This window comes from Panulirus ornatus, chromosome 32 (genome assembly GCF_036320965.1).
Source record: "Panulirus ornatus isolate Po-2019 chromosome 32, ASM3632096v1, whole genome shotgun sequence".
Classification (NCBI taxonomy): Eukaryota; Metazoa; Arthropoda; class Malacostraca; order Decapoda; family Palinuridae; genus Panulirus; species Panulirus ornatus.
In genome coordinates this window covers 22,199,397-22,271,485 of record NC_092255.1, presented here as the reverse complement: position 1 = coordinate 22,271,485, position 72,089 = coordinate 22,199,397, and the positions used below count along the sequence as shown (strand labels likewise).

Genomic DNA, 72,089 nt, shown 5'->3' with positions numbered 1-72,089 from the left:
CCCCCCACACTACTGGGCGTCTCAAGCAGCCCGGACTCCAAGGCAGATATGCACCATTTACCTTTACTTGAACATATACGTTCAACTCTGCATGCAGTGAACTTGCATATACATACCCATGAGTAAAAGGAACTCGCATATACATACCCATGAGTACTCCTTATTCATGGGTATGTAAGTTCAGGGCATGTAAGCTGAGCGGTTTTTTTTTTTTTAGAGCTAAATGTAAACGGTGGTTTCTGCTTTGTGAGTAACCTTACTTCTGCGACACCCTCGCTGGAATAAGCCACATCCTGACCACTACTTCTTCACCTGTAAACAGAAATTTACGACAATGTTGCAGATCCTGCTCCCCATCGCTTCGAGAGTTTCCTTTTCTTCTTAGTGTTTTTGCAACACCCGTCGTTTCCAGGAGATAAAATCGTGACTCGGCATCAAAAATGGTAGCGGCTGAAGGGCTCTGTAACACGCGAGCCATTCCGGTTCGTCCGGACGACTTAAACTGGACTGCAGTCAAGATGAACAAAATAGCCTTTGTAAGAATGGATATACCGTAGCTATCTGACGTGTAAGACTAACAATAAAGCCTTCATACACTGCATTTATCGCAGCTATCTACAAGCACGTCACACATTTAATATACGATAAAGTTAGAATCACGGGGCATAATATATCAATCAGTAACAAAGGAGAATGGAGGTGGAAATATAATGTTCTTATCAACGAGGAGGCGAACGAGTGACGGACACAGTAAAAACCCCTGCCCTTCTCTGTGATGTGTACACTAACACCTGACATCCCAGCGCACCACAAGGGCCGTGCACCGTGAGGGACCGCACAGTTCAATAGGGAACATAACCAGATGAAATCAATACTCAAACATACAAGCATCAAATAGAAGAGATACTCATCGGGTAGCAGAGCGGAGTTCCTCAGGCTGTCTTGCTGGCTCCACCCTAGTTTGTGTGTGTATACAGCTCGCGTATATATATATCTGTCTTGCCCACAAAGTTACTTCATTGTGAGGAGAGTCGTGGATGTGGTAGGGGGAAGGGTGAGGGGTGGTATGGTAAATGGCAGAAGGCTGATACAGAAGGTCAGAGAATGGTGGTAGCTAGAGCTCTTTCCTGATGATAGTTATCACATGGGTTGCGGTGGTAGGGCTGTAGTGGTGGTGGTGATGTGGTAGTGAACGGGTATGGGAGACAGATGTGAGCGAATGTGGTGGTGGTGGTGGGGAAGAGAGTAGGCCGGGCGGGAGTGTGGTACAGGTGGCTGGGGTGGAAGACAGCAGCGTGTGAGAGATGTGGCGAGAAGAGGATCGTGACGGCGCTCCGTAGATCAAAATAAACTCGCTGGCAGGGTCCAGTGGGCAGGTATAATATATTAGGCACATTATTTGCTCAGATAAACTCTGGTTATGGCAGTCCGGGTGGGTGCCAGGAGGGACTCCAGCTGGGTGCGCGGACCCCCCCTGGCGGCAGGCGCACCCCCCAAGGTGGCAACCCCGGGAAGCCAAGGGCCCCCGTGGCCCAGCCCGCCTCGCCCTCGCTGAGACCCGGCACCTCTCAACCAAGGGCCACTTGTACGACGCGCTAGGGCCACGATCCGGGGCATGCGGAGGGCACGGTGGCACGGAGGAGCGGCACTAAGTGCAGGAGGACGCAGGTGGGGCGACGCAGCATGACTGCAGGAGGCAGGCAGGTGCAGCAGGTGTCGGGGCAGCAGTGACAGCACCACAATAGTATCTTGGCGACACTGGCTGGCCGCCCGCTGGGGTTGTCTGTGTCCTGGCCGGGCGCGTCCTCCGCCACACCGTCACGTCCTGCCCTCCCTCTGACCCTCCTCCTGCCTGCTTAACTCCCTTCTGGTTCACTCGGTACTTCCTCCTGGTCCACCCGATTCTCCCTCCTGTCAAAGCCCGGTTCGCCCTCCCGCCTCGCCTTCTTCCTGTCCAGCTCGGTTCTCCCTCCTGTCTCACTTGGTTCCTCCCTCGATCATTTGGATCTATCCTCACTATAGGTTCTCCCTGCCAGATCATCCTGGTCTACTTCAAAGCTCACGTGATTCTCCCTTTCAGCTCATCCGGTTCTCCCTCTACGTTTACCTGGCTCTATCCCTGATGCTTATCCGGGTCTCCTCCTACGTTTACTCGTTTCTCCCTCTAGGTTCACTGAATCCTCCCTTTGGGCTCAATCGGTTCTCCATCTAAGTTCACTTGGTTCTCTTCTCAAGCTCATTCGGCTATCCTTTTGAGCTAATCCCATTCCCCTTCTAAGTTCACCCAGCCCTCCATCCTGGTTCCTCCCTCTTCGTTCATCCAGTTTCCTCTAGATTCACCCAGTTCACCTAGTCCCTCCTCGTGGTTCGTCTGCTTCCGCCTCTAGGTTCAATATGCTCTCCGTCCTGACCCACTCAAAAAATTGCAACTTCTCTCACCTGATTCAAGCTGCCCTACCACTTATTTCAAGTGACACTTTCACTCATTCCTCCTGGATCACTTGCCCTCGTCCCTCACGTTTCATTTACCCCCTCTTCTTCCTGGTTCATTCGCCTCCCCTTCCTCACCTCTGCACCTCACCAGTGCCCTCACACCTCCCTCATTATTCAACTGCCCCATCTTCCTCAAGGTTCAAGTGCACCTTCACGGCTCCCTCATGGTGCACTTGTCTCCATTTCCCTCCTGGTTCTCTCAGCCATCCTCGATCTGTCCAGACCCAGCTGGCTCTCTCTCTCTCTCTCTCTCTCTCTCTCTCTCTCTCTCTCTCTCTCTCTCTCTCTCTCCCCAGCCTCACCCTTACATGAGAGACACCTCGCCATCGTCCGGCTCTGTACTCCGGCCACAGCACGAGACCATCTCTTCCATTTTAGGTCAGGTGTTTATACCGAGCCGGACAGAGCAACCAAAAGGCAGCCCTCAACTATTACCGTCAGCTTCCAGCCGACCTTTACTGCCCGCACCAAACAAGCCCTGTCCACCCCAGTGTCAACACAACTCAGCCAACAGTAAGCACCAGTGGTCGTGGCTGACAAGCTTCCGCCGCTCCCTCCCTCCCTCCCTCTCCCCTTCCAAGTACCAGATGGTCCTCCCTCCCCCCCTTATCATAACCCCTCCTCCCCAGCTGGGGGGCTCAATGTGCGCCATAAGTCAGCATCCGGCACCCCAGGGGACGCCTCCTTCATCCTGTGATAACTGTGACTGGCTCCTCAACTACTACCTGCCCTCCTACCACGCCCAACACCACCACACACCCGAGGTCACTATGTAAACCCGAGTCCAAAACGCTACTCTAAAGGTCACAAACGTCACCCGTGGCCCAAGACGTCAAGTCAGAAGATATTAGTAAGCCAAACAAAAAGGTCAGCACGTCACATTAAAGGTCACTCGGCATCCTGAGGCAATTAAATCGCACTAGAAGTTATGATGTCACTCCAGACCTTTATGGAATTTCACCTTACGAACCCCCCACCCTACCACCACAGGCGCCACATTACGTCACAGGTCAGCATGTCGCAAGGAGAGTAACAAGCCACAGGTCACAACGTCGATATGTCAAATACAGTCACCATGTCAAACCAGGAATCACCAGGGATGAACAAAGAGGCCTTTTAGCCACTATCCCAGGTCTGACCAGAGGCTACGTCACTGTATACAAGGAAGATATGGCACCAGGTCTGACCAGAGGCTACGTCACTGTATACAAGGAAGATATGGCACCAGGTCTGACCAGAAGCTACGTCACGACATACAAGGAAGATATGGCACCAGGTCTGACAAGAAGCTACGTCACGACATACAAGGAAGATATGGCACCAGGTCTGACCAGAGGTTACAACACAGCGCAGTTCAACCACGGCACAAAATGCAGAGTGGACCAACAGTTAGTAATACGTAGATCATTAAGGAGCCTGCCACACGACGCCAGGACAGACGGACCCGAATATGCCAGGAATTACTGAGGGACGGGAATAATTCACTGATCTAGGGATGGGAGATTATAGTGACAAGATGGGTGAGAGTGATGGGTTATGGTGATAATGATACACGTGGCCGAAAATGCCATGAATGTGGCGATGGTGAATGTGGCAATGGTGAATGTGTCCCCGTTAGTGTCAGTCCTCTTTTAATGTTTCCCCGCGAAATCATTAAATCCACCTCACAGCCAACTGCAAAGAAGACGCATCGTGGGCGAAAAATGTCGCACATGTCGAGGGACAGACCACGTCAAAGTGCGGTAATACGAAGTCCCTCACTCGGTTGGAATGATGCTGTTCAGAAACTTCGTGACGGACGACCGGTGTAGGCGAATACTACACTTGCTCACTCTGGGTGAGGGACAAAAACAACATCTCAGGAGAGTAGTGTGTGAGCCAGAGACAAATCTCAGCGGTAGGTACTTTCTCGAGGCCACACGCTGGGCCACGGATCCATACTCGCTGTTGGGAACATTCATACCCACCACAACACTTTCCCGAGGGACTAAAATTCGCTGCGCCTGCGGCAAAAAAAAAGGGGGGGGGAGTGAAATCCTTCATTCCAATTTCCCATACTGCATCCAAGTCCAGTTTCCCTTTGCCAAAAAAATATTCTCCTTTCCCTCAAGTCTTCCCCGTCTTTGTTTAACTAATAATTCATATATCGTGCATTTGATCGGTCTTGGAATATCATCATCTTCCTGCAATGCTTCTGGGGAAAAATGGCATCTTTCCACAAAGCCTGACCAAACTAGTGTCTTCAGCAGTGCCAGCATCACCACTGTCCCCCATCGTCATCACTACACCGTCTGCCTCATCATCACTACAAGCTCCACCACCAGCACCAGCTGGAGCGGCCTGGTCTGGCCTGGCCGGGCCGGGACTGAGCTGGGATGGGTTTGGCTGGGCAGGAGCGCGGCTGGGGGTGGCGAGGGTCCCAGCAGAGAGCCCTGCGATACGCCGCACTAACGTCATCCTCGCTATGTTATGGTCCCTCTTCCCCCAGCTCCCCTCTCTACTCCACTTGCCCTTCCGACACACACACACACACACACACACACACACACACACTTGGCCACCAACACTTCTACCTCACACTGAACTGCACACTTTTCCGAAGAGGTAATTCACGGTGGACTTAACTACCGTAACACATTCGATAATCATAAATCCATCGAGGACAAGAATGTATCCTATACAATGGACAATCACGCGACCAACCTGTCAGATAACATCACCCAAGACACTTAGGTTTTCTGTAATTCCTTACGTGCCCCGAGTACCCCAAAAGGACGACTCCTTCATGTTTGATGTGGCAATTCGCCCTACATACATTATGTCCAATGAGACATAGAACTCAACGTCCATAGATGAGAACTAGCGTAGATCGCAAATTGTTGCGACTTGCAATAAATGTAAACGCGTAAATCCTGCCACGAAAAAGGCTGTTAATAAAACATTTACTGTGATGAAAATAGCTTTTAAGAACGCCAGCTCTTCTTTTTTTTTCACAGAGTGATCGACATGACACGGGCAAAACATGCTCCAATCAAAGGCCATCTCGGGTGAAAGGAAAAGTGCTAGAAAAAACTGTAGAAATTAATAAAGGTTCCACAGGTGTCTGTAGACCTTTAATCAAAGCACTGGAGGTGTTGGTAGACTGAGTCTCAAAGGGAGAAAGGCAATAGGAAGTGGAGGGGAACGAAAGGGATGAGGATTCCACTGCTTCACTGTTTTGAGGGAAGGAGGAGGAACCACAATGCTCAATCCTCGAGTAGCCGGTCTCCTCACAGAAAATGTTGGCAGCAGCTGACAGATGCGTACCGTGAATCCAAGGAAGGAAAGCAGTCGTGCAAGCAAACGTCCCATCACGGCAGACAATCATGTTCCTCCTTCGTTTCTCTCATTACCCCATCTTACTTAACCTCTGGAGCACGACGGTACGACCCTAGGTTATGACGACCTGGCCTTTGGAACCGACCCTTTGCACGACATTACGGGCTTTCGGTACGAATGGGCGTCAGAATCATTTATCATCATCATACCTACAGGTGTGTGTGTGTGTGTGTGTGTGTGTGTGTGTGTGTGTGTGTTAACGGACTACTCCTCTTGCAAGTGGCAATTCCATGAGCAAGAATTCCTCCTAGGGGCATCTCGGCCACCTCTGTCTCCTCCAGAAACCACAGGTCACATATCCTAGTCGCCTCTGGGACACCACCTCACCGGATAACATTTTGTTGCCATCTTAAAAACTGTTGTTGCTCCGGGCTCCACCACTCACTCGAGATATCATTCAATTCAGCAATGGTCTTGTTCGACCAGAGTTGTGGCCACGGTTGATGAAGTCGGTCGGATACGTTTACACCCTCAGACACACACACACACACACACACACACAGGCTATCATCTCCTATGATAACCGGAGGCAGATAAAGAACGTGCGTTAACGTTACTCAACAAAGCGGATAAAGAACGGACGTGAACATTACTTAACAAAGCGGAAGTTAAAATCACCTGAAATAATCTCACCAAAATGTACATCTAAAATAAAGAGAACAACATAGACTCCACGTTTCTCGGAAAATCTCTCACTCAGACACTAAAGGAACTGCTCCCAAGGTTTCTTTTTTCTTTTATCTTGAGAGATTAATGCATAAAAATATTCCCCCGCTTTAACACGTCCTTAAAGATACTATCAGTTACATTTCAAAAGTTCTAAAGGTCTGCGATGATGACTACACCCATGTTCCTACTGTACAGAGAATAAGATCAAACATACTGAACCTGATTATCTGTAACAAACCGAGCAGAAGCGGAGTGGTGATTTCATTGAAAAAACCTTGCACTCACCGCGACCATGAGGACTGCGTTAGAACCCCTTGACTTAGGACGGTGGAAACATCCCTGGGTGCGAGCCTTGATTTTCAGTCTACCCGTAAAGGACCGGGTAAGTACCTTTGGGCTCATGGGGATTAAACAAGGGGACTAACGAAAGACAAAATGCGTGCGAGAGGCAGCTATACTCCCTCTCAAACGAAACCCTACTCGCGACCTTAAACGCAACTTGAAAACAAAACCAAAATCCATCTTAACAGACACATGGAAGTACGATATCCGCACTGTCTGAATGCCACAGATATCCCAGGACATCTGAGCGACAGCATTACGAACGGAAATGTGCCAAGGATGCTGTCGCTACAACGTAAAACCTAACCCGATTGAAAGCGTCCTCTCGTACACTCGCACTTAACAAACAGTAATTCATCCCTTCGGTACGATACCGAAACTCCTTGAGGACGACAACTGAAGCCTTTGAGTTCGAGGAACGTAACCTTTAGATTGAGAAGACTTAACTCTTTGAGCACGTGCGATTTAACCCCTTGTGTACGATGACTTAACCCTTCGAGTACAAATACTTCACCCTTGCGCACGATGGTTTGAGTGGTTAAGGGATTGAACTCGACCTACTCAAGGGGTTTAACACACTCTAACAGTACTATACGCCATCAAACCCACCAGAGGGAAGGTATAGAAGAGGATCCTTACAGTGTAACAGTGAACCACGACGGTGCTCGTAGATACTTCACTCTAAGTCCGATTGTTTCTGGCCTCAAGCGCACTGCTGCAACCAACAGTGTCATCACCTACGAGAAGGAAGGCTAATGTTGGAGAGTGTAATGCTGGAGAGTCGCTTGGTGGTGGTGGTGGTGGTGAGGGGTGAGAAGGGGGAGCAAAAAGGCGCTTGGGTGGGTTAGGGAGTGACAGGCCGGAGGCTGCTCCAGGTGACGGTAACATATCTTTCATGGGTAAAAGTGTAAAGGAGACAAACGAGCACAAAGGTTCGAATTTTGGTTACGGCAGTCGGTCCACAGTCAACCCAGATGTTCATCGATAAAATGGGTACCTAGCTCAGGATAAGGTGTGTGTATATATATATATATATATATATATATATATATATATATATATATATATATATATATATATATATATATATACACATATATATATAGCGTTAATGGGATGGCCTTGATTAGGGCCCCAGCTGCCCGTAGCGTCTCAGCAAACATCAAAAAAAGGTAGATAAAAAGGCTGGTATAATGATGGGTAAAGGCGTGTGTGAGTCAATGGCTGGATATCATCAAAATCATGAACCCTCATCATCACCAGCACAGCCACTAAAACACAATCACCACCACAACTCCAATCACCATCACAACCTTCACCACCACTACACCACAACCACCACCACACTATGAAGCGAATGCCTTCTCATGGAGGCTCCGTCTACACAATTAATCAAGTAATAAATATGATGTTATCTATTTACTAATAAACAGCACTCACTTAACTGATATAAAGTAATTTCCATCATGCTCCTCGACCTTTTTATGGCCATAAAGTATGACACGATGAGGTAACAGTAAACGGTCTGTTGCTCATGATTAAGTGCCCTGAGTAGAGGCTTGTAAAGTGTTAAGTATGACTCAAAACATACTGAATCCCTTACAATTTAACGCACTGCGGCCAGAAACAACTGGGAATATAACGTCTTTCTGAAAAGTTCTTAAGACTCGAAAGCTGTTTGGAGGTTTGCCTTTGGCCTCGTCTTGCTGGTTCAGGCATGTGACTTTCCCTTTGGAGAGCTTCACTTATTCATCATTTCATAAACAATCTGCCCCTGGTATTACTTACCCAGGACCTTTCTAGGGGCTCCTGCAACCCAAGGCTGAGCTACTTCCAACTGCAGAGAAATGCACACTCGTGAAACGTTCCTTGACGTGACTGTACTCCCGGTGATACAGCCTAGCCAAAGTCACTTTTTACTCTCGGTGCAAAAAAAAAAAAAAAAAAAAAAAAAAGGAAAAAAAAAAAGGTAGGAGGAGTCTGATAGCACCAAGGGCTTCATCCATCCGTCTAAACATTCCTATTCACTCCGATATATCTAGACAATAAATATCTTTTAACAAAGCAAAAAACAAAAAGCAGAACGCTATATCAACTGGACTAAATGGCCGAGTGGTCAGCGACGTCCCTTTGCAAATGCTGACGGGCCAGGACTGAGTTTTGAGGGAGGGAGACGCGGGGACATAAAGCAGCCAAGATACCTTACTCTACAACCTCTGTTGACCTCGTAAGAGTGTAGGTTTATGCCGTGAGATGAGCCAGTAGTACGTACAGCTAGGTCTCACCCCTGCACTAGGCGAGGAGCTGGGGTACAGAGAGAAGGTTGTGTCCTCGATGAGACGCATCCATCTTCGATTAAAGACTTGCCGTTCTTTTTCTCCTGGGAGAAAATGGGGAAATGGAAGAAATCTAGACATGGGGCAGCAGCATCAACGAACGAGACACCAGACTGCCTAGAGACAAGAGGAGGGAAGGGGAGACATTCCAGCCAGCTACCCTGCCAGGGGGCACAACACGCAGGGTATCGTATTACCCAGAGAGTTACTGTGGCACAGTAGGACGGCCTCGCCAGCTACAGTTTATATGACCGACTTCCTGTACTGCGTTCTACCAACCTCATCCTGCCAACTCGACTCTTCCAGCTTGCCTTCATATTCTTCAACTTTCTGACATCTTCTCTGTGATACTTCAACTTTCAATTCATTCCTCTGCGAGGGTTCTTTCAATCAGCTCCTTCCGACAGGGAAACTTTCATTCATCTCCCACTACGTTGATTCAATTTTCAATCATTTCCTCTACTGGAGTTCAACTTGCAACACCTGAACGTTAGTTGAACTTTCAATAATCAATTCTTACTACAGGTAAACCATCAATCACCCCTCTTGCTGGTTCTGGCATGCGACTTGTCTTTCACATACCTTCGTTCATTGAGCTGTACACCATCTCTATCCTTAATTTGTATTTCTAAAATAATCCAACTGATAATGAGTCTATTTACGAACATCTACAGAGCAATAAAACCATGAAACCGGTTTACCTTCCTGCCGCTGTGGCATTATGGGAGGTGGACAGTGGGGCTTGTAGGTCGTCAATGACATCTGTGATCCCGAACTGTTACACATCTTGGGAAAATTATTTGCATTTTATGCTTATGAGCTCTTAAGCAGTCATTTCCGTTTCCCTTTATAATTTGCATACCACTGGTAACCCTTCAACACGACGGGACTTGTTCTTGGAGCACGACAAGTACGACCCTTGAGCACAATGGTAAGACCCTACAGCTGATGATACGAGTATGAGGGCACGATCCTTAGGTATGATGGTCAAGCCACTGACCTCGTCCAAGACAGAGACCAAAACACCATTGTACTGTCGTGCTCGAGGCATTAAAGTTACCATGGGGTTTCTCTGGCAATCCCCATATGTAGTTCTGTGCAGGCCTTTGAGTGTCATTCCAAGCGGAGACTCAAGAGACAGGGCCGCACTCCGCCTGACAGTGGTCCACATCTCAGGATAGACACGTCCCCCCACATCCTTGCCACACACACACACACACCTCATCCTCCTCTCACACCACATGAGAACCAAAATACCAGGACATGGTACGTTTCTGTACCTAACACCCCCAGCCATCCCAACACCCGTCACTCCCTGCCAGCTCTGAGTGTAGGAGGTGGAGGGGAGGAGGTCGGGGGCTGAGGTGCCCCTGGGACCGGGGCAGGATAAGGAGACGTGGGCCGGTATCTGGAGGAGAATCAGTCGGCGGACCTCCCCCCGGCCGGCACCTTTGAAGCGCCGGACGGTGCAGTTGTGGTCTCGGGCTCGACCTGTTGACGGTCCTGCCTCCCTCCCACCCCATACGGTCTCGTCCAAGCCTTGTATTTTTGCAATTGTTGTTATTCTAAAGAGTAAAACAACACAACTTCAGCCTGAACTGCCGTCCATGGGCGAATGGAGTAATTGGTTCTCGGCGCCTGAGCAGATACCGCAGGGCGTCGGGTGGTATCACTGATGCCTAACCCACGGCTGTGGTTTGCTATACGAATAAGGCGAGTACGGCAGCTCAATCCCTGGGACTGACGTTTTGGTCGGCTCCTCCCCTGATGGTGGCAGTTCCCCACGACACCCGCCATCCAAGATCACGCACATATCTTGGGAATTACTTAAACTTTCTGACCTTCTTAGGACATCCCGACATAAGTTCTTACCGAGACCTGGTACATTATTCCTTGTTACTACCATAACGTGAGCTAGCGAGGGCAAGACCGTACTATACGCCGGAGGAGCAAGACAATGAACTATGCTACAACAACACGTAAACTCGCCCGTAAGGCGCTGGTGATGCTCCCCATCTGAAGTCATAAAATCATTCGCTTACTTATCCTAAAAGAAAAAAATAAAGAAAATCAACGCAACACAAAGGAAACGACTTGAGCACATGACGCGAACGAGCTCCCCTTCGCAATAAACAAATTAGCCAATCTACAGACTACAGGACACTTAGATAAGCGTATCACTAAGTGGTCATAAACACAAGACTAGGTCACGCTAGCTAACGGAACAAGATGTGTAGGTCATGATATACAGGACTGAGACAAGAAGACGACACAGTGTCACGGAAAGACAACACAGGTCATGGAAAGACGAGAGGTCACGGAAAGACGAGAGGTCATGGAAAGACAAGAGGTCACGGAATCCAGTAAGACAAGAAATGACAGGGGGTCACAGTTATCAATGATATGAGGGGACAACCCACGTCACAAGAGAGAGGAAGGCAGAGAGCGTTCGTGTAATTACCTGTAAGTTCTGTACGGTGAGGGAGTTTTAAATTTCTGAGGGATCCCATTTCTAGTGTGTGTGTGTGTGTGTGTGTGCGTGTATTTTCTGACGCACAACAGCCCTAAGCATCTCACACCTTACGCCTGCCATGAGTAAACGTATAAATACGCAAAAGGAAAAATCAGCGAAGACAGGACCAAACAATAAGAAAAAAAAATTATTTGCGCCATGTGATTTCACGCCACCTTCACCAACAGACAGACCGAATTCAGTCATGCAGGCCTCCTCTCTGCTGCTCATGTATGCCCATGTCATGAGCCAGGTGAAGAAAAAACAAACAATAGCCAATTCCCGGTGACTTCTGCAGAAACGAACGAAATAAAAATAAAAACATTCATGATTATAAAAGAGAACAGCTAATTATCTGGATGGTCTTCTGCAAATGGGCGCCATACTTGAAATATAAATGTCAAATGAGGGAAAGTAATTAACGACCCAATTTGGTGTTGAGTGATTATAAGGGAGGCCGCCAGTCTCTCCTAATTCCTGAGCACCAACGACCCTGGTAACAGAAATTGGAATAAAAGTCTAAAGTCTACGCTAAACGTACCAACGACGACAGAAAATGGAGCACCGATGAACCTCATGATAGAAAATGGGATAAAAGACAGAAGTCTAGGTTAAAGCTACATAACACAATAGACCCCGACGACAGAAAATGGAATATTTGACAGCTCTCTCTCTCTCTCTCTCTCTTTATATAAGTTCAACACCAACAGCAACCTCCCATGACAGAAAATGGAGTAAAAGACGTAGGAGGCGACAACCACCGCCCCCCCAAGTGCAAGTTCGACATCTGGCGAGCGAATGCTGAACCTTCTGGCCTCCTGGCAGCCAATGATAGGCCAGCTCACATGTACGTGACACATGTGGATACTTCGCGATTGTAAGCAACAAAACCCGTTCGACACTTCTGCAGCGTTGATACCGGGACCCCGAAGCAAGGACGGAAAGGAGTACTTCGGTGTCACCACCATCACCACTGCCACACACACCTGCACTACCACCACACTATCACCTGAAACCTACACCTGCACCATGACCACAACAAACACCTGTACCGCCACACTACCACCCGACCCTCAACACCACCAGACTACCACCAAACACCTGCACCACCACCACCCACCACCACAATCACCACCACCACATTACCACCTGACACCCGCACCACCTGCCACTTCAGACACGTGCATCAACACCAGACTACCATCACCATCACCATCACCACCACACTAGCAACCATGCACTTGCATCGCTACCACAACCAGACACTTGCATCACCACCACAACCAGACACTTGCACCACCACCACACCACAACCAGACACCTGCACTACCACACCACAGCCAGACACCTGCACCACCACCACACTAACAACCAGACACCTGCACCACCACACCACAACCAGACACCTGCACCACCACACCACAACCAGATACCTGCACCACCACACTAACTACCAGACACCTGCACCACCACTTCGCTAACACCACCATCAGCAACACCTACTGCCGGTGCGAGGCGCCCTCTACCCTGTTCCCTGGCACCTCCCACCAGCCTATCGTGGGGACCCAAGAACCATTTACAGCCGATTATTCTCTTTCATTAATCTATTTAGAGCGGCGTCGGGCCTGATATGTCAGTCATACCCGGGCTGGGAAATGAATGGAGGCTGGTAATCGGGGGACCATCAACCAAGACGGGTTTAATTGACATACCTGGCCCGTCCCGCGGCAGGTGCGAGTCTACTGGAGAAGGGGGGGGGAGGGGGCGGGGGTGTAAGACCGTGTGTGGAGATGATGGGGTGGAGGGGGGGATTCTTGCACGCAAGGCGGAGGGAACGATTTACATACAGCAGTAAACAAACACTGAAAAAAATTAACGTACATTTTCACACACCTGGCTAAAGCTAGTGTATATATTAATATATATATATATATATATATATATATATATATATATATATATATATATATATATATATATATATAAGTAAAGACATGGTACATATATACAAGGTTAAGAGACTGGGCAACACGAGTAAAAAACCCTCCACGTAACACACCACCAGTAATTGCTAATATCAATCACACACACACACACACACACACACACACACACACACACACACACCTAAACAAGGACACACAAGCATACATATTGATGTAATACAGTCACAGAGATATACTTGATCTAATATTAGCTGATAACCGCGAGGAAAAATGAAACGCTAAGTCCTGAGTGAACTTTCGTGTATTACATCTTCAGGGAAGAACAAGGAATAAGCTCCAGAACGCTCAGTATATTTCAAATATATACAAAACAAACTTTCCCGTTCAAATCGTATCACAGTAAAATCCGAGACAGTAAAAACGTTTGCCAAGTAACTTGTTCGCCCAAGAGATATCAAAACTCCAGCGACCGAGACGTGTAAACACTACGAGCCGGAGTCATTTTAAAGCCCAGCGCGTCGCGGCATTCTACACAGGAGCCCCAGAAATATAAACGCCGACAAGCACGAGGCATTTAAATACTCACCCGGGGAAATTTAAATATAAGGCACGCGGCCTTGTTTACACCAGTACTGAGGCATTCCTACCGATGCCTGAGGAAAATTCTAAAATAAATTCTGAACGCGCTCAAGTTTATAAGACAAATGAGGGTTATAGACTGACTCCTAGCGGCTTCCTAACCCTACTGCTTAATGGTTTCGGAACCCCCTGTGGCTTTGCACCCTCCTTGTTAATGGCTTCGAGACACCTACGAGTCCCCTACCGCTCTACTGTTGGCTCCGTGACCCCCCGAAGAGCTTGATAAACCCCTACAGATGGCTTCAAGCAAATCCACACGTTGAAAAACACGCTGACTATAACATTTAGGCCCAACGATCATATAACAGTTTTGCTTATATCTTAATTTCAAGAGTTGCAGGTTTTCTATATGATCAAACAATATACTGAAAGTTTCCCTGCACATGCACACAATACTTGAGTCTTACCCATGAAAAAGTAAAAAAATATCTCAAGTTTTAAACATGAGATGCAATATCTCATAATTGCAAAGAAAACGATACTTTCTAAGTTTTCTTGGTAAACCATACTTTCTAGTTTTTTTTTTTTGGATGAAAATTTACTGATAACCCCAAATGATAAAAAAACCACCTAATTAGCATCATTGCAACTTAACAAGAATACATTCATTCTCTTGCATGTTTACTCGTATGTAAATTAATCACTCCGGCCACTAACGACCAGTAATTAGCGGTTATCAAATGAATTTCGACCTATAAAGTCATTAGTCGAGGTCATTTCTCACTACCACGTTAAGCACCGAATGGCAAAGGGGCAAGTCCCCAACTGACCCCGCATGACCCAGGTCATCCAGTGGTCAAAATACGACACAAGACTCTACTTGGGTCACACTGCACTAGGGGGTGGAGCCGCTAACAGCCCACTGAAGAAGCTGCAGTTAATACAACTGCCGACGCAACAGTGGCAAAAGCTGGAGTTATAAGGTAAGACAGCAGTGGATGCAGTAGTGGTGGTTACAGCAAATACAGGAAGAGGACGCAGAAGTAGTAGTAGAAACCAATACAGTACTGAACACAGCAGCAGCAGCTGCAAATACAGCAACGGGAGCAGCAGGATCACCAGCATATAAAGCTGCAGACGCAGCAGTGGAGGCAGCAAATACAGCAGTAAATTCAGCAGTGGAAGCAGGAGCAGCAAATATAGCAGTGGAAGCAGGAGCAGCAAATATAGCAGTGGAAGCAGGAGCAGCAAATACAGCAGTGGAAGCAGGAGCAGCAAATACAGCAGTGGAAGCAGGAGCAGCAAATACAGCAGTGGAAGCAAGAGCAGCACATACAGCAGTGGAAGCAGGAGCAGCAAATACAGCAGTGGAAGCAGGAGCAGCAAATACAGCAGTGGAAGCAGGAGCAGCAAATACAGCAGTGGAAGCAGGAGCAGCAGTGGACACAACGGTATCATCAGTGAACCTTTTTCCCTCACTGATCATAAACAAATACGAGGGAGCTCATTAGCATATTGGCTGGAGGTTGATACGTGGACCGGGCAGTGCCAGCCGGCCCTCACCACACTTAACACGTCTGACCCAACCGACCACAAGGTTGTCAAGCTAATCTCTCTACCAATCCACTTCATACCTGGAGAAGTAGGCACTTTGCTCGGGCACCGCTTGACACACACTCACACACACACACACACGCGAGTGTAAACCTCCCTCACCACACACACACCCACGCGCGCGCGTGTAAAACTTCCTCCCTATACAACACAAATATGTAATTAGACACACACACACACACACACACACACACATTCCCTATTTCACACACGCACTGGTAACAACAAAGTTGTTATCGTAATCCAACAAGTGTGCCAACAAACACACTATACCATCATCAATGTCTGCTGACGAACGTACTCCACCATCAATGTCTGCTGACGACCGTGCTCCACCATCATGTCTGCTGACGAACGTACTCCATCATCAATGTCTGCTGACGACCGTACTCCACCATCAATGTCTGCTGACGCCCTTACTCCACCACCAATGTCTGCTGACGACCTTACTCCACCATCAATGTCTAATAAGAACCTTTACTCCACCATCATCAACGTCTGCCGAGAACCCTTAGTCAAGTGGACCATCAATGTCTGCTGAACTTTCGGACATCTGGGTACGTTATGCAGTCCGTACCTGATACGCCTGACTAAGAAAGTTACAACTACGAACACTGATCTGGATCTAGTAGAATGTGATCCAGAGAAACACTGAAGCAGATTGGAAGTAAGAGTCGTTTTTGCCCACCTTACATTACCGACGCAATCTTTAATCCAATCATCATCCCAACACCACGGATGATCATCCTATCTTCCCTCATTACCATCCCAGACTCCCATAATCATCCTCCCAACAATCCTAATTATCCTGCTACCTATCCTGATCATCACTCCACCTATCCTAATTATCCTGCTCATTACTCCACCGATACTAATCACCACAACAGCTACCTTATAACTACCATCCCAGCAACCCTAAGTATCATTCCAGTTAACGCAAATTATCATCACAGCCATCCCAATTACCCTGTCGCAAATCATCATCATTGGCCCCCCCCCCCCCCTTAATTACCGTCCCTGGTCAATCATCTCCGACAAGAACCTACACAGCATTCGAGCTAACCAACTGTTACGCGTAGTCAGAACAGACGAGAGTCGTCAACACTAACCTATCCACCCTAATTACCATGGGAATGACCCCTAACCATAATTTCGGTGACCCCCCTAATCATCATATGGGGCGACCCTAGCCTCCGGATGGATGCCTTTGCAGCATCATTACCTCAGCCACCATCATCTTCGTCCCAATTACCCTAATTCGCATCCTCGGCATCGTTCCGATGACCAACCCCCCTCCAATCTCACCTCAAGCACAAGCGGCGGTGGCTCTCGCTTCAGACCAAGGAGCCACATATGCCCTCCTACTTCTGAAACCCCTCGAACGCTCATCTCTGGCCGCCGTTACGCACATGTGTGTGTGTGTGTGTGTGTGTGTGTGTGAGAGAGAGAGAGAGAGAGAGAGAGAGAGAGAGAGAGAGAGAGAGAGAGAGAGAGAGAGAGAGAGAGAGAGAGAGAGAGAGAGAGCGTGTTATCAGCGGGGCGCGGACTGACTCCGTAAAACTCACAGAACACAAGACGTTCCACCCCAATCACCCCGGCCGATCGCAGGGTGCGGGAGAGAGAGGGAGGGATAGGGGTGAGGAGGGTAGAAGCCAAACAAAAATGCCAGTAATCACCCGATAACGTGACAGGTGTGTATCGGGGGGGCCGATCTCAACCCCTGGCTACGGATGGGTAGAAAACGGCGGCCGGGGGGGTGGGGGGAGATTTGGCCTGGATTTGTCACCCCGTATAGCACCGGCCTCCTCCCGTCCTCCTCCACCTCCCTCCCATCTTCTATACACGCGTGTTATTTGCGCCGGATAAGGGGTAATTTATGGTCCCCGCGAGTGGTGTTTCTTGCGTTTGTGGCTTTCGACAGGGCGGGCTGAGGGGGCAGAAGCCGGGTGTCGGGTAGGGGAAGATAGCTACGGTAAAGGGTAGGAGGCTCAACCCTGTTTCTTGAGCCTGTGTTTGGCAGTTTCGATAAAGCGAACACACACACACACACACACACACACACACACACACACACACACAGCATACGCAACATCCCACAGCCTCCTGCGTTTTCCTCCCACATGATCGTTCTATTATTAAACAAAACGTTTTGCATCCAATAAGAATAAGAACAATAAAAATAATAATAATAATAATACTAATAATAATAATAATAATAATAATAATAACAATATATATATATATATATATATATATATATATATATATATATATATATATATATATATATATAGCGCTAAGGTGATCAAGTTTCGCTGGCAGCCAGATGTTAGTCATAAAAAATAACAGACGACCCAACACGACCCATTTGCCTTACAACACAAGGAAACCTTACCTGACACGACCTATTTTTTCTTACAGCATGCTAACCTGACCTGACATGTGACCTGTTCCTCTTGCAATACGTCAATACGTGATTCCAGGAAGCTATAGGCCACCGTTCGTAGCTACCCGTAGAATTATACACAGATAACCACGCTCGTAAAATGTGGGATAAACATGAAAAATACACACACACACACACACACACACACACACACACACACACACACACACACACACACACAATAATCCTCTCCCTGGCTAATCCCTCTCGATGCCTATCTGTGAGAGGGGGATTAGTGGTGTGGGTGGAGAGACTACGGTATAATGGAGGAATAGGGAGTTTAATCTCTCTACTGGATGACCTGGTGGATGAAGTGGGAGTTTACCCTCTCTACTGGATGAACTGGTGGATGAAGTGGTACGTTACCCTCTCTACTGGATGCTTTTCTGTGGAAATTATGTTCTGTAGGAATAAGGGCGCTTTGCTGGGACATGACGTAGCTTCACTTACCCATGTCCATAGCGGCCACATCCTTCTTAGGATACGCCTTATGCGTGTCCTTCAAGAAAGGCATGGCCGCTGTGGACATGGACAAGTGGAGCAGCAACAGCGTGTCCCAACTGAGCTTCTTATTCCTATACAACCAATTTTCCACAGCACTAACTCACAATCAGCTATCAAAGGCCATCACAAAATAAATGGCTTTCCCTGACTGGACGTGGTTAAATGGCTCTCCTTGACTGGACGTTGTTAAATGGCTCTTTCCTGACTGGACATGGTTGCAATTTGTCTAATCAATATACATATATTCTTCACAGCTTTCTCTCTGTGTAGACCTCACCACCTCTCGTCCACGGTCGTTCAGGCAGCCATAGTAATGCAAACCTCCCAATTCCTTTTTCTACACCAACCAAGATAACACTATCCGTTACCGGTGTTTCCAGTCTCCGATAAATTGATCAGGCGTCATGTGTTAGGCGTTCGTAAACACTGGCTCCGACGCGGCCCCGACACACTCCCTTGTCACATAAGAGTCGCTCTGCTCGCTGGGGTAATCAACAAACACTCCTCTTAATCTCCACCAACATCAGACAAATACCAGAGAGACTCACCTACTTATCTTGACACTCGGCCATGACGGTCCGACGCCTGACACACTCACATTCACGGGGAATCTCTGATTTCAGGGCAACTACACGATGACGCGACCTTTCTTTTTTTTATTTCCACTTAAATGAATAATAATAAATAATAAACCTAATCTCGACATTTCTAACTCCTCAAGACTTGTAGGGCCTGGGCGATTACGTACAAGCATGAGTGTACGTTTATATATATATATATATATATATATATATATATATATATATATATATATATATATATATATATATATATATATATACACGACAGGAAGACATCCACATATAGAGCGTGACACAAGCTGACTTGGCTTGCTCGCCCCAGTATTCCTGCTCCTGATGTTAAAAAAGACAGCCTCCGACAGGCAGGTTTGAGAGACTCGCTCGCCAGCCTACTTCAGAGCAAAGTACACTACCACACACAATCTTCTTCCTGCCTCCTCCTCCTCCTCCTCCCTCCTCCATTGGAAGGATGGCTTTTCCGGTGGCGTTAAAATCCCCTACGCAGAATCATCGCTGGAGCAGCCTCATCCACCTGACTCTCGTCTTCTAGTCTATCAAAACTCTGCCCAGAGGCAGCAAACTCTGTGAGTCAGCTAGTAACAATCAGAAAACGAAACAAAAGCATATAGAAGCTAATGCTAATACGTAAATCTATGCGTTAAAATAAGGGAGCTTCTGATATCAAGGAGTGAAATGTCAAAGGACACACACACAAAGACATAAACAGCCACTCCACACATAATCTATCTATTCACATACACGAATAACATGTACATGTTAGTTATAAGGCATGACGGACAGAGCTTTACTAACTGTCAATATATATATATATATATATATATATATATATATATATATATATATATATATATATATATATATATATATATTGTCAACGAACTATATTTCATGACAAAAACATTTGATGAAACGTGTTATTTTCTGGCCATTTAATCATAAGTGAAGCACAACTAAAATGAAACTATTAAATCTCAAGTCATTTGGTGAAGCTTGAATACATTAGAATACATGCAGGCAATGCATTTAGATAAATACAACGGCAACACAGTAAATATGTGACGCAGCAGCTTGCCGAGTATTGCGTAGTTTAGTTAGTGGTGGGGGGGCATACAAGCAGCCAGCTCTCGGGAGCAAAAACCAAAGTAATACCTATAGAAGAGGGAAAGTGGATCAACGTTGCGGTGCAGAGCAAGCGGGTCAACTTTTGAAGTTAGCCTGGAAGAGTTGTCAAGTCGGACCGTTCTCAACTCGACACTGTCAAGTGAGGGTGCTAGAACCACCCCAGATGTGAGAGCAGTACTCCATACAAGGACGGATCAAGTCCTTTGTATAAGCGAAGCAACTGTTCGGAAGAAAAGAAATTTGGGCATCTAAACAGGACTCCCAGTTTCTTAGAGGCATGCTTACTAGTTCTGTAATGTGGGGCTTCCAAGATACAGTGTAATGTTACAGTTACACCAAGCACATCCGTACAGTTAAGAGGTGATATTACATAACTGTCGGAGACAGGAAAGTTGTGTTATTACTGAGAGATGGGCATTTAGCTTAACTAGATTTCGTCAACCCCACTGAATATCCTGTTCAAATATGAGTTGTGACGAGACGAGATGCAGATCGAGTGAAAGGAGTGGCTGAATTCAAGGATGTAAAAGGGTGAAGTGTTGAGTCGTCAGCATATATGTCAACAGGTCTCAATCTCCTCGTTTTCCTATGTGCAAGAACTTATTACCACTAGATGCACCACACAGAATAGATGAGGAGGTTAAGCTGTTGACATACATCAAGGGAGAGGAGTCCTACCTACCTTGTATCTGGCGAGGGTCGGGTGGATCTTGAGGAGGCGAAGGATCTCGTTGAAGTCGCTCTTGGCGGCCGCCACCAGCCACTCCTGCCCGTCGGCGCCGTACTGCAGGAGAGACATGAACACGCTGTCAACACGAAGCACAAAATAGTGGATTATATGGCTAGTACACAACAGCCTCAACAGCATCCTAAAACACCATCCTGCAATAGCACGATTAGCAAGCGACCTCTGCCTTCTCATGGTTTTCGAGGAGTCTCACAGCGAATACCCATATGACCGCTTTAATGGCGTCCTAATGTAATAAATAAATCCTAGTTTCATATAGCGAGAGTGCATGTGGTCTCAAAGAACTGTCCTCAACAACTGAAGGAGGTGTTAAAAAAGACTTTTCGGTTGGTGAATGTAAACTGACATTTGATGGCCTTAAGAATAGCAAACGTAATGAAGGGGGAAAACAATATGTGGTTCCCATCCGTTGTTAGGCATAGAGTAACAGTCAAAAACATGCACAAGGCAGACCACCGTATGCCACAGAGCTGTGATACAAAGTGAATACTGCTCCAACAGCTCTCATGAACTCGCACATGCACATTTCTTCAAGGGCCATCGGTCTAATTTCCTTGGATAGCACAAATGTGTACAATATATGTACCATCTGTGTGTAACGCTTTCAATCTCCTGGGTACTTCTGACCTTCGAGTTCTATTCGGGTAATGAAAGTAAGAGAAATATACGTAAACTATACGTAAACACACGGAGACCTACACCAGCAATCTATTCATTCACACGCGAGTCGGTCACTTACCCTAGCGTGGGTGTTGAGAAAGGCGACAAACACAAGCAACACTACAGGTACATGGGCACTGAGGAGGAAACATGCGAGAGATCATGTATCAGACGGACAGGGGGAATACATGTGTTAGCAAGGGAGGTGAGTGACACACCAAGACGCCTGTAAACAAATGTGAGTGGGAAAAAAATAAACCTCAAGCCACAGAATAAACAGCCCAAGTTAGATACACAAACGCAAAACAACACGTACAGTTCCCTCCGGGAAACAAGATGAATCACAAGTGTCTCAGATGTATACAAAGCCTCAAATGTTAGTAAAACACCTGCAAAGTCGAAACACATGTCTGGGACGAGGTAAAGCAAAATAAATATCGTGCATTCATACAATAATCAGTCATATCTCTCGCAAACAAAACAATATAAACTTCAAGACATATTTACGTAAACGTTATAAATCAAGGAGTTTTGTGGATGTGGCCTGGGTAGCGCTCAGGCTTTCGCAAGCCAAATGCCAATGGAGGTAGGCCACCACACTTTCTCTTCACACATGCACCATTAACGAAGCATTACTCGTTACCAATAGGTATCATATACTCTCCGAGTGATCCTAAGAACATCCTTGTCAGAACTCAGCGTTATTCAACATATTTAGAGGCGATAATTCATTTACATTAACGGAAAGGCTTATCTGGACTAGCAAGGGCTTTACTAACCAAAATCTGCCCAGCGAGGCCTTTGCTAACATCTATCTGGCAAAGCCCTAACCTACCAACCCTTGACTGGTATAGTCTATTACAGCACCTGAGATTTAATAACCCTTATATACCAGTCGCTTGACTGGTGAGGACCTCCACTTCCACGAACTGATAGGGAAAACCCATATCTATCAACGTCAGTCGTTTCTGCACCGACCTTACTCAACCGTGGGATATTTCACCATTCAGTCTATCATACTAAACAATTAACCTGAGATGCCATAACACAAGACTCCCAAAACCCTGTGTTCAGAACGTGCTGACTATACTATACATTCTAAACATCTAAAAGCATAATGTGTCATGCTCATGTCCTTAAAGCCTCACTTTCAACATCATGTATTACGATGGTATGAAAGGTGCTATATAAAGGTATGGGAGGCGCTCTGACGGTAGAGTAGGGAGCCAAGCCAACAAAAAACATATCATGCATAACAGTTTTAAATGGAGGGTTAACTTACCGATAGGATGGACGTAGAGTCGTCATCGTCCTGCAAAAAGACAGAAAAAAAAGGTATTAGTAAAACGCTGGCTCAATTATTTCAATCGTACTGGTCAATACATATATATATATGAGAGAGAGAGAGAGAGAGAGAGAGAGAGAGAGAGAGAGAGAGAGAGAGAGAGAGAGAGAGAGAGAGAGAGAGAGAGAGAGAGTGAGTGTGTGTGTGTTTCTGCGTGTAGAGGGAACATCATAATGCGAGCATTTCAGCGAGGGCGCCCAGCCAGCCAGCGGAGGCCACCTTCAACACCAGGAGTATAAAGGTTGAGGTGCGTTCCACGTATATGAGTGGCTCGCCCCTCTCCTCTCTCTCTCTCTCTCTCTCTCTCTACCCACGTCGACTCCGCTCCTCTCATGTCACCACGGATGGAACCTGACGCCTCAATCTACTTTACTGGGCCCATGCATCAACCAGACACTGCCTTTATCTACCCTAAGCACCGGGTCGGATGGAAGCAAAGTAGATGGGGTCGCGATCCCCGCAGCTATTACTCTCCCACGTGTCCCTAGCGGCTGTCAGGTTCCACTCTGGCACTCGTAACTCTTTGCGCCTAACAGGATGAGGGGGCGCTGCAACTCTCTCTCTCTCCCCCCCCCCCCCCCCCACACACACACACACACCCACTGCATAAAAGAAAATAGTGTTCGCGCTGGACAGGGACTTGCGGTGCGAGGCTGAGCTGGTGACGCGCTGATAACCCCTAATGACTCGTTCCCAGGCCAGGCCAGCACTGCCATGGCAGCCCTAAATTGGTGTTTGGTACGTCAAAGCCCAACGCCAGCCTGTTGTGTGTGTGTGTGTGTGTGTGTGTGTGTGTGTGTGTGTGTGTGTGTGTGTGTGTGTGTGTGTGGTTACTATTTGTGTGCTAAGAGAAAGACAGTTTTACACTCGAGATAACTCGTCTCTTAACCTTGTATATATACCAAGTCTCAATCTATCTATCTATCTATCTATCTATCTATCTATGTGAGGGATCCTTGGAGACAACGGTTTGTGAGGGGAGGTGGGTGGCAACCAAGATAGCTACTGAAGGGGTACTATACATGGGTTAGAACGCAAAAGTTCCCAAGACAAAGCGAGGAGGAGGAGGAGGCAAGGTTTCTTACCAGGGGATGGCAGTAACCTGATTAATATCTCCCTGGCCAAAACGATGGCCAGCTCATGGGATTCCACGATTCGCTGGTCACCAGCTAAAAGGTTCCATAAAATAATAGGCAACTACTGGACCACTAGGACACGTCAACAACGAAGGTATGGCTCCCAGGACACGTCAACAAGGCAGGCAAGGCCTCCCAGGACACGTCAACAAGGCAGGCAAGGCCTCCCAGGACACGTCAACAAGGCAGGCAAGGCCTCCCAGGACACGTCAATAAGGCAGGCAAGGCCTCCCAGGACACGTCAACAAGGCAGGCAAGAGTTCCCAGGACACGTCAACAAGGCAGGCAAGAGTTCCCAGGACACGTCAACAACGAAGGTATGGCTCCCAGGACACGTCAACAACGTAGGCAAGTCCTTCCACACGTCAACAATACAGGAAAGAGCTCCCAAGACACGTCAACAACACAGGCAAGGCCTCCCAGGACACGTCAACAACGCAGGCAAGAGCTCCCAGGGCATGTCGTTAAAGCCCAAATACACCAACCGCAGCATCCACGCTCTGAATTTATCAAGAAAAATAAAAAAAAAAAGACAAAAAAAAAGACGAGAGATTGTGATAAATTGATGTGGCCACTGTTGTATCGAGGCGGGTCAATCAACGTGAATAACCCACCACCATCTTAAATAATGGCCACACCACTCGGCCGGCCGCATCACAGGCCAACACCGCTTGGGCCGATCACTTGCTGCCTCCCATCAGTCTCTAACAACCAGTTCATGAACCACACACACACACACACAGGGACTTAACGAACCATCACAACCAGTCAGGTTCCCGAATCAGCAACTCGGCAAGCAATGCTCGGCATCTTAATCACCGCACCATCATCATTACAACTGCGTTGCTCTGCACTCTGGTACTTTAGTGTGTTTACTGTGCCTTCCTATCACACACATCAGTACTGACAGCCATCGATAATGCTAAGACAAATACCTCGACACCTCGCTCATCTATTCCCATTCCAGAGACTGTACAGAATGCTGGTGTCTTTCCTTGCCATCTGAGCAGGTCTCCCGTCCTCTTGTATTTACCAAAACGACGGTGGCACAAATCTTTTTTTTTTTTTTTTCTTTTTTGGGGGGGGGGGGGGTTCGCACTTCACGTTGCCAATTTCAAGATCCATCACGTTCATCTAGGCTCTATCATACTCTATGTTTATAGGGAGAACTAGCGTTAGCTCTCCTCAATCTATATCTTAGTACAGAGTTCTGGGGAGTGACCAACGCCTTTGCTGAGTGGAATTATAACAGACCAGAGCACACGGTAATCTAAACCTGAGGCACCCGCGTCTCCAGCAGCCCTGTGACCCACGTCCTCTTTCCTCATGTTCTCCTATTTTTCCCCTCGACATCATTTACTATCTTCCATTCCCTATCTCGTCTGCCTACCTCCCCGGGTCCTCCACTCGGAGCCTGCTCTCCCTCCTTCCCCTCCTCCTCCTCCTGTCCTGCCACAGACAACACGACACTCCTTCCTCCTCCCCCTGATTGACACTGCCTCCAGCTTGTACCCACCGCTACTATTGTTGCCTCCGAATGACTCACCATTAGCCATCAACACAGAAACGGAGGGAGATAAAATTCTCTCTCTCTCTCTCTCTCTCTCTCTCTCTCTCTCTCTCTCTCTCTCAAACACTCACAATGTGTGTGTGTGTGTGTGTGTGTGTGTGCTAATGGCCTTCACCGGCAGCTGGCAACACCATGAGCGAGAAGTATCCTCCAATGAAGCTGCATCATCGTCAGTGGACAGAAAAAAGTAAAGCGTCGTCGAAGTCGTTATCGCTCCAAAGTATCCCACCTTACCCTGCTCCGGCGTGAAGCGCATTCGCTTTTCCATTAGAAGACTGACCGTGGTGGTACCAACTTCTTTCTTTGTACGACGAAGCTGTGGACTTCTTTTTCCGTGTCTTGTCTTTCCCTCCTCCTGTTACTTTTCCCCACCTTCAAGAATTCGCTCATCGGACACCTGAATAGTTCAAGACACGTTCTTCCTGCATGGTCTTCAGCTGGAAAAGGAATAGCAATATCGCCTTTTCCTTCGCTTGTCTGGCCGCCCTTTCATCCCCCTGCGGGCTCTGTGTGTGTGTGTGTGTGTGTGTGTGTGTGTGTGTGTGTGTGTGTGCGTGTGTGTGTGTGTGTGTAACCTTCCCAAGCTCCACATCTTTCCCCCGCCAGATAACGAACAACTGTCCAATGATCATGGCCGTCTCTCGTAACCCTAACCCATTATAACCCACAAACACACCAGAGCCAGCAACGTCTCACCCTCCTCCTCTTCCCCTATAACCTTTACGCGGAGCATTATGCGTATACGCCAGCCCGGTCAGTCGTCACTCAGGCTGGCTGGGTGTCGCGCTAGCGTATCCCGCACACTCACTACCACCGCCAATAATATTAGGGAGGACAACACGGTGTGGCGGGGTAGGCCCATGTCGAGCGGGAATATGTGTGTGTGTGTGTGTGTGTGTGTGTGTGTGTGTGTGTGTGTGTGTGTGGTCGGGGCGTGTGAGCTGGCGGGAATGGCTGTACATAGTTTACTTAATAAGAGATGCGTCCGGGCTGTCCCCGAGGCTGGCCCGCTGATTTCCCCACCAGCAGCCACAAGGTAACTCCTCCTCTTCCTGTGGCTCCGACACTGACAACACCAGCTGCCTCCCAGCGGTATGCTGCACCTTCAACACCAACAGCTGCAACCGCTATTGGACGCGCTGCTGAAACAGATGTGCTAACGTCGTTTCATCTACCACATCAGCGGACACCACGGCTGTTGGTACAACTGCTGCAGCTGCTTCTGCTGATCTACGACGCCAAAATGGTCTGCACAAATATGGAGTGAATTACGTAAACCGTCGGGACACAAGAACAAATACACTGAAAGACAGACGCGAGGGGTGAGTGCAAGCGACGAACTGAACATTACCATCTACACCAACAGATAACCCAACATTGTACACAGACAGGAAGATGAAATAATCCCTTCCTAATCCTAAAGTAAGACGTTCATAACACCACTCTAAATCCTTAACAAAAATTCTAAACCCTACGGATACCATGCCTTCCAAATCCTACTGAAAATAAGCAGATATCATTGATGCCATGCCTTCCAAATCCTACTGAAAATAAGTGGATACCATCCCTTCTAAATCTCTAGAACGCTGATACTTCCATTCCAACTCCACAACCTGATCCTTATATTTTTTTTTCCCCCTCCCACTTCTAACTAACTCTCCCTCGCTGTCGCGATAACATTTTACGCCCCGCTGGTACCCGTTACTATCACCTCTGTTCTAACACCCCTTCGTCCCATTCCTAACCCCCTAAACGCCAAAGATGGCACTCCAAGAGGGGTTTACTGCGCTAATCCGGGAGACTGCTCTTTCTCAACTTTCCTCGGAGTGACTGTTGCTTCCCCCACCATACTTCCCAGTGTATATAAAGACCGAACTAAGGTTTGTGAACGACTGAGGGTATGGAATGGCGAGCACCTCTAAAGGCGATGATTCGGGAGGACAACACACTGGTGTTGATCAGGGACCAACAAATACCCAGAGGGAGGCCATCATAAAATGGCAATTAGCGAGGAGAGTAATGAGGATGGAATATAAAGGACAGGATAGATGGGCCGTCAAACCATGAGGAAGGGAGGGTTGGGGCAGAAGGAGGGACAGTTGAGAAGGGATTTGGAGATCTGGGAATGACAGAGTAAAAAGAAAAAAATAAACACGACGGGAAAAATGGACAGAATCTAGAGATAATATGTCGTGAAAGAAGAATTACAGAAATAAAAGGATAAAAGTAGGTATAAAGAACAGAGTAGAGAATGAAGAACAAAAAGTAGATATCAAATGATGATGAATTTAAACCAAAAGGCAGAGTACATACAGCGTAAAGCTAGAGGGACTAACAACGTACGAAAAAAAACAAAGAAAAGTAAGGCAAGAGGAACAGAAAGTACAAAGAAGAAAGTAGAATAAGAGAACAGCAAATGGACAAAAACCGACAATATCGAACCGGGGAAGATCGCTAGCTAGCAAGAAGGAGGTAGGGAGGACTCGAAGGAGCCAGAGCTGTATGGCAAGAAGGGCTGGCCAGGTGACACTACTGCTGCTGCTGCTGCTGCTTGTCCAGGTCCAGGTCGCCGCCGCGGCCACTTCACACTCCCGCCCCCTGACGTACGACTCTGATACTTTACACCATCAATAAGACCACGACTTTTCCCGTTAACATTAGCATAACTGGATCCACCTCCCTCCACTACTACCACTACTACCACCACCCGCCAGCCCTCCCCACCCCCACCTTGCCCTCCCATCCCCAAACCCACAACCTACCCAACCCACCCACCCCGTCCATCCATTCCAACAACAACAACAACATCAACAACCTGTCCACTCCAACACATCACACCTCCCCCCATCAACAACGACCCATCTGAAACGTCGGTACATCAATCAATTATACATTCATCAATCACGTGCCTTACATCAATCATATACGTTAATACTGTAAGCCCACGAAGTCCAAGAAGCAGACGCGAACGGTACTTGGATGACCCTTGGCCACAGATGGCACCCAAGCACTGACTATCGGAGCGACAGAACCCCCGTCGCCTTGCTAGCCACTTCGCAACGCGACGTTCCAATTTGCCTCCCAATTTTCTACAACCTGAGTGCACTTCCCCACCACATATGAAAACCAATTCATAACTCTCTACAGTGATTAACATATGTTATATACCCACCGTGTGTAGCACTGCGGTTGACCGGGTCAATGAATTAATAGCTGACATTACTTCAGCAGTGTGTGCCACTTGACCCCCCCAAGCGAGGGACAGACGTAGGCACAAATCGAAAGAAAGCCGTGTCCCCAGAAATTACCCAATTTAGCCGTCTACGATGGTAAAGCTGTGGCAAGACTGCGCATCTCAGGGAGTTTCAGGTTCTATACTCGCCACAACACGGATGTAAGGCTTTTTAAAACTGCGTAACCTGGGAGAGAGCCATGGGAGGAGAGGCCATGTGTCGTATAACCATGGACCAGAGAGGAATGGCAGTAGAGAGAAACCTTTTCCATATGATTTTACCTTCCAAACACATGGTACAGCAAACAGTTGAGGAGAATACTCTCAGCGTTAGCAGCACGAACACGTATGGTGCAGGTCGCTGGTTCACAGCGGAGAAGGAAGAGGAGGAGGAGGAAAAAGAGGAAGAGAAGGAGGGGGAAGAAGAGTCAGGTGGGAGTTCGTGGCCCACACCTACACAAGGCGAGCAGGGATGCGGTTTAGAGAGCACCAAATAAGAAGGCAGTACAGCTTGGTCCGTCCGAGGCAAGCAAGAACAGCCTGGCTAGGGCTAGCTGGCTGACTGACTGGTTACGTGGGAGTGGCTGACAGGCTGTGGTTGGCAGGCAGGCTGGCAGGCTGACTGGCCGGACGTCGGGAGAGCAGGTTGACTGGCTGGCTGACAGGCTAACTGGCTGGATGGGTGTTGGGATAGCGGGTGGCTGGCTGGGAGGGCAGTAGTCGGGAGGGCGGCAGGTCGGCTTGGGTGGATGGATAGCTGGGCGGATGTCGGGAGAGGAAGAGGCTGGCCGACTGGCTGGGCGGGTGTCGGGAGAGCGGCAGGCTGGCTGGCATTATCATGGGCCACATAAAAATTCTAATGTCCCCCTCGCGGGTCGCACAAAGCTCGCCGCACGCCCCCGCCGCGCCCAGTCCCCGACACGCCTTATCAGTGGCTGACACGCGCTATCAGTTTAAATAATAGGACAAGTGTCTTGACTGGCCAAACACCTTGTCGTCGGCTCGGGCACTGCCGCACCCACCCACCGCCAGCCTCCCTCCCTGGCCCCACCAACCCTACCGGACCTTACCACCCTTTCTCTTCCTCCCTCCAAAACCACCACCACCACACCAACACCTCCCTTCTCCATCACTCTCGCCAACATCACACAACATCAACTCCAGCCATCGGTGATCAGGGCAGAGAATAATGATAACAGTGGAATATTCTGGCTTCCTCTTGAGCCCTTCTCACCTGCCTACTCAACTAGCACCACCATCGAAACTAAAGGTAAAATGACACAACAGATGGGACGCGACTGCCCATCCTCGACCCCAACAGCACAACAAAGAATAATGAGGGAGGAGGACAAACGTAAAGGATAAGAAAGTGAGGAGAAGAAAACCAGAAGGAATGATGATGAAGACGACAGCTATGAGGAAGAACACCACACGAAAGAAAAGGGGAAGAAGGATGAACGCAATAATGAACAAGAAGTGAAAAAGCGTGAAGGTGAAAAGACGGTTCGTACGGTACAAGAATGATATACACCAACAGGGAAGAAGAGCTATTGTCTGGGACACATCAAGCGAGCGAAAAGTCGAAGATGAGAAAAACATAACATATGAACACGAAGTTCTATGCACCTCCCATCAACATGCAACTATGAAAACACGCGAGGTGGGAAAGGGTTTATGATAATAATGCTGCTTAGAAGAAGCAAATAAGAAGTAGGAGAGGGTGAGGAGAAGGGAGAAGAGTAAGAATAAATACAAGGACGATGAGTCGCTGTGACAACAGTAGGATCGTGAGAGAGAGAGAGAACCTGGATGAGTCGGTGTGACAACAGCAGGATCGTGAGACAGAGAGAGAACCTGGTGACAGGCTAGTGGAGGTGCATGAGGTCATTTCCTCTGCCTGCCTGACGGTAACGAGACAGAGGGGGGAGCGCACAATGCAAACACACATACAGACGTACGTCAAGATGGGTGCAGATACACTGGAACAAAGCACTTGAAACGTGGTTCAAAATGTCACTCCGGGAAAAGGTACGGCGCCTTAAAGGGAGTGGAGGATGGCAGTATTTAGGTACGGGGTGGGGAAAAAAAAGTCTTACGTGATGACTCTCAAGGCAGACAAAGTTGCGCAGTTACTACGGTGGTTCCAGGAAGCTTAACCAAACCCCCAAAAAACAGCTTTGTCTAAAACCTACGTAGACGCACTGTTGCTCTCATGATTTGTCAAACTGTGTGGCCGCATCTCGCGTGCCTTCATCTCTTAGCAGACTAGCCACACTGGGACATTCCACACATATCTGTCCGAGATTATCTTTAAAAGTTTTCAGCCGACTGCTCCAATATATTCCTGATGGTGTGTGTGTGTGTGTGTGTGTGAGGGCTGAGGTGTGTGGGGAAGACGCCCCTGAGAAGGCCAAGAGCAAGATGGTTGCGAGTTGTAGCAACAGACCTTGACTGGTGTAGGCCGCGCTCAGCGTGATGGACGGGGGAGACCTGCCGTAGATAAATGAAGGAAAATATGAACTTCACACTGATGACGGAGTAGGAGAGATTCTGGTGATTACTTTCCATCACCGCTCTCAAGGTAGCCCAGCACTCACGTATCTGAGAAGTGCTTGAGAACTGGGAACGCCAAGCACTGTTAAAGGAAGCCCCGATAACTGCTGAAGCAGAGACGAAGATGCTTCTGACCCACATGGTATAGAGCTGAAGTTTCTGAATAACGATGTGGAGATCTGTTACGAGGACGAATGGTCATCAGAGATGCAATAAACTGCCAACGGAGCTGCAGGATTGCTGGGGGAAGAGTGGGTGTTGTATAAGGTCGCTGCTGAAGACGCGGTGAAGGAAAATAACTTGTGGGTTGCAGAAGACATAAGCAGACGTGTGTTGCAAAACTGGAGGAAGAGTATCGGAAGTCCTCCCCTACGGAGGTAGCACTTGCCCAGAGGGAAAAATCGTCCAGGCAATCAAAAGTGCTGGCGATACACCAGGTATTGGTTGCCTCAACGTGTGATGGAGGAGTGTCAGGGCGGCTATGCTGGAGATGTGCCACAGAGGAAGTTGGGGAGATACTGAAATACTGCTAGAAATAAGTTGGAAATAAATTCTAAACTGAGTGTTTTTTTTTTTAAATGTTACTCTTTAATTAGTCATTAAGTAGCGTTAAAATAAATTGTGTGAGCAATAGTGCACGAGGTGATATCAATATGCTGAAAAGGTAATAGTGGCACCCATGTGTTGAAATGAGGGAGGCTTGCGGGGAAAATGTCAAAGTTATACCGTAAAAAAAATGAAAAACAATTTACAATTTTCTACGATGCGGCTTGACGGACATCTACCTCCACCCAGCACAAGACCCACCTCACATGCCCTTACCTGCCCCAGGTAACTAAATGATCCCGTGACCTTAACCTCTGGCGTTTCAACCTAAAAAAGAGAGGAAAAAAAAGGAAAAAAAAAAAGAAGGCTTGGCTGCGTCAAGGTCAGTCCCTACACCATTCATGAGCTTGCTGACGTCATGCGTTACTGAACTCAACCACCGTGCTGAGAGAGAGAGAGAGAGAGAGAGAGAGAGAGAGAGAGAGAGAGAGAGAGAGAGAGAGAGAGAGAGAGAGACTCTCTCTCTCTCTCTCTCCGCGTCCTGAGTAAAGACCTCTGATACATGAATGAGAACGGAGAATCATTCACGCTCTGGCCTTAAAAACACACACACACACACAAGAAAAATAACACGACACGCGAAAGATCATCATAATTACGTGGACTAATGCAAAACAAATCCCGTGACCCAGAAACAACAACAAAAACAAAAGATCAAGAACGACACTCCTTGAAAGGTACAAAACTAAATCAAAAATGTTTGGCCCCCAAAAAACAATAACAACAACAAAAGACATACACAGCCCGAATGAGAGAAAACGGGCAATGGAAAGAAAACCGAACATATCAGGCAAGAGACAGGAATACCAGCAGGCAGCGATGGACCTGCAGCAGCAGGCTAACACAGAGAAGGAATAAAGATAATGATGACTGAGGAGGAGGAGGAGGAGGAGGAGGCAGACCCCGATCTTCCTCCAAACGATGTATAATCGACCGTCAACAGATTATTAGATCAACACTGGGAAATCTCGCCCCCATAACAAGAAGCATTTCATTACTTCTTCAATAATGCTTGCTGGGCCTGGCTGGCTGGCTGGCCGGCCGGCCGGCCCCCTCCCCTAGACGGAGGCTTACGTAATATCTTCTGAACTTTTACCACATACTTCAGCAACACAGACACCACACAGGCCACGCACCAGCAACTCAAAAAAAAAAGACGGACGCGTACACACACACACACACACACACACACACACACACACACGGAGATAATTCTGGTGAAGACAAAATAAATGAACTTGTCCAATTTCGTGGCGGGCAGCGGGCAGGTAAACACGACCACAAGTGAACACATAGAGATGACACCGGGGAGGGGCCATGATCTGCACCATGTTGAGTCCCTCACAGTTCGTGCTGGCTAATTAGTCACTACCCCCACCCCATGCCCCCACCCTCACCCTCAACATTATAATCCCACTAAGGGAATGTGAATCAGGGTTGAACCCGGTACCAAACAAGTTACCATCTGACACCGTTCCAAACGATACACGGCTGACAAATCGCCAGCCCATAAGACATATCATCCAGTGATTCCTCTAGGGAAAATAAAATCTTATGGCTTCGTTGTTACACTGGATTATCTTATACTCTAATTCTGATGGCTCAGGGAGATCACCGCATTACACCAACAGCATCATACATTCGATACATTGAAGAAAAAAAATGTATAAGCTGTTGTGTTTATACTACTTAGATATAAACGTCCAACCTTTCGGTTCAAGAACTTATAAAAAGTCGAGAAACTAAATGACGGGGTTAATATATGCACCCGTGTGATGAAAAGTGTATCATGGAAACCCTACTGGAGTGTCAAAAGTCCGTCCACTGACTCCCCCTCTTGTGCATTACCGAGCCAGTAGAGGAGCGGAGGAGGAGGATGCATGTTGCGCAACCACACCCCGAGGGCGAGCGCTCCGATACGCGGCGGGACCTGGAAAACTTATCTACGGCAAGATACACCAAGTTGAAAGTTTACACACCTCTCCTCCGACGACAGTGTGCTCAAGGTCATATGCAGTATAGAATATAATCAATATCTATTTGAATGTGGACAGGAAACGGACGCACCAATTATCATTCCCTTCCTGTGTGATCGATAATAATTATCCATTGGTCCCGCACAGCTTGGCCAAGCATAACCTCAGAAACACGCTCGTATGAACGCACCAGCTAGCCTCTCCCTGACCATCGAGACCAAACCATCAGATCTGAAGGGTAAAAACCGTCGTGTTCGAGGGACTGGAGTTATGAGAGAAAAATATACATCTAGGCACTCAAAAGACCTGCGGGAAGGCAAACTCCTCAGTGGGAGTAGTAGTCTAAGCGAGGGAATGGGGGGTCAGGTGGTCGTGAGGACCCTTGAGGTAAGGTTAGGCGTAACAGAGTGACCCACATCCCCTAACCCCACACACCCTCAGGGTGGTGCCGCCAGCTGATGCACAAGCCCCTCCCTCAGCTGCAGCTAGGTAGGCAGTCATGTCATGTATCAGCTGACTAATATATTAATTCTCGTCGAACCGTCGATATCATGGTATATTCTCCAACAAGCCTGATATTTCCTTTTCTTATCATTCTTTACAAACATTCATTTATCAGTTACCTGCATGGCCCGAGGCAGAGTATAAATGACGACAAAATTCTCTGTTTGACCCACTTAACGTTATCTCACAAACCGTTACGTGAGCGAACCTAATCATTTCGACCACATTCATCTCACGAACACATGTGGCACATAAACTATGGTGTCGAAATATTTCACATTTCAGCGTCAAATATAGCATGAAAGCATTTGGTGCACAATTACCCCCTTCACCCTTAATATATATATATATATATATATATATATATATATATATATATATATATATATATATATATATATATATATATTATCCCTGGGGATAGGGGAGAAAGAATACTTCCCACGTATTCCCTGCGTGTCGTAGAAGGCGACTAAAAGGGGAGGGAGTGGGTGGCTGGAAATCCTCCCCTCTCATTTTTTTTTAATTTTCCAAAAGAAGGAACAGAGAAGGGGGCCAGGTGAGGATTTTCCCTCTAAGGCCCAGTCCTCTGTTCTTAACGCTACCTCGCAAATGCGGGAAATGGCGAATAGTATGAAAAAAAAAAAAAAAAAAAAAAAAAAAAAAAATATATATATATATATATATATATATATATATATATATATATATATATATATATATATATTTTATGAATCGACGTAAGAATGTTTATAATTTCATGGCATTGTTTTCATTCCTGGATCGCGCCTCGACAAAGGGGGGACGATGTGGTGCCTTCATCACCCGTGCTCTGCGAACTGTACTCGCGCTTAACACACTCCCCCACCAGCCAGCTAGCCAGCCAGCCAGTTAGTCAGTCAGTCAGTTAGTCAATCCAGCATCATCGTCCACCTGCAAGCAGGCATTAGCGACGTGGCTTATCACGCTAGGAATCGCATCCACCACTTACGTCGTCGATAAAGAAAATGCACAACTAACCTAACCTCAACAGGTTTTTTTCCCCAGGCTGAAGGTATGCAAGGCGTTATCTTGCAACACCTGACGGACAAAGAGTATATGCATTTAGACACGTGTTTCTTACTCGTTACACAAGCAAGTGATGCACCTAAAGCAAAAAAAAATATATGACAACCACATCTCCAACATCTGTTCAAGTTTTTCCATCTTTCAGACTTTCTTTTATTTTTCACACAATTCTATCATTCATGCATATACAAGCATGACGTATGTACCGTCACGCACAAGTCAATTCCCTCATAATGCCACGTGTTGTTGGGTTCTTCATTCTTGGGACCACCAGTTGTGATCACTAAGATATTCAAACTAGAAATACCATGTTCACACACCTCTTTCAAAAGAAAAGGAAAACATTTATTCTAGTTCGACAAATCAATAGTCGAATTCTGATCATCTGTATCCCAAGGCAATCCCTTTTCCTTTAAGCTGTTCCACTCACAGACGTGAGCCATTCTAAAGGCTAGACTTCGAATGAGATGTGAAAAGAGGGCATCACAAATGTGTACTTTTCTACTCAAACCTCAAATCATCGACGGGGAAATACGTTCTACAACCCAGTGAAACCAGATCATCCACTCGAACGTCAGTGCAATAACACAGTACCACAGACTACGGCTAAAACCATCTCACACAATCAACAAACTAAGCTCTGACTGCGGTATTAAAAACAATGTCTCTTCGTACGTACGTACAATGTCGGGCTTAAAGACTGGAGACATGACCTGCTTCGCTAGTGTCGTCTTAAATGAGCAAGGTAATGCGAGCGACTCGGTTCTATTCTGATAGTTCTCAAGTTCGGTTCTTCTCTCGTCAGCGGCTCTGCTCTCGGGAAACCCCCCGAAGCAAAAAATCACCATCTCGTTGAGGGAGGGAAATGTCACAAACAGACGCAGGAACGCAGGAGGTGCGACGCAGTACCACCGTATTTCTACGACAGAAACTCTTGGGATTGTTATGTCACATCATCAATGTCTTAAGTCTGAAAATGCGACCCAGGGTGGTTCCGGAGGGTGAGTGAGGCGTGTGGCAAACCTCAGTGTCTTACAGGGGGGGAGGGGGACTGTCCTCCGTCCCGTAAATGTAGGTGATGTCAACACTATCATGTAACCTGACCTGGTAAAGTGAAGTACGCCTGCGTAGTGGGTTTTGTACAGTAGGTCTGGGCGGTAGATGCACACAGACCAAGAATGAGGAAAGTGGAGTTGATGCGTGCCTTCGTGACAAAAAAAAAAAATAAGTAAATGTATATGTAAATGAACATATGCACTTCATTTAAATTACACACACACACACACACACCACGTGTGCATGCGTGTGTAAGTCGACGTTCATGTTTTAATCGTAAAACAGTTTAATATAAGAAGAAAAAAAATACAGAAATTTTGAACCTCCTCCGTGCGTGATGAAGCAAATGTCACGTGATCGAGCGGTCTGCTCAGCTCAGCCTATAATCACGTAACGCACGTTCCTCGCCAGGCTCCGTGCTTATCTGTTTCTCTAACGTTGTAAACTAGTTTAATACATTATCATCTTTTATCCCCGAGACCATTATGGACGGGAGGCTTGCCCGCCGCCTCGTGTATTCCTGCGCGAGCCTCCGTCCAACTCGGATTCGTCCCCATTGCAGCGCGTTGTCTGTCGAACATGACGTCATCGTGGATGAAATTTGAATTTGGCGTAGACTACGTGGCCAATCAGCAAGCAAGCACTGGAGCAATGTCGGCCATGTTTCGCTTGATGAAATCACGGATGGATTCAGGTTTTTGAAAAAGGGGGGGTTTTGGAGGCTAGGAGGGGGGGGGGGGTTACTTTTAGACCCTCCCCCCTTGTATGTGTGTGTGGGAGCAGGGCATGGAGAGGTACTGGCAGGCTTATATACATATATATAATATCTTATGTGGTATGAGGCACCGGCTCCATTAAAAACACGAGGTAGGTGTGCGCCTCTACCTAAACCTTCTTATTCCCGGGTTGCAAGTTTAGCCAGCCAGCGGTGGTGAGCCAGGTCTCAATCAGTAATGTCCTCACCCCATCTCACACACACACACACACACACACACGAATTTCTCCCACTGCGCGCGCGCGCGCGTGTGTGTGTGTGTGTGTGAGAAGGGGGGGAGACACGACTGATTATCATTTTTTATATCTATTTAACCCATTTTTCATACTGCATACTTCATCGAGGACAATGACAAATGTAAAAGCATTAGAATTTTTTTTTCTCTAATCCTTGTGATTCATCTTAATCATGGAGTCTTCGACGCTATGACACACACACTGCACTCACACACTGCACACACACACACACACACACACACACACACACACTGCACACACACACACACACACACACACACAGCTGATTTTTATTATAATAAAAGCAGATCTTGTGGCATCAAGAAGAGCTTTTAAAGTGAACTCGAACAACTACATGGGACTGGGTCTGACGCATCACTTAAGATGAAGAAGATATTACACACTTTACGACATCTTCATCTTACAGGGCTGGATGTGTATGGCAATTATTTACCAGTACAGTTAGCCAGATGCGATACGCTGCCCTTACGACAGGTTACAGGGACAGGCACGCAGATACAGGAGAGGAATACCAACCCCGCGAGTACGAAGGTACGAACCCCCTTGGAAACGACGGTACGACCCTTGCGTACGACGGTATGACCCTTGCGTACGACGGTACGACCCTTGCGTACGACGGTACGACCCTTGCGTAGGACGGGCCTGACCTTCCGATCTAACCTTAACGGATCTGGCTAAAAGGCGAGGATATAGGGGGTGGGTGGGTGGGGTCATACTCACTCACCCCCTCACAGGATCAACCCCGTCGTGCTGGAGATGATAAAACGGGAGCGTTTGTCCTCTCACAGTAGAAGGAGGAATGTTAGTATGCATGGGCGGTAGTCTTCCAGCGTCGCGTGTGTGCTGGTTACTCGCACACATAACAAATTGCTCGAGAGATAGTCGGCCGGGATGGTACACGAGGCATAGTAGAGTATGCGTGCTGGCAACACTGGCCGGCCGTGTAATGTCAACAATTAATCTACGTATTATGTGTTGTGGGGCGGCCCGGGGTCCGGGGACCCGTGCACTTTGATAACCTGCCGTGTCGCTCTTCATACCACCTCCAGCTCCGTCCACTCCCGCCGCTGGCGCGCAGGTCAAGTTCCTCCTCTTTTTTTTTTTAAGCCACTTTCGCAGCTATAGTAACCCTCCTCTCATTGCTTCATTTTAACGCAACTATACCATTTCTTAGCGTTATTTTTCCTACTATTAGCGACATTCGCTTTACACTAACGTGCTTTTTCCATGTAAATTTACGTAACTTACCACATGGTTTTAGTTCTCTAGTTGGTTTCTTACGTGCTCTATTCCTGAAGTTCCAGCAGTTCTCTATTACACTGCTCAACCACCACTTTACCTTGGTGATTAAAAATGTGTCCATCTGCAGCGTGTCTGCACACGATATCGTTCCCCCTACTATGGCCAAGCCTGCGAGTTAAAGGTTACGTTAAAGGTCGCACCCTTGGGCTCAAGGTCGCAGCGTTGTACTCAAGGTCGTAACGTTATGCTCAAAGTAGCAGCGTCGTGCTCAAGGTCGCAACGTTGTGCTCAAGGTCGCAGCGTTGTGCTGAAGGTCGCAGCGTTGCGCTCAAGGTCGTATTGTCGTGCTACAGGGGCGTGCTGCTGTGTTCCTCGGGTTCAATTCCATTCGTGGCGTCGTATCTTTTGCTCCGAATGTCGTAACTCTCTGATTTGCTCATCTGACTTACTCTTGTAATCCACTATCAACTCCTGGCAAGGCTGTGTCATTACGGCTGATCCCTACGTAGTTCTTCAAGTCCCACTCACGTCATGTCTTCTGGTCTGTTCCTCTGGCTTGGTTCTCACCGCAGAAGTGATTTATTCCTTCCATTACTTCCCTATATCAATGCGGATTTTTCTTCATGTCACTTCATAGTATACCACTCCTTCGTACCAACTGATGATTAATTTAATCATCACGTCATCAAGATTAAGGACCAGTTTAATAAAAGTTCGATGCCTTACTGGTGGCCTGGAAGGAATGAGGGCGTTCCAGGCCTCCTTTGCCTTCCGCTGGAATTACTATCCCTTCCTTCATCCAGTCATAGGTCTCCCAGGGAAGGTCATCATCTCTTTACTCACATTCTTAAGAGGACTTGAGAAAAAGGGATGCCTTGACACGGCCGAGGAACGGCAGACCTTCTCCAGCGAGAGGACGACTTGAGGCCAGCATTGAGGTAGCGACATCGAAGTATCCTCGGTTAAGTCACTGTTATTGTCATGTACGCCAAGTCCTTTGCTGACATGCGTATCTCCTTGTCTTACTGATGGACCATCCTCTGTTTCCTACCATTTTCCGATCAAGCTTGATGAAGTTAACATCTTATCTGCGATCTCAGAAGGTAATCAACTGATGCTGTGGCTATATTTCCAATAATTCCGTTATAATAAAGTTCTGTGCTAGTTTCTATCCCACTCAAAACAATCGGGTATTTTGTACTGAGTTCTATGATAAGTAAATATAGTACGCAAGGCTAGTGAATTCTTTATGGTCAAGTAAATGGTACGCAAGACTAGTGTATTCTCTATGATAAGTTAATGGTGCGCAAGGCTAGTGTATTATTTATAATAAAGGGACATAGAACCACGGGATCCAGCCCTCCAACCCCAGCACACACACACACACACACACACACACACACACACACACACACACACACACCGCTACCAGACAATATATACTCGAATGACTTGCGTGGGTCTCGTGCAGTATTGAGGTGAGCGACATTTGTAACGATGCAAGTTTGATATTGGAAGGCGGTTCTCAAGCAAGTGGGCTGGGGGGGAGGGGGAGGGGGAAGCACCCGGCCTGCCAATAACAATGGTAACGGTACTACCTCTCTTCATTTATCATATCTCCCCAGTCTGCTCATGTTCATTATTAATGACGGTGTCCCAGGATTAAAGAGCTCTGCTTCATTTACTGGAAAATATATTTCGCTGGTGAGAAGGTTTTTTTTGTTCACTGTCTCTCCACATAATATCACTTGAATTGAAACGTTCGCTGTCTTCATCTCTGATCTGCTAGCTTCAGTACTCACTTTCCCAACCTGTTGATTTTGACATGGTGCAGCGATTAGTGAGGTTGGCCATACATACAACAGTGTCCACCAGTGGTTTGAGGTACTTCTTCTTTTCACAGTTACAGACTGACTGAACAGACATGTGAAGATGAGTGCAAGATAGACACTAAATGCGTTCAGCCAGCAGACCATGTTGCATGTTTCCCTGGAAGTTCTTGATATGAAACGGTTACTTCAGCAACAGAAACATTCTGATGTCTTTTCCACACAATATAGTAGAGTTTACCCAGCCTACTGGTCTGTCTATATGTTGCCAGGTTGTTGTGTTGTTCTAACCAATGCGAAGGTTATACCTACTTGTAGCATGTCTGTAAGTCTGGCATTTTACATTAGCAGGTGTGCTACTAATGCTGAAATCCTAAGGACGTTTCACAGCGTCAAGCTGTTAAATGCTGCAGACTTCATACGACAACATATTGTTGAACACTGCATTCTTTTTACAATATCACACAGCTGAATGCTGCAGTCATCATACAGCATGGCACTGTTGAATGCTGCAGTTTTCACACAGCATGGCACTGTTGAATGCTGCAGTTATTAAACATTACACTGTTCAATGCTGCAGTCTTCACACAGCATCACAGAGTTGAATGCTGCAGTCTTCATACCAGCATATCCACTGCAAGCGGTCTGGTCTTTACGGGTCGCTGTCTTGATCCATCTTGCGCAAGTTTACGGCTTAAGCAAATTTTCAAACACATCCCAGTAAAATGCTTGAAAGAGCCGGAAGCCTCAGATGTTTCTACAAATCTTAACAGCGGGATCCGGGGACCTGGCTCGACAGGACGCGCACGCGACGATACCTGATCAAAAGATGAGGAGACAGCACCCTCTAACGTACAGGCAAGGAGATCGAACTGCGAGAAACGGACATATGGAGATATCATCTCGTCTTGGTGTGAGGTGCTCCAGCACTTGACGAAGACGGAATGGTGTGAGCTTACGGAAGGACGGACAATTTCCAGCATCTTACAAGACAGATCACAAACTCTTTTAATCTTAAATCTCCGAGGATTTTCAGCGGGAGATAACGAGCGGTGTCCAACTGGATGTCTTTCAAAACAGAATGCAGTGGAATGCAATTTCAAGGCTTGGTTGAATTCCCCACAGTAAGGTCCGATTACTTTTAAAAATATAAACGAATATTTAAACGCAACGGCTGGAGATACTGCCCATCAATTTCACAAAATGGCAATACTCCCAACACGGGATCACAATATAGAAGAATCCTGTGAAATTCGGTGGGGGAGGGAATCATCCTAGACTAACAGCCTATAGCCACTTCGGCCGCTCAACCCCTCGGCTCACCCCATCAACCCCTCAAGCACAACGTCCACAGTTACCGGTGTCATCAGCGATCCACGACGCTGCCTCACAGCCCCTCAGCCATGTCACCCCTGGCTATGAAACTAGGTAGCGTTATCCCCCCAAGCCATGGCTCCTGTCTTACATCCGGCCATGACCCCGTGTCATCCCCGTCCATGAACCTAGTGTTCACCCCGGTCAATAAACCCAGATTCACCTGCGCCATGACCTCCAGTGTCACCCCCCCCCCCCCCACACCCGGTCATGACCCCGCGCAGCACATGACAGAGCGCACGTGGTATCTTGGCACATCATGTGCCGCGTCATGAGCGGCGGATGAACAAACGGGAACAACCGCCACAGCGGACCATGTTGTCATCGTCGCCTCCTGGTCACATCATCCTACCCTGGACACGCCTACCGTTACCTGGAGTGTCACAGTCACCGCCGCCTTGTCACATCATCCTACCCTGGACACGCCTACCGTTACCTAGAGTGTCACAGTCACCGCCGCCTTGTCACATCATCCTACCCTGGACACGCCTACCGTTACCTAGAGTGTCACAGTCACCGCCGCCTTGTCACATCATCCTACCCCGGGACGCCTACCGTTATCTAGAGTGTCACGGGAAAACCTACACACATAATAGTTGGGGCGGGACGACGAGAGAGCAGGAATTCAGGTGTGAAGATAAACTGAAGGTATACAAGGTGTGTGTGTGTGTGTGTGTGTGTGTGTGTGTGTGTGTGTGTGTGTGTGTGTGTGTGTGTGTGTGTGTGCGTGCGTGTGTGACAGCAGTGGCACACGAAGCAGGCTGTGCATGCTGTGCCAGTGAAGCAACGGCTTGTGTGAGGGTGCCAGACACACCACCACCGCTGCCACCACCAGCACCGCTACACTCCCTGCCTCTCATACAAACGAGGAGGGCACTCCCTCCTCACTCTCAAAATACATATGTAAAAAAATCTAATGTATATATAAAAATACACATGTATAAACTATCATGTTACGCTAATACACAAAATACATCCAATCAGCGTAAGTCATTACATGTAATAATACAAAGCTTACACCGATCTCCTACCTCCACAACTGTCCTGCTCGTAAAAGGCATTTGGGAATAATAAAAAGAAATGGAGAGGCAGATGGCCTCCTCAGCTCTCAGTCGGTACTCACCTTATCACTCCGGGAGCTCCTGTTGCTCTTGGAGGAGGCGCGGGAGGAGGAGAGCAGCTGCGACTCGGAAGCCATTCGGTTGAACTTCTGCGTGGCCTCCTTCACCGACACCGAGGTCTTCCGCTCGTCTTCCGTCCGCTCACCACCACCACCACCACCACTACCATCACCCCCTCCGCCGCCTCCCTTGTCTGCAGCGTCACCGCCATCTTCGCCGCCTCCGTCATCCGTGCTCTGTGCCAGGGAGGTGGAGGGTAAGGTGTCAGTTGGTGCCACATGTTCCAGTATATTTAAACCAGTTCCACATTCACACACTGCACTCACGACGGTGACAACTGGGCCACGTTTTAACACGAGATAATTTGCTTCATATCATTTTCCACCAGAAAAGCACACACTATGCAAACATCATCGTAAACATAACAATAAATATCTTTTCTTAGTTATAAACATTTAGTAAACACATAATTCTATGGGCCTCCATCATCACGCTGGGGGCTCCAGTCCCCATTAGCACACATTCTTACAGCGACTAAAAAATCAGAGACATCTGACGTCCGGTCCCATTGGCGCAACATTCTCATAGCGACTAAAATAATCGGAGACATCTGACGGTTTCGGGCTGCGACAGGTCCGTGAGAGCGCTGACAGTTAAATCTGGGGCCCCACCGTGACACCGCTTGACTGTGCAGGCGCTGAGCACACCAGCACGACGTTCATTTGTCCTTTTAACCCCTACGACACCCCCTGCCAACTTTGCTGACACGCCACATGAGTGCACGTGTATCTTCTACGTGCTTTCTCTACAGCTCTAACTACAAGATGTACAATGCTACATGAACTTCATCATTTTTCTTCTAAAGATTATCAGAAATATTTCCAGTACTCTACTACTTTCCATCAATATCCTTTGCACAAACTAAGCTTATCAATAAACAAATATATATATATATATATATATATATATATATATATATATATATATATATATGGAACGAGTAAAAGTACTCCAATCTAATCATGGCCATGTCCGATGAAGACAGAATGAGAGAAAAGAAAAAAATCACAGCACCTTCAGATGTTTAAAGACCTGACTCTTAAAGGTGGAAAGGTTATAGGACGAGGGAAAGGCGAGAGAATTAAAAGAATTCCACAACACTACTGTTCGAGGAAAGAAGGGCGTATCATAACGGTTAATCCTCGTGTGGCAGGTCTAAACAAAGATTTACAGTTCATCTGCAAGTTCTTTTCAAGTCTCCAAATGAGAAATACGGGAGTACTTAGAGTAAGACTATTGTTACTGAAAAAAATCTGATATATCAATAACTCCAAGAAGCGTGAAGATTACAATGACTTGAAAATGTTCATAAACTTAAAAAAAAGAAAAAAGCCAGCAATTGTAGAAGACCTAGACCTAATTACCCACTCGACCAGCACCGGGAGGTAGGCAACATGACCGATTACAAAGATCAAGTGGACCACCCACACCACCTTCACCTTACATTACTTCCTCTTACCATAAAAAACCTAATAACCCAAGCGGAACACACCATATCAATGATATGCTGCACAGTAACGCTCATAACTAAGGCAAGGTGGTCAGGCCACCTACCCTACCTAGCCACTTAAGATATCCAACCCTCTTCCATCAGTTCCAACCCTCCTCCTCCCCGATCTCTACTCTCCGCCTAACATCCTCAAGTACACGTGGTCTCGTACCTCGAGAAGCTAACACTACAGTCCCCCGTGTAAGGTATGACAGTACGGGCTGTCAAAAACGCAACCGCCACACAAAGAATGCGGACTGGTCGAAAGACAGAACAGATGCGATCAAGCTCTTGCTTACAAAATGATAACTCGGGGGAAAAAAGTCAAAGAAGGTTCATTAGCATCATGTATAACGAACAAAGAATACTTAAGACGTGAATTCTGCCAAATGGCAGGGCTGGCACTTAGCACTTACCACAGTCGTGTAAGTTACATGTTGGCATGTGCTATGTATGAGAAGGAGAGATTATATGTTTGCGGACTGAACGCCAGCGGTGGGTGCGGCAGAAAGTAAAGACAGCTACCTGGGCCAAAGGAGTGACATGTGACAGCCACTGAAGTGCTGGTTTTCTGCTCAACCGTCACTAACCCTCCCGATATCAACAGGTAATATAAATCCCTCATAAGTGGCTGCCTACTACTTACCTACGGAGAGAGAGAGAGAGAGAGAGAGAGAGAGAGAGAGAGAGAGAGAGAGAGAGAGAGAGAGAGAGAGAGAGAGAGAGAGAGAGCCAGCATCCCAGTCTATAAACTGGCGAACATATGAGCGAGTAAACAAACGCAAAAACTAACACATCTTAAGAGGGGAACGTCGACCGAACGCTAAAAGAACCACACTGGAGAATATCAATACAATATAGCAGAACGAGCCATGCATTGCAAGGCTCCTACGCAGGTAAGGAGTGACAGAGTTCCCTCGGGTCTCACCTCATCAAGGTCGATGTGATGTATGGCCGAGATGAGCCTGGACACCATGGCGGAGGTGCAGCAGCGTACTTCCACACTAACACAGCCACACTGAGGCCTTGCTCGGGCACGGTCACTAACTGAACATATTCCCACGCCTGACACTCATCAACCATACACCACTTACAGCCACAAGACTGCCAGAGAGAGAGAGAGCATACCACATTTCATGAACCAACACACCGCCAGATGAATCCTAATCAGCGGATCCGATATCAACTCACCGATAGGCTTGGTTCGCGAAAACAATCACCACGACAGATATCTAATCGTAAATGATTGTACAACAAAGTAATTTCTATCACACAACACTGGCAGTGATTCTCGCCCTGAAAATAAGTTGAGCTAAGGTTGTCAGTGAGTCAGAACACCCCCTCCCCCCACGGGAAGATGACACAGCGGGGCAGGCAAGCCAGCACCCAACACCCCCACTAACGAGACGTGCCGCCCCCGAGCCACTGCCGGATCGCACTGACACAACTTGGAAAGTCACGCTCCATGACCTATATAATTAATTATCGTCCAGTAATTTGGCATCTACAAACACCATATTCATTTATCAGCTTTTATTATCACCTCGGCCATGAACAAGGGAAGAATGTCTGTTCGTCCCTACCGTAATCTGTGGTTCTTCATTCGCCCGTTACTCAATACGGAGACAGAGATTACTGTTTGCATGAGACTACTTCTGCCTCTACAGCAGGTCTGTACGAGGCTACTTCTACTTGTACATTAGAATAAATATAAAAGCTTAAACCGTCAGAACTACAAAAACGTTCTCATAATTTCGTAATAACTAATGGCTAAAATACAATATCTTTTTTTTTTAATGAAGTAAGAACCATCAGTCGAAACCCAACCGTAGGTCCCTCGACGACCAAGTCCTCACCTACGGAGCCTGTGGAAGCAACCCTGTTCAACCCTGGGAAAAATTAATGGCCTATGCCTCCACGGTTCTGGAAGCAGGTCTGGTGGTGACGGAACTCGTGCTAACCTTCCGGAGGGCGAAGCTCCTGTGTCCCATGAAACCATTCTATGGTTTATCTATTCACTAGTGTATCTACTGTGATCCTGCCTCTCTGCCGCGGCAGTATGGGAGTAGGACCATGCGCGTTGCAGTGTGGTGTGTGCGTTCACAGTTGTAGCGGTGCGACAGAGAATGTATGAGTGTGAGAGTAAGGTTGCCAGCACACAGTGGTAGTAGTGTGAATGAGAATGTATGTAGGTGACTGTGTGCCTCTGAACTAACAAACAAGTAACGTGAAGAATGTATGAGTATGACTTTGGGTGAAAGTACACAGGTATATTACTGCGAATGAAAATAATTAAAACCGCATATTTCTGTGAATAATGTTAGGCAGTGAGCACAGAGGTGTAGTAGTGTGGATGAAGAATCACAAAGAGGTAACAGAGAAGATCCAAAGTAGGGCAATTATGTTACCAGAATGAAGAGAGTTGAATTGAGGGGGAAACGTGACAGGCATTAAAGAGACGAGGAAAGGGTAACCTGAGCACATCCTCTACGCTTTTAAACATGTCTGATAATGTCGACAGAGAACAGGTCTTCGAAAGGAAGGGAGGATATTACAACCAGAGGTCATAACATGAAATTTAGCAAGAATCTTGTTCGAAAAGATGTAAAGAAATGTTTCTATATTATGAGTAGTGGATGAATGGTATAATCTGAAGGATGAAGTTGTGGATGCAGAAAGCATACAGGAGTTTAAAAAATTGTATTGATAGTCGAGAAAGTTCAAGAGATGGGGCCCCACAAGTGTAAAATCCCTTCTCGTATGGTATTTTTTTTTTTATTTCAGTTGCAGCTGTGTGAATGAGACTGCATGGGGTGGCGGTGTGGGTGCAAAAAAAAAAAAAATAAATAAATATGGGTTAGAAGGCACTGGAATGGCATTGTGAGATAAGACACATGTGCTATAGAGTGGAGTGCGAACCATGGATGTTACTATGGGTGTGTTGCCGTGCCGAAGTTCCAGAGGTGAGGTGGTGATGCGAGACCAAAGGTGTGGCACAGCAGGTTATAAGACAACGGGTGTGATGGTGTGTGTTGGATCATACGTGTGGAAGTGATGTTCAAGGCAGTGTGGGTGTGGGGGAGGGGGTCACACTAGCGTTAGTGTGGATGAGGAACCACATATGGTGGCATGGATGAGGGAATAGATATGGTAGCATGAGTGAGGGACCACAAGGGTGGCAGTACGAGTAAAGGAACCAAAGATGACAGCACAGTCGTGGAACTACAAATGTAGTAATATGGAGGTGCAGGGCCATGAGTAAGGAGGTATGGATGTGGTACTAAAAGTGCAGCATTATAGGTGTGGAGCAACAAGTGTCAGTATGACTGTGGTGTTAGTTGTGTGGCAGCGTGGGTTTTAAGTGCGTAGTTACATATGAGACAAGCAGAAGCAAAGCTATTATATTACAACACTTGGAACCTTTAATTAGCTTATAACTACATGCAATAATGCAGGCTTAGCACAGTTGCAAGTTTACTCATATCAGCGCATAATAACCACCAGGCAGCAACAACAGTGAGCAAGAAGGTATAAGAGCGATTAATAAAACTGGTACACAAGCCTAATACTTCCGGGTTCAGGGAAGGAAATCATTTATGCTTTGACAATGACACGTCAAGCGCATACTATTCAGGTAATTCATTGACTCTTTTCGCAAAATAAATAATATGTTCTCTGTGTAACACTTAATGAAACATTCTGAGTGATAAAGTTTCCCAAGGGTGAGAAGTTGCTTTCCGCTCTCCCCTCCACCCCTCTCTTATTACGCAAGACACCGCGAGAAGGCGCGGTGGGTTAACCAAGGAGTTAAAAATAGACATGAGATGAGCCACGGTATCCCATGGGTAATATTAATACATGATCACGTTACTCATCATATCATGTTTCACACTCTACCAACGAAACGACTTCCAAGATATGTTTAATGTCTACTCCTTCCCAGTGGTTCTAAAACAATACATTATTTATCATGAAAAAAAAAAAATCCCACATCCCTTAACGTCAAATGCTAGCAACCTTACTCTCACATTCATACATTCTTTGTCGCACCGGAGAGACAGCAAGGGCACATGGAAAGCTACGTAAAGAAATAAAGATAAGAAAAGTGTAGCAAGGAATGTGCAGGAAACGACTATTTACGGCTAAGAACATGAGGCTCCATTTCCTTTCACGATACGCTCGGTCCATTAGAGTGATTTGTCCACATGATTTCAAAATGTGTTGCTAAATAACCTTCAGCAAATACATCAACACGTTAGACGCAGCAGAATCGCGGTCACAATTAAGCACTTAAAAATATTCTTCACACATTGAGGAATAATAATCTATCACTGCTGTTAGTACATAATTCTCCCCATGCAGCTATCCATTACTTTAAATTTAAAATTCAACCAAAAGGATCAGCACGTCATTGCAACGCTATATGTATATATAAAAAAAAGTAGATAAACATTTCGATAAAACTAACGAAAGATCAAACTCCATCCTAACATGATAACCTTACGCAGCAAACGATCAAACCAATCTTGACAGCAACCAAGTGTGTTTATCACTCACGAGAAGTACATCACTGCAACCAAAACAAAAGTAATCAGGATCTTACCATCTGGTAAGAACTGACGTAAATTGGATTATCCATGATAGAGCGGCGTAGCGCAAGCGTCGGTTGGGGACGAACAAAACGCACACACTGCTGGACCAGCTGTGGTGTAGCCACTACAGGAAGTCCCTATCTCCTCATAGGATGGGTTCGGATGGCTCATCCCACGATCGTGCTCAGAATATATGACAATATAATGTTATAGTACTGGGTCTCTCGGGGGGGGGGGGGGGTCGTTATCAAACTAGCATCTGGTAGTGTGAGCTTGTCACCCAAGTCTCCTTCAGTAAGAGTGTGGCACCCTATCATGCAACCGAAACCTCTGTCACAAACACTTATATGACAATATGGAAAGGGAGCCAAAGGGAGCCATGGAAGAAAAGAAATCACCTCAAGGAAATAAGTTGAACCACTGCAACCTGGGTCCAGGCACCATTACTCATAACATGTCATAATATGACAGCAACAAACCATTTAATGGGCAAGCAACAGGTCAGCCCGTGGCGTTTACTACAGACAATGTGCCTGGATTAAATGGATACAATGCTACCACACTATTGTGTGTGTTACATAACATCTAGCTGATTGGTTGCTGACCTTGAATACAGAAAGACTTTCTAAGTTCTGCAAAGAGGCTACTTCATTTCAAGGCCTAACAAGGTAAAAAGGAGACTGACCTGGCTACAGAGAAAACCTGTATGACAGCCAAGCATAACACTGACGAGGGACTCCAGGATATAACGCATCATGACAATAAAGATAAATCATTAATGGGTAAAGAAAATGCATGTGTGGCAATGCATGCATCTGATAGATCATAATTCAGTAGATCCCTGAGGCCTCATTTAACCAGTGCTTGTCTAAAAGTGGTGTTGAAGTCCAATTATATGGTCTTTTTAGTGCTAACATCCAGCACATAGGTACCAAAGAGTAAGTTCCTGGTATCCTGTTTACTTTGTTTTCTCTCCCTGCTACTCTGAGGAGAAACAATCCCCCACATACTCCAACTCAGAATGCTCCTTAGTTACAATAGAATCCTAAAATCACAGGAACTTAAATCTACCTATGACAACTAAAAACAGACCTTGCTGAACTGCATGAACTTGAATCCATGACTCTGTCTTCTTGAGAATCCAAATTCCCCCGGTATCTACAAATGCTGAAATGTCTTCATTTAACACACATTGACATGCCTGATTTTCTACAATGAAAGTTTAATGAAGCTTCTCCAAGCTACATCTACATCATTTTCAGTGATAATATCATCCTAAATTTGCCTGTCAAGAGCAAAGCAAAGACCATTAGAATTTCCAAGAATGGTACTGTTTCCAACTTTTCATGTTAACCAGTATTTCATGCAATGTTGAAAATTATCTCAAAAGTAATTTGTCAGTGATCACTTCTTGTACCAGAGCATTCTCTACCTTCAACATTATGAATGAGATCCTACTTGCTCTATAACTGACTAAAATGTTTTCACCATAAGTAGATAGCTAAATGAATTTTATTAAAGCGCTATCGTGCAAATTTAGATAGAACATCCAGCGTTATTGAAAAGAGATTCTCCCCACTTAGATACCAGTATTTTAAAATCTCCTTGTGCAACTGAAATGTATTCATTACAGATTTCTGTTAACTGATTAGTTCTTTCCTCTAACTCTGGCATTTATGCAGGGGGGCCTATGAACTAAACTTACAATTCATAAAAAACTTAGATTGATACAAAAATTCAGTTGATATCAGCAGCTACATTTTTCAGCACAAAATTAAGATAAGCTTTTGCATAAAGCAAGAAACCACCACCTACTTTATTTTCCCTTTTTTTCTTTCATGCTTGTTTGCAGTTTCTGACATACACAAGGTTGCATCAGAAACAGATGAAGAAAAGGCCCCATTCACTCACATCCATTCTTTAGTTGTCATGTGTAATCTGCTGAAACCACGATCCCACATTCACATCCAGGCCCAATAGCCCTTTCCATGATTTCTCCCAGCTGCTTCACAAGCCAGCCTTGGTTCAGTCCACTGACAGCATGACACCCCCTTTAAAACACATCGCTCCAATTCACTCTATCCTGTGCACCCCTTTTCATCCTTCTGCAAGTTCATACCCCTAGCACTCAATTTTTTTTCATTCCATCCTTCCATCTCCAATATGGTCTCCCCTTCTCCATCTCCCCTACACTTCTGACACATATATCCTCTTTGGCAACCTCTCCTCACTCATTCTATAGATATTTCCAAACCATTTCAAGACGTCTTCTTTAGCTCTCTTAAACCATACTCTTCTTATGACCACACCTCTATCTTACACTCTGATTACTTACTTGATCAAACTTCCTCACACCAAAGCTCATACTCACTTCCCTCATCACTTCACTCAAACAACTATCCCTCATCACTTCACTCAAACAGCTAAACTGTAGAATTCTCATCCATCTTTAGTTTTTCCCTGTTCAAATAACCTTTCTTCCTTTAAGAGTCAGGTGTATAGATACTTGTAAAACCCTGATTACTTTCTACTTAAACTTTTTCTTTCATCTGAGATAGCCTTGATTGGCCTATGTCATGTTACTCATTAAAAGAAAAAAGTGTATTGGGCAAAGAATTATTTTTCTAATATCTAACCAAGAATCAGAAATTCCTAATCTTATCATAATCATTCTTCTAATGCAGATGTCTCTAACTTTGAAAGTTCGTCACTTATACTCCATGCATTAACATAAAATATTCTGATGTAAGACTGAGTCTTGTTGCAAAAATAAATTTTGGAAGGAAGGATGGGCCAGCTCCAAACAGTTTTTTTTTCCTTTAAACCTAAACTCACCTGTAGACTCACTAAGAAGCCTGCCGAAACACATTTCCCCCAATTTGTTCATGTGTAGTATGTCCTTCACAATTTCTTTTTTTACGTTGGAGGCTCCAGTCACGGACAAATGTCCACATCAAGGCTGAGCTTTAATTGAAATATAGAGAGGCCAATGAAAGGAAAAGAGAGAGAAAGGAAAATATCTAGGAATTTTAGAGAGAGAAAAACCTGTCTTTTAAAACGTGCCAGGTCACAGTTGTTGAGAAAAGCATGAAAGGATAGCGAGTTCCAAAGCTTCAAGCTGAAGGGTAAAAAACAGCTATCAAAATGGCCCACCCTTCATTGCCAACGGCTACACAATAATCATGTGATGCAGCACTTTGCCAAGTATTGTGCAGTCTAGCTAGTGGTGGGGGCACACAAGCAGCCAGCACTTGGGACATAAACCAAAGTAATACCTACAGAGGTGGGAAGGTTAACCAACGTTGTGGCGCAGGAGAAGCGGGTCAAGTTTTGACGTCAGCCTGGAAGAGTTTTAAATCGGACCACTTTTGATTCAACTCTGTCAAGTAAGGACACAGAGCTACAACCATGCCAGATGTGATAGCAGTACTCCATACAAGGATGGATCAATCCTTTGTTTAAATGGAGCAACTGTTCAGAAGAAAAGAAATTTCAGAATCTAAACAGGATTCCTAATTTCTTAAAGGCAGACTTAGCTATTTCTGTAATGTGGGGTTCCCAAGAAAAAGTGTATCAGGCCATGTTTAAAAACGGTGCCTCAAGATTAAGAACTCGACTCCCTCCTGAAATCAGAGGTTCACTCATCAATAAATGAGACATTACATGACTGATGGTGTTCCCAGTGCCATTCCTGAGCAGTATTCCTGAAACAATTATGTCATTAATTTTGTCTGAAAATTGTCAGCAAACTATCAACAGTTCTTTAACAGCTCTCCCAATCTCTCTTCGATACATCATTCGTAACTTTGTAAGAAACAGAAAGTGTATTATCATCAGCAACTACACAGGCCTCTTGTACAGCACTGGACACATCGTCTACCCTGGTACCTATAAAACAAAAAACATTTACAGCATCAATGGTTACTGGTACTGAATTTCTCCAGCTGACCTAAGAAGGTCACCAACTAGCATTACCTCATGTTTGTTTTTCTCAACATCATCCAAAGCCAGAAAAAAAATTGTCACTTTTGGCAACAAAGGGGCTTAGCACCTCATTTCACTACTTAGGAAGGTTGCATTTCCTGATGAGAGAAAATGTTTACCTTGAAGTGTTTCAATACCCAGACCCTGCTTCCCAAAATCACTGGCCCACTCCTTAATGAAACCAGCAAGCTGGTTTGGACAATCTCTTCAAGGACATATACCCTGTGGGTTACAGCGGTTAACTTATGAGTACATGCAGTCAGCTTTTCCTCCAAGATCTGCCTGTTTATGCAAAACCTACAAGTTATTGAAAACTGGACATCAAACTTCTCATTGCACATACAACACTGGTCACCTGCCAGCATGCTGAAACAATAAAATGAAATTCTATAAAAAAGAAAATATGGCTCGGCAAACAACTCGAACTCTAGATCTCCATATATTCAACATAACAAACACTGGCCACATTCCATATGCTTCAGTGTTTCCTTTAGGTTTCCTTTAAAGTGCTGCATCCTCCCAACACAAGTAACCTGAAGTTGTATTTTTCTTTTTTTTTTGTCTCAATTTGTTGCATTTAGCACTACAATATGAAATTAATAAAAAAAAAAAGGTAATCCAACAACAGCAAAAAGGTTATGCTAAAAAACATGCTTGAAAATGACAAAGAAAAACTAAAAACAAACGAAAATAGATTTAAAGTATATCCACGGTTCTTAGTGGTTGAAAGCACATATGAAACACATTTCCTCAATTCGTACTGTTCCCTCAGCTCACATGACCCAAAGGGGTATTTTTTGTAGTAAGTAGGTATAGCAATTTCTTTCTTCTGTTTCCTTGCGCTACCTCGCAAATGCAGGAGACAGCGACAAAGCAAAATAAAAAAAAAAAAGTAGGTATATATGCATATATATATGCAGGAGGGTGAAAGGAGGGCAAGGAATAGAGTGAATTGGAGCGATGTGGTATACCGGGGTTGACGTGCTGTCAGTGGATTGAATCAAGGCATGTGAAGCGTCTGGGGTAAACCATGGAAAGCTGTGTAGGTATGTATATTTGCGTGTGTGGACGTATGTATATACATGTGTATGGGGGGGGGGGGGGGGGGGGGGGGGGGGGTTTGGGCCATTTCTTTCGTCTGTTTCCTTGCGCTACCTCGCAAACGCGGGAGACAGCGACAAAGTATAATAAATAAATAAAAAAAAAAAAAAATAATAAAAATAATATATATATATATATATAGCGGGAGACAGCGACAAAGCAAAATAAAATAATAAATAAAAAAAAATATATATATATATATATATATATATATATATATATATATATATATATATATATCTGTTTCCCATTTTAGAAAGTTAAAAAAATACAAGGAGGGGAGGATTTCTGTGGTATACCGGGGTTGACGTGCTGTCAGTGGATTGAATCAAGGCATGTGAGGTGTCTGGGGTAAACCATGGAAAGCTGTGTAGGTATGTATATTTGCGTGTGTGGACGTATGTATATACATGTGTATGGGGGTGGGTTGGGCCATTTCTTTCGTCTGTTTCCTTGCGCTACCTCGCAAACGCGGGAGACAGCAAAAAAAAAAAAAAAAAAAAAAATATATATATATATATATATATATATCAGAACGTAAGAACACATCCGTCTTGGGAGACGAGACATATTCCTCTGAGGGAACATCCTCACTTGGCCCCCTTCTCTGCTCCCTTTTGGAAAATAGGAAAAAAAAAAAAAAACGAGAGGGAAGGATTTCTAGTCCTCCACTCCCTCCCCTTTTATTTGCCTTCTATGACACACAGGGAAAATGTGGGAATATTCTTTCTCCTTTATCACTAGGGAATATTTTTTCTTTCTTTCAAACTATTCGCCATTTCCCGCATTAGCGAGGTAGCGTTAAGAACAGATGACTGGGCCTATGAGGGACTACCCTCACCTGGCCCAATTCTCTGTTCCTTCTTTTGGAAAATTAAAAAAAAAACGAGAGGGGAGGATTTCCAGCCCCCCGCTCCCTCCCCTTTTAGTCGCCTCTCACGACACGCAGGGAATACGTGGGAAGTATTCTTTGTCCCCTATCCCCAGGGATATATATATATATATATATATATATATATATATATATATATATATATATATATATATATATATATATATCTTTCTTTCTTTCTTTCATACTATTCGCCATTCCCCACATTAATAGTGAAGGTAGCGTTAAGAACAGACAACTGAGGCTTTGAGGGAATATCCTCACCCCTTCTCTGCTCCTTCTTTTGGAAAATTAAAAAAACGAGATGGGAGGATTTCCAGCCCCCCGCTCCCTCCCCTTTTAGTCACCTTCTACGACACACAGGGAATACATGGGAAGTTTGCTATTTCCAATGTTAGCATGGCAGCACCAGAAACAAACAAAAAAAAAACACACTTTTTTTATATCTACTCTGTAGCTGTCATGTGTAATGCACTGAAACCACAGCTGCTTATCCACAACCAGACTTTACCATGATTTCCCTCTGACAGCAAATCAACCTCTTTATACCACATTGCTCTAATTCATTCTATGCCCATGCATACCTCTCATGCTCCTGCATGTTTGGGCCTCATGCACTCAAAACCCTCTTCAATCCAATTTGGTCTAACTCTTCACCGTATCCCCTCCACTTATGACGCATATATCCTTATTCAAGCTCTCCATACGTCGAGAGCATTCAGTGCATCCTCTTCAGCTTTCAACCATACTCTTCTTATAACCACACCTCTCTCTTACCCTATATCATTTAATCAACCCTCCTCACACCATATGTTGTTCTCAGACATTTAATTTCCAACAAAAACTCCCTTTTCTATACATTCTTATCTGTACCTTATGCCTCTCTTATGTGTAGCCCATGCCTTGCATCCATACAAAATTGCTGAAAATGCTATAACTTTAATCATACCCAATTTTGCCTTCCCTAATAGCAACCTCTCTTTCCACACATTCCTCAATTGTCAAAGAGCCTTTGCACCCTCACCCACCCCATGAGTCATCACTTCCATGATTCCACTTGCTGTCATGTCCACTCCCAGATATCTAAAACATCTCAAATCTTCAAAGTGTTCTTCACTCAAACTCACATCCCAACTAAACTGTCTGCATTACTAAACCTGATAAACTTGCTTTTTGTCAGTTACTCTCAACGTCCACCTTTTACACACAGTGTTGTATCATCAGCAAACAACTACTGACTCATTCCCAGGCCCCATTCACCCACTAAAGACTGCATACCAGCCCTTCTCTCCAAAACCTTTGCAACTACCTCCCTCATCACCATCCGTTAACAAATTAAACCACTATGATGACATCAGACACCCCTGCTGTAAATCCACCTTCACCTGGAAACACTCACCCTCCATACACACACACACACACACACACACTGAGATCTCAATAAAAAACCCCTCTGCTTCTAAGAGCTTTGCTTCTATACACACCATATAACTGTAACACCTTCCACAAAGCACATATATAAACCGTATATATATTCTATTTATGGGGAATTTTTCTATCACTACCCAAACTCAATCTAAATAAAATCCATTCTACCTGGGGTTTAATATGTTGTTTATATACAGCATCTATTCATGGAAAATTGATTCCATACATTTATCAAGGTCATGACAGTGACACTCCAAACTAAAACTCTTTTTGGCAAATAATGTGTACCACACTTAAAAAGTTGATTTTACTTACATTCTTTCCAACTTCTTTACCCTCTGGTGCAGGTCTTTGGTTCTCCTTATTGTCTCCAGGTCTTTTTCTTGGTGGCACAGGAGGTGGGGGCTCGTCAGATGAGGGAGTAGAAGCAGAAGAAACTGTTGTTGTGGCAGATATTGACACAGAGTCACCATCTTCTGAGAGGGAAGAAACTGATGACATCTGGTGAACTGGAAGACTTTTTGGACGGGATGCTTGTAATGGTGCCATGGGAGGACTACTATACCCTCCATAAGGTACTGGAGAGGACTGAGGGCCTGGGGTTCCACCATATGGAGATAAAGTACTTGATGATGTTGACAGAGAACTTGGGGGGCGAACCATCTGTGGGGCTGGAGGAATCCCCAGGTCAGCAGGGCTCATCATATGGGTACCGGACTTCACCGAAGTGTGGCTCTGAAGTTGGAAGGAACCTTGTTTCATTTACAGATGGGTACCGTGGTTCTCCCGGTGAATATACAGGAAGTTCTGCAGCATACCTTGAGTCACCACTGTCCTGGTGCCGTCCATTAAAGTGTGGGGGTGGGGGTTCATATCTTTGATCACTGTATTTCAAGTCTTCCGTAGATGAGTAACCCTGATGGGTCGGAGCTACCACAGGGGGAGGTCTATAAGGAGGTGGAGCCCTATAAGGAGGAGCTGATCTCGAAGGAAGTGGAGGTGCAGGAGCTGCCATTGGGCTGAAAGCTTGTGGGCTGTAAGCTGCATTATGTTGAGGTGTACCACAGGTATTGAACTGGTTGGGACTACTAAAGTGTCCAGTGGAAGGTGAATCACTGGGGCTTAAGTACTCAGATTCAGAAAGTGGGGTGCCAACTCTGAATTTCCTTTTAAGAACAAGATACTTTTCGCCTCCCTCTTGGCTGATATTTGCAAGCGTGTTGACATACTGTTTAAACTTGTTTCTAGCAACTTCTGAAATAGAAAAAAGAGACAAAATCATAATATGCAAGACATATAGAGATAATAAAAGAAAACAAATGATATTGAGAAACTACAATATATATATATATACAAAAAAAGAATATCCTAGTTTTACCCATTTTCTCATATCTTTACACATTACATTATTCCTTATGTGTGCATCTTAATGCTTACTTCTTTTCATGTTGATGTACTAAAAGGTAACACCACTGCAGATAGCATTATGTAAACATGAGCACAGGCTACAGTTAAATCTATCCGTTTAAAATCTTATTTGGAATAGTACTCAACAACTGAAAAATATCCAAGTTTTCTTTAGCATACAGTTTTTTTTTCATGCTAAATTAAACAAATTTGATTGCCAAGGGTTTTCAATATGAATATCTATCTCCTTAAGAGTGCCATAGCTTTACAAATCATTAAATAATGTAAGAGCACATTCCTCATAGGGGGCCTCCTTAACAACCCTACTTAAACTGGATACTGTAAGAAAAAAAAAAAGCCATACCATCTGGTAACAGGATTGTTAACATAATGAACAATTTGACAAAGTAACTAAAACCAGTGCTGCAGATACATTTAACAACAGACAATAAATATTTCACTTCACGTCCATGACAGAAATTACTTGTGCCTCCTTCGTTACAATGACAATTTTCATGTTATTCTCTCCGAATTATCTGTGTATCTTCTAACTTGCACCACCCTAATCTGTGTGTCTGATATCTACTATCACATAAAGCCTCGAAAGGACCCAGGGTCTGTTGCCGTTTGAATTCCTTTTTTATAAAACATGCACTGTCACTACAGCATTAATGGCTGTATTTTCTGCCTTAAGGCAAAGGTGGCTGATCCTGGAGCTTTAATTGTGTACATCCCAGCCCTAATGACCGTGAACAAAAATTTTTTTTACTGGGGGATGATATACTGTATACCCCAGCTGAAACAAGTGGCTTACAGGGCCTTAACCATCTTGACACTTGAGGCCAATGTTAATATGTTTGATTTTACTTGATACTTATCTTGAAATCTAATACTGTACTAACCTGCAACAGATATGATCTTAATCTGCAGCCAGTTCAGTTAAAAGAAAATTAAAAACTGGACTTTTGCTATTGCTACTCCTTATTCACATAAAAAGCTAGAGTAATACTCTACTGTTATTCATTGCTTAAATAATTCATTTTTCAAGTTAAATGACAGTTTTTTATTTCATATTTCCTAAATATAAAATACAAATGTCTATAGAAATCATTGAAACAACTAAGAAATATAAAAAGGAAAAACTTGAAATAAAAAGATACAAAAAAATTGTCAACTCTGACTAAAACCTAAAAAGAATCAATAATAAAAAGAACAACACAGATATATTAAGTATAAGCTTTGGATTTTAAAGGTGATGAATCTTAATTTCAAGAAAACAAAGTTTAATGTTGGTGTTTCCCTTCAACCATGGTTTCTTTTGCCTGGAGATCAGAATGCTCCCATCAAATGAACATCAATCCAATTACAAAGGTCCTTCCACAGCTTATAAACCCAATAGTGTATGGAACAGATGCTGCTATAAAAATAATACAAATTATTTGAACCTGGTACTATACAGGTCAGTATCTAACTACAAGCCAAGTGCTAAGCTGTTTATCTGCCTTCCCACAGATCAGCACTGAATGTTTGGGAAACATGAAGTTGTACAAGAAATGTGAAAAAGTAAGCTACAACAAAATAAGCAATAACAGTTTGTAAGCAATGAGACTCTAAGAACTGTTTAAAAATAAGTTACTTGTGGGTATTGTAATGAATCATGTGAAGCATGGCCTACCAACTCCATTACCAGTTGAAGCTTGCTTATACACTTTGATTACATATGTAGTTTGAGTGATGCAGGAGTTTCACATTATATGAAACTAAAACATAAAAAACTAAAACCTCGTTTAACTATTAATATAAAAGATGACAACAATAAAAACTTGATAAACAATGAGGCACTAACATGTATTTCAAGAGAAGTATCAGTATATATTTCTTTCAAGCATCCGAGTGAAAAAATAAAAGCTTACTCTTCCTTTCTTTCATGCCTCTTACATGTTCCCCAGCCTTAGCTAGGAATCATGAACAGAAAAATGAGCTTATGAAGAAAAATCCTTGCCTGGCAAGAGAAGGCTTTCCAGTCCATTGCTTCTACCTCTCCTAGTTGCCTTAAAAGACAGACAAGAGATATGTGGGTATTATTCTTTCTCCCCTAATCTCAGGGATTAGTACTTGAACTTTGTCTAAAACTTTTACCTTTATTAACAAAGTCAAACTCTGCTGTTTTCTAACATATAGCTGTCTCTTGAAGTAGTCCTGGGGTTTTCCAGACTGGTAAATGTGTTTTATGGAGAAATTTCTCTTTAGGTTGCTGTAACCAATGCTTCTTTGGACAATATTTTTCATAAACAATTTATTCTGAAATAGGATTAAGTTCACTGCCACACCAAGTGTATCCCACTGCTAGACATCTGTCCAAATAGAAATTATTTTTCTTAATTTCTTTTACCTGCCTCTATCTTGCTCATTAAACTTATCCATACTGCATAACTGCATAAACTTCTCTGAAGCAGATAATGGTGTGTACTAGCAGTACAAATGATGTGGCACCCAACTTAGGTATCATCACCACATAAACTGACATGAAACATAAGGGTACAGTGTTACATTTGTAGGCAAAAAACATTGGTGGAGCTCAGAGAGTATCATATTCCCAAACTTAGTGACTGATGTATCATAAATGGTAGGGAATGCTTCTGAAAGCTGATTATGTGACATAGGTCTGGGGCATTAAAAAGTCCTGGGTGCAGTAAGTAATGGAGAAGCAAATCTAGAATGAATGACTGGCAACTCAGATGTTTTCACATCCTTTGCCCATATTTCCTCAACAAAGGATTTATTGGCAAGTGCCCCTGCTCTTACTATACATAATTTCTAAATTATGAATAACTGAAAAGCCGTAAGTAAAGCAATTATTTTTCTTATATGGAAAAGTAATATTGCTTCTAATTAATGTTTAATTTGCAAATACACTAATGAAAGGGAGACAAAAATCTAAAAGCCATTAATGTTGCAAGTTACAGTTAATAACTCAATCATCAATAAAACTAACTTTCTTTCATTTTATGGTATGGCACAGTACAAAATTCTATCAAGAGTAGGTGCTTAGCAGTACTTTCGTTTAGTACTGTTCAACTTCTCTTGAAAGAACTATGTGACATGAGAGAAACAGATCTTTTTACTAATGCTTGTATCATTAACCATAATTGCATAATTTATGTCTTTCACTTGAATTCTAGTGTTCATAACATTCACTTTTTTTAATATATACCTGTTTGCCTTGTCTTACCTTAGCAAGATAGCATCAGGAGCATATAACTGAGCTTTACTACAAAAAATATGTGTCTCACTCCTCTTGCTCCTAATTTCAGAGTAATAACACATGTAATAAGAGGATTTCTAGCCCCCTGCACCTGCCTGTTGGTTACTTTCAGTGACAACCATCAGATGTGCACCATTTCTCCCCTATTCCCTGAGAAATCAATTTAATTTTCTTCTTTCTTTCTTTCATACTATTCGCCATTTCCCGCATTAGCGAGGTAGCGTTGAGAACAGAGGACTGGGCCTTTGAGGGAATATCCTCACCTGGCCCCCTTCTCTGTTCCCTCTTTTGGAAAACTAAAAAAAAAAGCGAGAGGGGAGGATTTCCAGCCCTCCGCTCCCTCCCCTTTTAGTCGCCTTCTACGACACGCAGGGAATACGTGGGAAGTATTCTTTATCCCCTATCCCCAGGGATAATTTTTCTATTAATGAAATATTAAATGACACTTTTCAATAATTCAGTAAAATAACTTTCAACCTTCTAAAAACAACTACAGAAGATATACCCATCTGACACAGCCGTTCTACAAAATTTCAAGAAAAATACAAATAATGACTGCCCCATTAAGTGAAATATCACTGTAAAAACTTCTTACTTATTTCAAAATCTTTAAAAGGCCGGAGTTATTTCATAAACCTACTGCACTAATCACTGAAAAGTACAACTACCCACAAAACCCTAGGGACACACCTGAAGTTTTACTAGCTTCCCCATCCCAAACAGCTATAATTGCGGACATACAAGGACTTAAATATAAGTGCCTAAATATAACTTTTTCTCTAATACTTTATGATCATGTATTTTACAAATACAATGTAAATGAATGCACACTTTCAGAAAACAGACAATGCCCTCTGACAGCGGATTTGAACCCTGTACCACTTGTGTGTTAGCTGAGTACACTACATTATGGGCAGTACAGCCAAGAGGTCATGCAACCAGCTACCAAACTCATGGTACAGCATTCAAATACTTGCTGTTAGAGGGCAGTATGTGATCATGCAACTGAGAAAGATACTAATGAGGATATAAAGTTCATAATGCCAATAAGCTGATCAGTGTGTTTGCTTGAGAGTTAAGACTAATCCAACAAAACTATTTATGTATATATGAGTTGCATTTTCCATATCGAAACCAAAGTTAAAGTACTTTTTAAGACCATCTACAAAAATCTTAAGTACATATTTTTGGATGAAACATTCAATTTCAACTTTACTGAATTCTGAGTACCCTACCTCTTTCAAGTTAGATCCCATTTATACTAACCCGTTATCTCTATTCAGCAAGGATGAGGTTATTCATTCTGAATACATCAGCTAATATGCTGGTTTAAACCTAGTAAAGGAAGACAAAACTTATGATGACCTTCCTCAGAGCACTTATACTCTTCAAACAACATTATCTAATAATAACTCCTTTGGTTTGGCAAAATTATTACTAAACAATATGAAGAGATCATATAAAAGCTAATACTATCAAATCTAAAAACTACACCAATATGAATGAAATCAATCTCACTTTCTTCTAAGGAATGCACACAGGATAGATGCATCACAATTTACACTAGGAAAATCCAATCTACACCAAGAATAATTTCCAAATGGCATAAAAGCCACTGTAAGCTTTAATTTTTTTTTTTTTTTTGCTGCTGCTGTCTCCCGCGTTTGCGAGGTAGCGCAAGGAAAGCTTTAAAAATAACACCGCTAAAACCAAAAGGTGCCACAGGTACAGTGGAGAAAACTGTTCCACCCACTACCTCCTGGTAACTGGAAACATTATGGACAACCCAATTAACTATAACTTAGGAGGCATTTATGCATACAGTATAACTGATTAGCCAGGATGCACAGATTACGAAGTCTGTGCATCACAAGCTAGAACACAAATGATTAAAAGGTAACAAATCATTACCTAACAACAAGAATGATTAGTTACAATGAGGTAGCTCAGGCCCAGAACAGGCTGTAGGGGCACATATCAAGTCTTCAGCACCAATGAAAGATACATATGAAGTGACAGTACTGAAGAAATAGTTCCAAAAATATATAACAGCAATTCCAATGTGGTCAGTGCCCATGAAACTGAAATGAAGAACTGTCACATGATTTGTATCTAGGTTTACAAAGTACACAGTTCCATCAAACTCAGCAGAAATCATCTTAAAGGCAACTGAAAATGAAGATGAAAGATTTCATCATTTCCTTTTAGCAATTTCAGTCTTTAAATCTGGCACACATTGAAAAATGTAAGATATACAAAAATCAAACTATTTTCCCAAAAATTCATTTTTTTCTCTACATATCCTTATGCTTCAAACCCAATCCAATTCTTTTATTTTTTTGTCAGAGAGGGTTATCTTTTAAACAAGTATTTTTTAAGAATAATGTGGAATACATTCATCTACGCTTACTTCAGAAACTGTCTAAAAGTGATAACATAATTTCACGACATTAGGTTTGAATGGGCTGGTCGAGGGGTAATTTCAATCGCAAAGAATCAACTAACCCAATCAACACTATCTTTAAAAAAAAATTTCATGTAGTATCTATTCAGTGCTGCTACTGTATCATCTTTAGAATATGAATGATACTGTTTCACAATGGAAGTGTAATGTTTAGAAAACAGACTAAGCAGGGTGCAGCATGTCTGGAAAATCTTATTTGAAGCTAAAATAATACATAAACTCAAAAGTGGTGAGGGTTATGAAGATCAGGGACAATGTGAGGATAACACAAAAACAGCACGGGTGAAGCACATGTAGAGATCAACAGAACCTATAAAAACGTAAATACCCCTAGCGGCAGAAATGTATCTTATTTTTGACATTATCTAAAGAAATATTTGGCTGCAACAGTGTTTACATCCATTGCTGGCCATTTAGTGCATCCACATGAGGAAACATATTGGCAAATATTCTGGACCACAGGACATATGGCTGCAGGAAACAATGTCACTGAATTATTTAAGTGTAATGTTGAATAAAAGAAAAATGTTTGATCCTACAGGAAAGCACATAAATTCTGCTGATTTCCATAAATGATTCACCAACATTAAGTTGACATACCCAACATTTTCTTAAATTTAACAGCCAACCCCACTCCTGCATCAGTCTTGTTATGTTCTATGATCACTACATTACCAAAACAAAACAATCTCATATATTCTACTGTGATGCTGAACAATCCATATTGTGTCTAAATAAGCTGGCTTATGAAAACTAAATAATTACCAATTTTCATAAAAGTACAGTTTAAGTCCGCATTACCATTTCGACATTAAATGCTTTTGCTTTGAAATGCAAGTGTAGCGTTTAAAGAGTAAAATAAAATTTGTAGAGCAAGATTTGAAGCACAAAATTTCACTAAGGTGAGGGTTAGTATATCAGGGAAAATGTGGGGTTAATATAATAGTATGTAAACTTTAAAAAAAATCAAGAGAATCTACACAAACGTATAGCAGAAACCATATAGCCTTTTGGTCTGTCATCTAAATGTTGACTTTCAGCGGAACTTACACAACATTCATTCATGGATGACTTGGGATATTATGCCTAAGATACTAAATATTAATTGACTGTTAGGTACATGAAGTGAGGGTGTGATAAGTTCTCTTGACGTTACATTAATCAAACCTAGATTTTCAACAATATACAAAACCCTTACTTGTATTGCCTTATTCCACATCACGGAATGAAATAAAATGAGCAAAATCATGCTATGCTCATGTTATGTGCTCTCTAAAAACTACACTAGCATTGCAAAACAAAAGCACTCATTATCCAATTACAGAAATGCGGAGCTAAACTGGACTCTTAACAAGTTTTATGCTTACAACAAGAAATGAGTTGTAAAATGCATTAACTTGCAATATACATTTTGACAAAAGTGAACTGCTGAAATATACTGTAAATAAACAAATATTTTCAGGGGCTTTAAGTGATTTCAATCATTTCAATTTTTCTACAAACAGTGTTACCTGCTCCCAAGCCTGGCTAATCTTGCTCCGACAGGTCAAAACACTCAGGTAGAAAACTTCACTGGCAGAACAGTTTTCAGCCCAGAGAGGAAATTGAAACAGTGGGTACGCAATTAATGGTTCCCAGATGTGATGACAGTTATTCATATCGACTTACAACATAAAAAAATGCAATTTAATCATATGGTCTGCATGAACCTCTGATCAGTGCTTTAATTCCAGGCCAATGATAACGGTGACAACAGCCAGTATGACTCATCTCCACCATAATTACACTTGCCTAACAGTAATTATCACTGTCAACATATTTCCAGCTTGTTAGCAGCATTCATGTAACTGATACAGGGAAATCAATTCAGTAAAAATAGGAGTTTTATTGTCGAATGACCAAATAAACATTTACCTGCTGATCGCAACAGGTGAAATTACGGATGTAAACACTGGCCTTCCTGGTCAATTCCAACACTGATTTTCCTTTTGACTTACCTTTACATGTAGGATTTGTTAAGAAGACCTTAAAGTGCTTCACCAGTTCATGATTTGTCACTCTCCCACCCCGGGATATCATATAATCCCTCACAGATTCAAGGGTAAATTCGTCCACCTGAGTTGCCATCCCTGTTGTTTTGGAAGGTAAAGCAGCTGAGCATCGGCCGACCCAGCGGGAGAATTTAAATGACGTTCTCACCACTGAAAGCCATCGCGGTAACCTTTAATTTCTTCAAAGTCTGTCCTGTTTCTTAAGTTACTTGAACATATCATATCACTCGAGTTCTTAGGAGTAATGGGAGTGCATAAAGTACAACGATCAGCGACCAGAGCACTAATTATTCCATATACAGGACGTTTCCATTGCATCAAATTCCAAATCTAACTCGGCATCTTCATCTACATGTCCAGCTCTTCTAACTTTTTTTCAGGTCATTCAATCATCTACTTTTAAATCTACCTCTCATTCTTGCCTAGTCATTCATAATACTAATGATACCGCTTTCGCAATAGAATTAGAACAGGAATACTGCTCTCAATAACAGGAGTGAAAAATGCTTTGAAATCGTATGATATCTAATTGCTCCCTGACCAAGACTAGATAAAAGGAAGTTGATTCACTCATATTGATAAAGCAAACCCTTGTATGAATCAAAAGACTTTAAAGATGAATGACACTGTAAAATCACTTCGGTTAGAATAGCTGTTCTAGGTGGGATGTTTTATACGCAGCCAAGACAATCTCTTTTACATAAAAGTATACTTGAAATATACAGGGTAGCACAAGAGACAGCTGCGCTAAGTGATTTAAATCTCCCGGGCATACTGGGGAAACTCTTGCGGGGAATGACACAGAAAGGTTTATCAATTTCCTTTAACAGTTATTTCACATAATTAGTTAACCCACCTACAACATGAATAGTCTTACATTTGGTCTTAAACGAAGTTAATCATGTTAAACTTACTTTTAGATTAAGCACTGGGACACAATGGTCAGTGTAGAACATAACAACTGTCAAGCTCAAAATAAAGAAAATCCCATGGTCAGAGCCATGAGCCATATACATAGTGAGAATATAAGTAGTTTTAGGATTATGTTTAACATCTGGTGTTAAAGTTGAGTCGTACTAACAATCTGACGTTGGCGACCTTAAAGACCCCTGTTAGTTGATAGGACTACATGCCATCTAGCCAACCAACTAATTCCCTTGATGGAACTGAAAAAACAAGGTAATGTATCAAAGAAAAGCAATTAGTATTTAGAAATTCAAGCATAACGGACCATTCCTGATGAGCGCTTAATGGCCAAAAAGAAAACAATGTATATTTGAAAAATAGAGATTAGGTTACACAAAATCATAACAGGACCAACAGAAATTCTTTTGAATGTAGTCAAAGTCTTTTGATAAATTCTCGAGAGTTGAGTGGCACCTTGATAACAATTTGGCCAACATGGTAGATATTATTCTAGTTAAGGCTTTATCGATAATACAATGACTTGGATTTTCTTAGAAGAAAAGCAGTGAGACTGTGGGTACTTTAGATTCATTAGAAATTGCGAAAGCTTCAAGTTAAAACTGTAAGTGGTATTAAGTAGAACACGAGGCACTCGTGTCTCTTAATGTCCCTCCATGAGTTAAACATAAGACAAAAAGATAATGAGCTCATCAATTTCCACAAATCTGCAAGATATTTGTTTTCTAGCACACACACACACACACACATATATATATATATATATATATATATATATATATATATATATATATATATATATATATCTTTCTTTTTTCTTTCATACTATTCGCCATTTCCCGCGTTAGCGAGGTAGCGTTAAGAACAGATGACTGGGCCTTAGAGGGAATATCCTTACCTGGCCCCCTTCTCTGTCCCTTCTTTTGGAAAAAAAAAAAAGAGAAAAAAAAACGAGAGGGGAGGATTTCCAGCCCCCCGCTCCCTCCCCTTTTAGTCGCCTTCTGCGACACGCAGGGAATACGTGGGAAGTATTTTTTCTCCCCTTAGTCACAGCACTTGCTAATGACCACCTGTTTCCAGTGCACAAAATCACTGTAAGGTATAATCAGTTTGTCATTTTTAAGGGAAATATTTATGGTGTGAGAGCGGTTTCCATCGTGAATTGTTCTTAGTCTTGAATATGCACATACACATATTAGAAGTTGTAGAGAAACTGGATTTTCTGGCAGGAATGGGGAGAATGACAACAAACAAACGTTAGAAATTTTCCATGAAATAAGAGAAATTTCAAGAGCTGGGTCCCAAGCGAGTGTAGCATTCCCTCCCCATACATTACATGTTAGCAATCAGGATTAGGTAATTCCATACGAAGGTGACGACATAATGTCCTGCATACACTTTTTATCGGCTGGACATTAAAAGGCAGTGGTCCATGATGGCTTACATGCCAGCAGGACCCTGAAGGAAGAGAGGGAGCTGCTCAGCTTACGTTAGGCATTATGTTTACTTGAACTCCTCAGCTGATAGAAAATGTTGATGACTGAAAAAGGTAAAATGTAGTACTACTACTGTAACTGAAGGAACAAGTACTTTGGGGAATCCGATGACCAATCAACTTGCCCTCGTAAGCTAGAAAGGGACTGAAATGAATTCTGAAGAATGTCGTATGGAGAGATTTAAATGAACATTTCCTGGTTCACAATATTCGTGTCTTACAAGTCTATTAGACTTTTTGAATACACTACTGAACAAGTCCTGCAGATAAACGGGAATGTATGAATATATAACTCATCTTGACTTCTGTAAGATTTTAGGAAAGGCTCTTCAAAAGAGACTTATTCATAAATCAAAGCTTCATGGTATTTCTGGTTAGCCTTTTAGCTGGGTCAGCGAACAGCTAAATGATTTGGAAGTAAATCTGAATGGTTTAAAGTCAGGAAGTGGTGTGCCACAATGGTCAGTGTTGGGACCATTACTTTTTATTGTTTATCTGAATGATTTAGACACTGGGATAGGCAGTAAAATGAAATTTACAGATGACACAAAGTTGGTAACTGTTTTGAATTGCAAAAACAACTAGGCTGGCGAGTTGCCAGGCACGACAAGTGGAAAATGGAATTCATTGTTACGAAAAGTAAGGTTCTACATACGAGCAGAAATGATAGAAAATTTGTATATTCGTCAAACGAGGAATGAGTTAAATGAAAATTCCGAGGAAAACGACGTAGGTATAATTATCAGCAGTGACCTGAAACTATCTTGGCGGTGTGTAAAAAGTGGAAATAAAGCAAGTGTCGTGTTAGCTACGATTAAATAGGGTTTTCCTCGCAAGAGTAATAAGGCAATTGGTGATCTGTATAATTCAAACTGGAATACTTCACCGGGGATACTAAATTCAGTCCAGGTTACCTCACAACCATAGGAACAAGGATATAAAGACGTTTCTAGCAGTATAACGTAAAGCAACAACATTCATTCTGGGGACTGGATTAGTTAATCATTAGAGTAAGAAGGTACGATGAAAGAGTTAAGATATATTTTCTTTAAAAGTGTCTGACTGGCGACATAATTCAGATATATAAAATGTCACCGATCTTCTTTAGCCTAACTGTGGTTGTCACAAGAGTTTGGATAGTCATCAGCGAGAGTGAGGAAGTGTCACTCATGTTTATGAAAACAAAAATACTGAAAATGCAGTATAGATTTTTGGAAATACTTTTTAACAGAGTAGTGAAATATCGAAATGACTTGCCACAGAATATGCCTGCCATCAAAGATCCCTTTAGTTCTCATGGAAAGATAGGATAATTTCATGTTTGAAAGGGGGCAATAACGTAATGAAACTTTTGAATTTCTGATATCCTCAATTGGCACCAGAGGCTTGGTGTAATCCATACAGTACGTATGAAAAATGCTATAAATCTTCTCAGTCAACAACTCAGAAGACTTTCATCCATGCCTGCTCCTGTGCTGGCAATGTCCATTAACGAACACTCTCCATCTCACACGTACCACTCAACGACTCATAACTCACAAGATTCTTTATTCTCAACTCTAAATCGTCCTGCGGTGAGTGCTACGCGGTATAGCTACGCCTAACGGCAAAAACGAATCGTATTAGGTACATGTAGGCAGGTGGGTATTCTCCCTCTAACAATCTCTGGCACCACTGTCACTCTCAAATTCCCCCATCACCACGAATCTTCCACATTAAATTCAATTTCTTGTTGTAGGTTTATTTCCCAGGTTTCCTTGCCTCGTTAACTGTTGTAGATTGAAATACACGCGGACACACGAGGCACCTCACCTCAAAGAAAGACTCTTGGCAAGACGAGACACACATACTGTTACTCATGACATGATAAGACATCTAAAACACGATAAACTGAGACAGAAAGAACCAGGAGCTTGAGCACAGACTCACAAAATAGACTTCCGGCAAAGAAAGATACTCACACTGCACTAATCAGGTAACGAGACATTAACTGTATGTTCAACACATGACAAGAATCATTCAATGCATTATGATATTCGAAATGCACTCAACACATGACCTGAAACACTCAAGAGACGACGAGCCATGGTGTACTCAGTACGTAAAGCGATGCGGAATGGTGGGAAAAAAAAATGTCGCTGCAGAATGACTGATAAATTGACTATATGAAAAAAAAAAATGGGATGACAATGATATAGTAGAAACAGACTGACGAAAGTATGTAATGAGATTCTATATTTCAAACAGCACAGATTATAGGATTCCCACGAAAAAACGGTAAAATACAGAAAGTGAGTTTAAAGAGAGTGACAGTAATCTAGAATATGTGGTCCAGATAGAGAGAAAAAAAAAAGATCCTGTTCAGACACTACAGCGGTGACACGCATGTGCGTGCCTGGAGGAATGCCAAGTGGATGATGACACGGGCGTGATACGGGACACGGCAGGGGATAGACCTTCCCACGGCTCAGCCGGCAAAGGAGTACACAGACGAGCCATAAGCCAGCTGTCTCGTCGTGTGACACAGGTAGAAAAAAAAAAGAATATTCGTGCTAAGCTGAGTGGCGAAAATTGTGTCTACGGTCACACAAGCATGAGACATCCTGGGGGTTGGGAGTTTAATTATTGATATAAAGAAGAGCTATTGCAAACCTTGCTGCTCACGGAAAAGTAAATAAAAATAATTTCTTGTGTGGGAGACCCATTTTCTGTACAGCTCTATATGCAACCATATAATTCTTATGAAGACAAGATCATTCTGTGCTTCAGTTGCATAGTCGTAAGTGATGCTCACTATGAATTCACCCACGGGCCCGGCCAGGTGTACATTGTCTGAGCAATAATGAAAAAAAAAAGGCTCCATGTTCTAGTCTTGATCATAAACGCCTCATTGTTCCCTCCGTTTTACTGTAATTTCGACAAATGACACCTATTTCTATTTTCTTTTTCTCGAAAAAAAGATAGAATTCCTAGCCCCAACAACCAGAGAAGATGCTAGTATGAATTCATTGTTGATGACATTGCTTTGCTTTAAGGTAAGCATCATTCCTGAAGAGAGAGAGGCCTTTCCGAAAACATCTCATTGTAGAGTGCACGTCAGCGCTGAGTATGTAAGCGATCTTTTAAGATTATTCTCGTACAGGATAAACTTCCATGAGATGGCACGGTAAGTCTTCTCGGAAAGGCCGAACTATAATGAGGTAAAAAAAAAAAAGGCCGAAGTGAAAGGACCAGCACTAGAAAACTAACGTACTCAAAGCTGACTGATGTAGCTGGAGGAGGCGTAACTTTGGGTTTTTGTTAGCAGTGATGAAGAGACGTGAAGGCTAAGCTCTGGGTTGT

At 44.1% G+C, this 72,089-nt stretch overlaps 1 protein-coding gene across 1 annotated transcript; it reads right to left on the bottom strand.

Annotated features, from left to right (window-relative positions):
• Positions 1–20,662: 20,662 nt before the first annotated feature.
• On the bottom strand, positions 20,663–66,422 carry LOC139759167 (uncharacterized). Its single transcript, XM_071681212.1, is given in 7 exon segments — positions 20,663–20,763; positions 21,226–21,327; positions 23,234–23,263; positions 43,598–43,831; positions 57,457–57,837; positions 57,839–58,395; positions 66,275–66,422. Coding segments are annotated over 7 exon segments (1,506 nt in total). The 5' UTR covers positions 66,405–66,422; the 3' UTR covers positions 20,663–20,691.
• Between the last annotated feature and the right edge of the window lie 5,667 nt (positions 66,423–72,089).